Here is a 72089-nt window from a genome sequence, read left to right as displayed (position 1 = left end):
CCATGCTCCCTTTCTAAAACAAGTTTGATCATTTGTAAAAAAACAAAACAAACAAACAACAAAAAACAACAAAAAAACTTACCTCTGTGATAATCACGAGAATTGGGATGACTAAGAGCCCTGAACAATCATGAAATGCTACACAAATTATCTATGATCTGCATATCTATTAATATCTTTGCACATGGGTAAGGGAGCTATTTTGATGTGGGTGAGGGAGACTGGGATATATATTCATTTGGTCTAGTGAATGAATTTGAAAGTCATTATTTTTCTTACTTTGAAAAAAAAAAAAGACAAGAAAGAGCTACTGGAAAAATCTCTTCATTTTAGCCCTTGGGTACATAATGGTAGTAGTAGTAGCAGTAGTGGTAGTGGTAGTGGTGGTGATAGTGGTAGGAGTAGGAGTAGTAAGAAGAAGCACTGTGGCATAAGTGGATAGAGAGCCAGACACCAGTAAGAAAAACCTAGGTTTGCTCTTTCTCCTCTGAATATATTTGCTACAAGACCCTGGGGTAAGACATTTGACCCCTTAGCACCCCAGGCAACTTTCTAAGGCTTTAAGTTGCAGAAAAGATGTTAATCTGCTTTAATAGACGAGTTTTTCCTCATCTGGAGTTTCCTCTACCATTGAAATCCCAAGCCTTCCCTACCGTCTCACCCCCAAATCAACAGCTCTCATTTCCCTAATGCTTTAAAGTTTGTAAAACAGTTGACTTCACATATATTTTCTTATTTCAGCTTCAAAGTAACACTATGAAGTAGCTACTACAATGATTGCCATTATTATCATCATTATTAATGTTTTACATATGGATTTGTAACCTGAGACTCAGAGAGCCTGAGGGACTTTGCCCATGGTCACACAGTTAGTAAGTATGGCACAGGCAAGATTTTAATCAGGGTCTTCCTGACTCCAATTCCAGCATTCTACCTCCATGCGCAAACCTAGCAACTTCAGTTCAAACATTCTGAGGTAATGATTCACATAGATCCTTGAATAACCTCTACACCTGGTATGACATGTATACTCTAGCACAATAAGGTTTCTATCCTTTGCCTGTTGCAGTCACGTTCCTAAGTCTTTAGTTTGACTGGGTAGTAGGAGGCCCCTAAAAGAAGATCTAGGGCAGGTTTCTAAATTCAGGGTCCATGAACTGTTTTCTTTAATAAATATTTTGAAAACGCTATCTCAATATTTATTAGTAATTTTTTTAGTAATCCAAAGTATCTTGTTTTATGCATCTGAAACATTTTCCCAGGAAGGATTCAAGTTGTTGTTGTTTAGTTGTATCTGAATCTTTGTGATCCCATTTGGGGTTTTGTTGGCAGAAATACTGGAGTGGTTTGCCATTTCCTTCTGCTGCTCATTTTACAGATGAGGCAAACAAGGTTAAGTGACTTGCCCAGAGTCACACTACCAATATGTGTCTGAGGCCAGATTTGAACTCATCAGGAAGATGAGTTTTTCTGACTTCAGGCTGAGTACTCTATCTACTGTACCACCTAACTGCCCAAGAATAATCTATAGGCTTCACCAGACTTCTTCAGAGGTCTGAAACAAAAAAAGTTCAAGGACCTCCTGGTCTAGAGAGAACATAGAAATCAGAATAAAGCCAAGTTTAATGGCAACATTTAGTCTGAGCAGCTTAGGGAAGGGCATGCCTTCCTATACATAGCAATCACAAGTAATTCTAGTGAGACTGCCCTAATTTCCAGAGTTCCCATGCCTTAGACACGTGTATCTTACATAAGCACTGCTGCATTTACATTTCAAGAAGCAATTCCTCTCTATTTCCATTTTCTTACCCAATATTTCCCTCGGTTGTTGAGATGCTTCTCTGTTTGTATCTGTTATCTGTAAAAGTCAAGGAAGGAAAGGGTCCTTGGGACTGTCCTCTCTTGGTTGAGAAAGAATCCTAACCCCCTGTGAGGTATTTCCCCCCTTCATCTCCTAAGAGCCAGAATCTTCTCAAAGTGCCCACCCCTCAACTATTCCCAAGTCATCAAAAAAGAGGGATGGAAAAAAGCAAAAGCCAAAAGGAGCAAGCCTATTATTGAGAAGAGTTTGGCAGAGGCCACCTCAGTGCCCAGGAGTTATCCTAATGGTGCCCCAACCCTTAGTGAATTCGTATTTTAGAATTTCTCACCAGCTTGAGCTTTCAGGTTGTGAAGCTTCCCTTCTCTTTTTCTTCTGCAAGCCTGTTTTCCTTCTCTCCTTTCCTCAGCTCCTGCTCACTGACATCAGAAAAAGGGAAGCATTTCCCTGGTTGCTAAGAAACGACATGATAGAATTAAATGAAATGTTAAAAAAAAAAAGAAAGCACCTCCAAGTAGGAGGGAAACCAATCTAGAAGTCTGTGCCAGGATGTTGCTATCCTGACCTAGAGTTTACATTATTTTTTCACATACCCAGGCATTGGATTTCTCAGCTAAATGATTAACCTGAAACATTTATGAAGGCCGACAAGCGTAAGAAGTCCATCTCCCTGGCTCCTGAGAGTACTTGTATACTGACGGTTGACTAGATTTAGCAAATATAGCTGGGGAAAACACGCACAGCTTCTAATAGTTTCACACTGTAATAATATGCGATGCTCTTTTGCACATGATTGAAAATCATTCTAATCCCAAATCACTTTAAGCTGTTACATCTTTTAATAGACCAGACATGCAGGAGTAATAAGTAATAATAGAAGAACAATGATTTTTCAATAATATGACCTTAGGTCCTAGTACTTTTATTTAATCATAAAAAGCAGTTCTTTTATTCTCTTGTATAATAGAGCACAGCAAATGAAATAGAGAGAGAATTATAGCAGGATAGTAACTTTGTCCCAGGACCATTGTTATCTGGACTCCACTGAAAATGAATATGATGAATAATAACTTGGTGTACATGTATGACATCATGTCATATGGCTCCACTAAAAATGGATTAAATAGTTCCTTCATTTTGTGCAATCTTTCTCTAAGATACCAAAATATCATTTTGTACTCAAGCGTAAAATTCTTAATGTATAGTGAAAACAAATAAATACTGAAGGCTTTGACCTTGGATTTGGAGGTCAAATTGAACCAATGGATAAAGGTGTTATTTACAAATAGGTCTTTTCCAGACGAGACACATTGAGCCTAAAGCTAGTAAGGAGAAAGTTAGGACTTTTATGTCAAGAGACATACAGGTAACATAAAGTGAAGCAGGATGGGAATTCTGAAGATGTTTAAAGCAATCATGAAAGACCAGTCCAAATATACACTTTTGGAATCGTAAAGTGAACACATTTAGAAAGCATCTTAGCTCTATAATATTAATTAGCTTACAATATTAATGAAGTATTTATTATTCTAAGACAGCTATGAAAAAATGAACATTTTCCCATCAAAAAGAAAGATTTATAGATGTTCTATGAGCACACGATCAATGGGTTAAAAACTTACAGAAATACTTTTTGAACAGGTATGATGTCATAGAGCAACAATGAAGACTGGCCAAAATTTATACACCATTGGTTGTGTCAAATGTAACCACAAGTAGTTTACCTTTAGATGTATCCTGTGAAATGGCTAAGACCCAGTGTAATTAAAAACACGCTCTGTGGACATTATCTACACGAACTCAATGTTGACAGAACATTCCCACAAATAACTGGGTCATCATGAGGATTTGTTTACAGAAACAAAGGAGTTTATAGTAGCAATTCAGGATGAGAAGCCTGAACATCACCAGAAATCATAGAAAGTTTATCCTTAAAGAGCCAGAAATGACTGATCAATGCAGATTACAGAAGGTAACTATGCAACATATCACCGAAGGTGGCAAAAGTTGAGCACATAACAAATCCCTAGAAAGACACAATTATTTGGCCAGAATTATATGTTAGGAACTCACTATTTTCTCTAAACATAAAAATGCCTATACTACAAATGTACACTCCAAAACTCATCCTGAGAATTCAAAAACTATAATATTGCCACAGATAAAACAAAACTCTCACCTACTTAAGAACTTAAGAATGTATTTAATACGTGCTACCACAAAAGTATACCATCATCTCCAATCCTCTGTAAGTCTCCAAATTAAAAGCTTTCAAAATCTAGCTAAAAAATCAAAACCATGTAGAAGGAGGAGAAAAAGATACGTATCATTCCTATCATTTTGTCTGCTGCTGAAATTGTCCCAAAAGGGCTGTCAGTGAGCTTGCAGAAGATAAGCTTATGACCTAAACTTTTATTCAGTTACTTAAGGGAGTTATTTTATCTGATTATTGTAAGGAAAATAATTATTTCTATTATTAATATTTTATTAAATCATTTGAATCTAGCTATATGTGGCTAGAAAATTGTCAAACCCAAAACTTATCGTAGAGGTCAGGCTGACTTCAGAGATGCTCTGGGAGAAGCCAGATAACTGCAGGGAATGCTCAGATCCCACCAACATCTTGTTTTAAGTTCACCCAAAGCTTGTGTTTTGGGTCCCCCAAATATGAATGTTTACACATTTATCCTTTCCACATCTGGGGTGCCCCCTCAGCATGGGATATCTACATAACATTTTTTGGCCCTCTCTTTGTGCCAGAAAAGAAGTCTGAATTTTTTCCTTTTCTTTTATAGAGTATTTACAGTATCAACATATTTTATGCATTTCTGAGTTTCTAAACTTTTTCTGTGTCATCTGTGGCTTCTGCAATACCCCCAAAAAGTTCCTGTTTAATTTCTTATGCCAACCTGTGATATGTCAAAACTGGGATGGGGAAAGTTGAGATGAGAAAGACATAATTGTACATATATGTGTGTGTATGTATATACACACACACACTTACATACATACATACACATCTCAAACTGCCCTTCCCTGGAAACTACCTACTGCCTACATGAGACTAATCAGTCAAATGTCCTAGCATCCTTGTCTGAACTCTATATATATAATGTAACCTCACAAAGACTCAGAAGGGAGTCATACCTTTATCTGGCTCTTTGCCAAATAACGTAATAGAATCTTTCTAAAACTATTTCGGATTTTAGGGTTCCTTCTTGTGACTAACACTATGTAATAGCTTACAAAGCATTAAATATCAAAGAATAGCAGGATAAGAGCTTGTCCCAGAACCATTTCTAGCTGAACTTCATCGAAAGATATGAGAGGAATGAGAAAGCACTAATAACAATGGCAGAACCAAGGGAACAAATCTAATAAGGCAAATGAAAAGAATGTTCAGATAAAGCCTCCTATCACTGGGTAATTGTAATGGCCAATGTTGTCTCAACACCATCCCTGTTTTGGTAGAGAGGCTGGGGACTTTGAACTTGGAACACTGCATGTACTTTCACATGAAACCACTGTGTCAGCTGATTTAGCTTAATTGTACTTCTTTATCAGTCAGTCAATAAGCATTTATTAAGCACTTTCTATGTGCGAGGCATTGGGTGAAGGCGCTGGGCTTACAAAGAAAACCAAAAGACAGTCCCTGAGCTCATAGTCTAATGAAGGAGACAACATGTAAACGATTACAGACAAATAGACAATAGAAAGGCAACCTGGAGATGATCACTTAAATTAAAAGGAATCAAGTTCCTGTAGAAGGTGAGATTCAGCTGGGACTTGGAAGCCAGAGGAGCCAGGAGGTAGAGAAGATGAGGGAGAGCATTCCAGACATGGGGGACAGGGAAAATATCCAGGGTCTGGAGATGGAATGCCTAATTCAAGGAATGGAGCATGGAGATCAATGTCACTGGATTGAAGAGTATACATGGAGAGTTAGTGGGAGGTGTAAGAAGACTGGAAAGGTGATGGTAGAGCAGATGAGGAAAGGTTATGAAGGGCTTTGAACATCAAATATACATTTGACCCTGGAGATGATAGGGAGCCACTGGAGTTTATTGAGTAGGTGAGGAGGAGTGACACGGTCAAACCCGTATTTTAGAAAGATCATTTTGACAGCTGGGTGAAGACAGAGTAGAGTGGGAGAGAGTCTTGTGGCAGGTAGACAAGCCAGCAGGCTATTGTCATAGTTAGGTGTGAAGTGATGAGAACCTGTACCAGAATAAAGGCAGTCTCAGAGAAAGGTTAGGATGGTAAAATCAACAGGCATTGGCAACAGATTGGATATTGGAGGTGAGAGTGAGAAATTGAGGATGACATCTAGGTTTTGAGCGTAGGTGACTCGGAGCGTGGTAGTGCCTTAGACTGTAATAGTTAAGTTCAGCAGGAGGGAAGATTTTTTTGGGGAAAGTTAATGAGTTCAGTTTTAGACATGTTGAGTTTAAAATATCTACAGGACATACAATAGGTATTTAATAGGTAGTTGGAGATTCAAGTCTGGAGGTTAGGAAAAAAGTTAGGGCAAGATAAGTGGATCTGAGAATCATTCGCATAGAGATGATAATTAAATCCACAGATACTGATGAGATCACCAAGTGAAACAGGATAGAGGGAGAAAACAAGGAGGTTGGGGGCAGCTAGGTGGCACAGTGGATAGAGCACTGGCCCTGGATTCAGGAGGACCTGAGTTCAAATCCGGCCTCAGACACATGACACTTACTAGCTGTGTGACCCTGGGCAAGTCACTTATAACCCCATTGCCTAGCCAAGGAAAAAAAAGAAAGAAAAGAAGAGGGTCCAGGACAAATACTTGGGGAACACCTAGTTATGGCTGATGTGATTTAGATGACAATATGCAGTGCAGGAGACTGAAAAGGAGCAGCCAGACAGATAGGAGAAGAACTAGGATAGTGAAGTATCACAGAAACCTAGAGAAGAAGGTATCAAGGAAAACAGAGAAGGGTCTTAGAATGGAGGGTTCACTTAGTTGTGGGATGGTATATATGACTCAAATAAAAACAAAATGTATCGATAAAACTTTAAACAAAACCAAGCACATACTTATACAGAAATCTCTGTTATCAACATCCTAAATCCAGAAGGTTTGGTGATGAGAAATAGGTAGCTAAGTTAATTCTAAGTGAAAACCTGTTCCTTTCATTCTTGAGTTTGTCTTGTTTTGCCAAATTTGTCATAATTTCCAAGGACAGGAGTCATGTCTAACTTTGATGTTTGTGTAGCATTTATTAATAAGTTTAATAACCATCCATGGAGATTATTTATTTAGAGAACTTATTATTATGAGCTTATATTATTATTATATGATGTGATGACTTGCAGCATGACACAGTGGATAGGGAATAAGTCTTGGAACCAGGGAGATGTGGGTTCAAGCCCTGCCTCTGGCATATGTTGGCTATTTGATGCCAAGCAAGTCCATCAACCTCTCAATACTCTTAGTAATTTGTAAGACAATATGTTGCAGAGAAGGCGCTGATCTGCAATGGTAAAGGCAGTTTCCTGGATCAATCAAATCCTAGGTCCAGTTACTATCCCTATCATGTAGCCTCCGGGAAAGAATCTCTCGCAAGAAAGTTTTGCTTAGATGAAAAACTAACATATTCTTGCTACTCCACTTAGCTACTCATCTCTTATCCTCAACACTTCCTCAGGTCACTGGGTCAAAGTAAAATTTTTGTAGAATGGTTCATTTTTATGGTCTAGTAATTTGCTATCTCTGTAATACAATACCATCTTTGAAAAACCAGTCTGCTTTTCTACTAATATAAACTTGACAAACAACAAATATGAACATTTCCTTAAACAAAGAACAAAAAAGTAGGATTATATATGATACTGTGAATCTCTATTACACAAAGCTGCTTATTTTTAAAGTTGTATGTTCAATTTAACATGGCAGCTCCAACACCACTTCACTTGTCTTGTTTATGTCTCTCTCTGAAATTTCTTCTGTTCTTTTCTATTTTTTTTAAATGTTCATGACCAATCTTTTCTTTCTTCCCTTTTTTTTTGTGTATGAGGGATATTCCTGTCACTTCTTCTCTTTTCCCCTCAAAAAGCCCTCCAACTGTAATAAACAGGGAATTCAATACTATCTTGAAACCTTCATTCCACCTGCTTTCTCGTAAGTTTCCTGATCACCTGACCCCTCAAGTAACTTTTGAATGGCACCAGATACTGGATGCTTTGTTTCAAATAAAGCAATTGCCCACCCTCTATTTTACTTAATACCTCTTCCTCACAAGACTCAAAGCACTTTTTATACCCTGAATAAAGCCTTACAGCATCCTTTGAAGAGGATTGTAAAAAAAGACTATTCTTATTTTACAGATGAAGAAAATGAGGCACAGAAAGGAGAAATAATTTGTCCAGAGACAGATAGGGAGTCTGATTTCTCTAGCACACATGTGAAGTTAATATGATTGTGGCAGGAAGGGAATGTGGCCAAGGCCAGTTGTTCTTAATAATAAATTCACAGCCACAGCACAGTTTGTAGTTCCTAGCAGCTACCTAAAACAAGAGAATTACCAAGTTGTAACCCATAAGATTTTTAACTTTCATGATATTTGTATATTAGATATATGAAGTATCTAATTGGAGTATTATAATACCCCATAATATAATGGAACACGTATAATATGCTCCAATGGAAAGTACATGAAGTATCTAAATGGAGTACTATAATATTCTTCACAGAATTTTAATGTAAACTTATCTTCATCTAAATTTACATTTTAATTAAGATCAAAGTTTGTCTGTGCTAAATTTTATTTGGTGATATCTTCAAGCAATTTGGAATTTTACCAAGAAAATGACTAAAATATCCATATCCTTTCACCCAAACGGCCCATTAATAGCTATAAACTCCAAAAAAGGTTAATGATAAAAAGAAAAGCCCCATGTAGACTAAAATATTTATTGCAGCACTTTTTGTAGTAGCAAAAAGTTGGAAGCAAAGAAGATGCCCAGTGATTGGGGAATGGTAAATAAGTTGTTAAAAATATATATATAAGAAAATCTTTCTTCCCCTTCTTTGCAGGAGTGGGAAGAAACTATAATGTCAAGATTTTTTTCTTAAAGTATATGTTAGTGCTGGTTAGTTTTGGTGAACTATTTTTCCCTCTTTTTTTATTTTTTGTTAATAAGAATCATTCTCTAAGAAGGGGCAGCTACAGGGAAATACATTGGGAAATATAAATGATGGTATCAATAAGGTAAGATATCAATAAAATTATTTTAAAAATAAATCAAAATAGCCAAATGTAGAGAAGTAAAATTTACACACAAACAAGCAAAAATAACCTATCTTGTTTCCTGTACATGAGTCATATATCACCAGTTAGACAATAAGCTCCTAGAGGGTAGGGGTAGGGGTCTTGTTTTCTATTCCTTTTCTAACCCCGAGTAACATGGAGTAGGCAGCATAATATGGTGGAAGAATACTGAATCTGGAGGCAGATGACCTGGCATGAAGCTTTACTTTTGAGCTGGGTAATCCTGTACATGTTATGTCCAGACCTTAGTTTCCTCTTCTACAGAAATGAGGGGTTTGTACCAGTTGGTCGATAAAGTTTATTTGAGCTCTAAGATCCTTTGTTCCTAGTACGATGCTTTTCAAATAGCAGAAACTCAAATGGACTTTGACAGACCTTAAATGGTTAAGATCTTAAGACCAAGGCATATAGAGTCATCTCCCTTCATAAACAAAAAAAAAGGGCCAAAAGAATTTAACCTCTCAAGAGACTTAATCTACAGCTCTTAAGGGACTTTAGTTTCTCTCACATGGAGATTTTGCCCTTTACAGCCTGAATGATTTGTAATAAAAATGTTTCACTTGACAGAAACTAAATTTGGGACAAAAACTACAGAACTACACATAAAAGCAGAATAAGGTACTATTAAAAAATATACACATATATATTTATAACTATATCATTAACCTTGTTGGAGTTTATATAGTATAGTATATACTATAGTACTTAGTATAGTACCTGGTACATAGTAGGTGCTTGGTAAATTCATATGTGTGTATGTGTATGTATGTATGTGTGTGTGTGTGTGTGTGTGTTCATACATTTTTTTACAAAAGTAAAATGTGTTTTCAGGTAACTTTTCAGGATATGTTTTCAGGTAACTTTTCCCAGCATTAAGGACATCAATCAATCAATAAGCATTTATTAAGCACCTACTAGATAACAGGTATTACACTAGGCATATCTCCAACAAAGTTAATGATTTTATAAAAAGAAAGGCTCCATATAGACCAAAACATTTATAGAAGCAAAGAAGACGCCCATTGGAATACAAAGGGGGAAACCACGTACACATATAAGTATATAAAAACAACATACAAAATACAACAGATAGCAAGATAATTTTGTGAGGACAGGACTACCATTTGGGACTGGGAAGGGTGGAAATAATAATAATAGCTAGCATTTATATAGCATTTTAATGTTTACAAAGCACTTTTATGAATTTCCATTATACAGATGAGAAGACTGAGGCAGATAGAACTGTTCTTTCCATTAGCTTGACTCCTTTTACATGATGAGGAAGATAAGGAGACCTAGGCAAACCTATGTTCTACCATACTTCTTGAAACATGATTCGGAAGGGGGAAAAAGTAATAGTATTGAATGATTAATTAGTAGTGTAAGAAATAAATCCACTCCTCCCACCCCCTCCACCCTTCTCTGCAGGAGTGGGAAAAGACTGTAATGTCAAGTTGTTTTTTTTAAGTTTATGTTAGTGCTGGTTAGTTTTGGTGAATTACTTTTTCCTTGGTTTTTTTTTTAATTCTTTGTTAATAAGAATCATTCTTTGAGAGGGGGCAGCTAGAGGGAAATACACTGGGAAATATAAATGATAATATCAACAAGGTAAGATATCAATAAAATTATTTTAAATAGCCAAATGTAGGGAATTAAAGTAAAGTTTACACACAAGCAAATAAAAATAATCTATCTTGTTTCCTGTATATTAATCATATATCACCAGTTAGACTATAAGCTCCAGGTCCAAATTTTACAGAACAAATTCTTTTATTAAGGGGAATTGTTCTGTATAGTTTGTATTCAATCAAAAGACCACACTTGAGGACCTAGAGAGCCACATGTGACCTCAAGGCCACGGGTCCCCCACCCCTGGTTTAGACTATGGAGGATTACTTACCAGCCACTTTCTGAAAGCACAGAGCCAGCTGAGAGGCATCTGTTTGAGCTACAAGGTAATCTGGAAGGTAGGTTGTAAATATTCTGGGGTTGAGTGGGAGGTGAAGTGAATTTTCCCAGAGGCACCTGTGCAGCTATTGGAGCTAGTGCCCAGGCTGAGGTTAGGTTATTACCACCCTGAAGGGCCTATGCCAGGTAAAAAGGGGGAAGGTTGAAAATTTGCAGAGCTTTGGAGGGAACAGAATGGGGGGAAATTGGGCAGATAATAGGTGAAGAAGGTTGTGATTCAGTGTTGGCAGCAAGACTCAGGATGGTTCATCTTCCCATCCCTTAATTGATTGATTACCTATCCCTTGGGGTTATTCTACAGTTCACAGGAAACTGTCCCCCCTCCCCCTTACTTTGGAGACCACTGATCTAGGATAATAGGAATGCTGTTGAGTTGTTTTGAATGCCTCCAGTATACTATGAGTACTCTTTAGCTCTTAAACAGTAAAAACAATAGCACTAAGAAATAAGTCCTATTGTAAGTATAAGAAGAACCTTTTAAAAACTGGCTTTCCAAACTGCACTAGATTTAATGTATTATCTTACAGTAGATACCAAAGTGGGATTGCTATTTACTGTAGACAAAAGACCAACAGACAAAAGATATGACCTATAAACAATGAAAGAAAACATGAATGAAACAATAAAGGCTTCATTACCCAGAATGCTCTGAGATAGAGCTTCCACTATATAGAAGTGGAAAGTGATATCATTACTGATTACAGGCCATTGGCTAATATTAGAAGTCAGGCAGCAACCCAGGTAAGTGAATAAAATGTGGTTTTTTAAGGCTTATGTTGGATCCTGGGAAGAGAAATCCATTTTTTTTCCTTTGGTATTAATAAGTGATATTCAGCAAGAGAGCAATGGGAAGTGTTAACCTCTGAGGATTTTTATTCAATCTGAGTTGGCTTCATTGGTAAATGATTTTGTAGGCCTTTTTAAAAGGCAATCTTAAAGCCCAAGTGTTAGAATAGAATTAGATTTATAAACCTTTTTTTTTTTTACCCAGAAGGAAACTTAGGGATCATCTAACCCAGCCTCCCTTCCCCATTTTGCAGATAGGGAAACTGAGGCCCCTAGAAGTTAAGTGAAGTAACTTAAGGTTATGTAGCTAGTTAGTGGCAAGACCAGAACCAGATTCGAGCTCTTTAAGGCCTAGTCCACCTTTCTCTCCATTAGCTTGACTCCTTTTACATGATGAGGAAGAAAAGGAGACCTAGGCAAACCTATGTCCCACCATGCTTCTTGAAACATGATTTGGAAGGGGGAAAAAGTAACAGTATTGAATGATTAGTTAACATTGTAAGAAATAAATCCACTCCTCCCACCCCCTCCATCCTTCTTCAAAGCTTAGTCTTACCTGCTCTCCCCACCTGCTAGGACCTTTTCACAACAACAACAAAATATCTTGCTTTCATTTTGTATGTACTGATATGCATATATGTCGCTTCTGTTCATAGAATCTAGGCTCCTTGAGGGCAGGGACTATCTCATTTTTATTTTTGTGTCCTCAGCACTGAGCTAGACATGTAAGAGGTGCTTAATATATGCTTGTTGATCATATGAATTCCCTTAACTCTACAAAATGTTATAGAATTTTAGTTTAATAGAGTTCACATTACTTTAATATATTTAATAGAAGTTAATAGAATTTAGTTAATAGAGTTTAAATTACTTTATTTGGCACCATGTGGAGACACCCATATGTATATATGTATGTATACACATGTTACTTTGAGCATTAGAATGAGACTTTGGATTTGGGGGGAGAATTTGTTGTGGGTTTTTTGTTGTTGTCGTTATTGTTGCTAACATGATCAGCCTGTGGTTTTCTCCTGCCTCATCTGGTTTAGCCACAAGAGGGAACCAACAAACAAAAATTACCAGGTTTTGATGTGATGGGTTTTTTTTTTTTTAAGCATTAACAAAAAATTAATAGGCACCAATTCCCTAGATTCTTTTTCCACAAGTCTTTTGTTCCTTCCCTAAAGCTTCCAATTATTGTTTGCAGAGAAGTTGTAGACAACCCAGTTGTTCCCCACCATCACCAAAATGGAAGACACTTTGGCCCGGGCTGCTTTGCCCTAGGATGGATGATGTATTAGTTACCCTAAAGAGAAGCACATTCATTATTCATCCTTGGAGGTTGCCACACAACCTGGTGAAAACTGATCTTACCTTTTCTTCAAGAGTGCTCCAAGCAGACTTTCCTTAAAAGGGTTCTGTAGCAGATAAAAACCTGTCCTTCCTCCAAGTGCCACCCACAAGGAAAATATCCCAGCTGCTGGGAGTTTAGTTTGAGGGTACTTTTGTATTCCCTCCTCTAAGAGGTTTATGCAACAGAAACAAGCAGCTAGGTTTCTTACCCAATCTGGGTTTTAGAAGGAACAGGGTTTTTTGCTTTTGTTTTTCAGTCCAGGCCCAGAAGAACCAATAATGAAAAGTATCTAATCTTAGTACTGAAGATTGGTCATTAGTTGCTTCAGGTGCTCATGTAGATTTTGATTGGATAGATCCAGGACACTCATATTCATTACCCATGGCTGGATGATCGATTACAAGATGAGGTGGGAGAAAAAGGCAGAGCATTTTGGGAACTTAGGCATTTCTAGACACTGAAAACTGAAGTGGTTAAATACCTCTACAATCCTGCTAATAATCTTCCCCACTTCCTCCCTCCCTTCTCTCTAGGTTGGTTTCATCTAATCATTCTGCATATTTTAGAGTATTACACAACAACACTCCTTCACTTAACGCCGGCAGCTCTTAACAAATTTTTTCAAAGACCTTATCTTGCTGCTCCAGGACATTTTCTCTTGTTTTGAAAACTCCACCTTCTGTAGGAAACCTTTTCCTTCTCTCCTGCCCCTACAACTGTTAGTGCTATCTCATCACTGTTTATCTGCCCTCTTCTCTGAAGATATTTGTGTAGATTCCCAGTTATTTACATGTTATCTACCCCATTTGAGTTTGAGCTCCTTGAGGACTGGGGTTGTTTTTGCCTTTCCTTGTATTTCTCCATGCTTTCAACACTGTGCTTGGCACATCGTTAGTGTTTAATCAATGTTTGTTTATTTACTGTGGGAATGAAGAGCAGCTGGTCACTGACCCCTGTCTTCATAACCTTGAAAAAGCATTGCCATCCCGGGCCCTATACCATTGAGCCTACTCCTTGCTATTCCTCCTCACCCACCTCCTTTAAGAACTGACAGCTTGGCAGTTTATCCAAAGCTGGAATTTACCTAGAGAGGTATTGAAATGCTCCTTAATGTTTTCATTCCCATTGCTTCCCTAACCCTGCTTTTATGCTCACAACCTGGAATGCTTGGCAGAGAGGGGCTTTACTAGACATGAAAAGGGGAGTATCTGTTGAGCAGATGTGCAGTATCCAGCTGTTGAATGAAGCACAGTCCCATCCCCCAGCCACTAGTCACTTCTCCATTAAGATTACTTCCTATCTACTCTGTAAGTTTCTAGTATATAGTAGCTACTTATGGTCATATTGTTTCCCCAATTAAAATGTATGTTTCTTGAAATCGAAGACTAGTTTTCATTTTCCTTTGCAACCACAGTACATAGTACTGTCCAAGGCACATAGTAAGACCTTAATAAATGCTTTTGGAGGGATTCACTAGTCATGGAAAAATGAGAGAGAAAAATAGGGGAGATTTTGATAAACTTTAAGGTTTGCAAAGTACTTTTAGATAGAATCTCATTAGATCCTTTCAACAGCCCTACAACATGGGTACTCCGGGTCTTGTAGAAGAAGAAAGCAAGGCTCAGAGAGATGAACAGAAACAAGCAGCTAGGTTTCTTACCTGATTTGGGTATGACTTCAAGGCTGAGTCTATCAGCCTTGAAAGGTCACACCTTTCAATATTAGAGGCAAGATTCAAATCTGAGTCCTAGATTCCAAGTCCAGTGTTCTGGCTATTTTAACATGTAGTGGTGAAGGAGAGAAAGACAAGTATTACAGAAATGGAGAAAGGAAATAAGAAAAAAAGTAAAAAAGAAATCAGATGAAAAAGGCTAGCAATGCCACTCTCCCAAAGTCGATATCTAATGGGAGGTGCTGTGGGACAGGCTTTCAATCTCTACTTTCCTGTTGCAAAACATTCTTTAGGGAATAGACAATGAAGAGTGGGCTTAGCTACAAGCTCACTTGGGCTTCAGACTCAACCCTAGACCTTAGAGTAGAATCTACCTTTAATAGTTTAAAGACAAATATTATTTTAATGTTAAGAAAAATTGTCCTGGAATGTTTAAAACTCACACTAATCAATTCAATTCATCACATGAATGTTTAAGACATACTAATTACTTCAGTTCATCATTTTATAATCATGGAAACAGGATTTGAAACTGGAAGAGACCTTCAAGGTCAAGTCCTTCATTTTATAGACAAGAAAATTGAGGTTGAGAGAGGGGAAATGACTTGGAGTTGCTGAGTGGTATGACATTGCTGAATTGCCCCCACTATGACATTTGTTTTGAATGATTTTTGAAGGAGGGATGGTGAATTTTTACTGACTTCTCTCTCTTCTCTTCTTATTCATCTTATATCACTGTTGTTTGTGTCTCATTTCTCCCTTTCCTGTCCCCACCCCCAATTAGATTTCTCCTTTCAAAATCTTTTCAAAGCCTCCATCAAAGAAGCTGGATCAAAGCTGATTTTTGTAATGCTTAGCAAATAGATGATTAATCTGGATGCTTTCTCTCACCTGTTCTCCCTTGTAATCAAAGGTATATGTTCAAAAGGAAGGAATAGTTGATTAAGCTTATGGATTCTGTCTCATGCCCATGAAACAGAGCAAAGCAAACTGGCTCATTTAAATAGAAAACTAAGACCTTGGCCTTGAATAGTGTTCTAACCAGTTAGGTCAGATGTTTTGGTGTTGAACAGTTCATTAAATGCTGTTCCACCAAACTCATCTAAAAGAGTTGAGAACTTATGGGCACAATGCATGTATGCAGTCATACGTGAACTTTTAGCCTGATTAATTGCCTTCGCATATCACCTCAGACTACTAGGAAAATGTGATCCTACTATTGGCATTATTGACTTTGTACCAATGAAAAGCAATGGCTCCATATACCCTGTAAACCCCTCTGACTGGATTTCACTTGTTGAAGGAACTCCCAGGTAAGAAAATTCCCTCTATCAATATAGGCCAGTCAGTACTTTCTCTGAAACTTCTAATCTTAGAGAATCACCTACACCTAATCTCAGAGAATCCAACTTTAGAGAATCTTAGGGAATTATGGCACTGAGAAGTTAAGTGAGTTGCCTGAGGTCACAAAACCAATATATGTCAGAGGTAAGACCTGACTTACTTTTATGAAGTTTTTTGTGTCATACTACCACCTGTGTTTGTTCTTTTAAAAAAAATTGTTTGGCATCTCACATACGTCCCCGAAAACATCTGTGATTCCCTCCAACCTATTGACCAAAAATCAGATCAGGGAAAAAGTGTCTGAAAAAAATACATTTGTTATCCTTTCCACATTGCAACTTTCCCTCATCGAGGTTTCGATATATCAAGGTCACTCAAAAAATTAAGTGGGAATTTTGGGAGTTTTGTAGAAGCTAAGGATGACACAGAAAAAGTTTAGAAACTCAAAAATGAATAAAATATATGTATAGTATTGTATACTATCAACATATTTTATCTTTTAATGCCATAATAATTCAGACTTCTTCTCTGGCATAAAGGGAGAGCCAAAACATTTACTTGGATTTTCTAGATCAAGGGGCACTGAGTCTTAACCCCTGTGATGTGGAAGGGATAAACATATTGTCAAGGGAAAGGCCAATTTGATTTTAGTCAGTTCGTTTCAGTGCCTGGAAGGTAGAAGGTATGTGGGAATAAATTGAGGGCAGGGACTTTTATATTGCTATCTCCAGCGGCAATAGGAACTTAAAGGTTTGTTGATTGATATGTCCTTCTGGAAACTCAGGAAGGGCTGTTAAAACATTTATTGTGTGGGAACTGTGAACTATAAGGAAAGATTTTTGTTTGCTTTTTTTTGTGGATTGTAGGTTTGGAAGTGGAGGAAAAGGCAAAGAAGTTTTGAAAGTAGTTACGAATTAGAGGAGCTGACTCTGAGAGCTGATGCTTAGAAAAGAGGGAAGAAACTCCCTCCTGACTATAACCCTGTCTAATATAGCTAGGATTAGAAATCAGCAATGTGGGCAGCTTCCCAGGCTACATTGTGCAATGGGGTGCAACAAGGGACCTTTCTTAATGCAGGGTGTCCCCAAAGCCTTTTTTAAAGCTTAAAACTACACTAAGACTTTTGGGATACTCTGATTTACTTTTTTAAAGCTGGACATATTTTTAACACTAGAAAAATCCACAATTTCATCCTGTAATGGTAAGTAGACATTTTGTAGTGTCCATTTGTCTGTATTGTAGTTGGAAGCCCAAGGTCTCTGGTAGAGTAGGAAATACAGTTTTCAAAACTGGGGTAGTGGTAGAATTTTCCAAAGGCCTAGGACTTATAGATGCCTTGTTCAGGCTCTGGAGCATGGTTGCCAATCCGATTACCCATAATTCAGTTTTCTGCTCTACTCCTCCTTCAGTGCTTCAGCAAAAATTCCCAAAAAGAATATGGCTCTGGACCTGGTATACCTGAAATTTCCAATGACCCTCCAAGTATCCTTGAAAATTCTCTCATGTTCTGCCTTTGGCACACATGTAAAATGTTGCTAAGGAAACCCTTGTTTGAAGGAAAACAATAAAAATTGTTTCCTAAGATTAGAGTTGCCATATATGATTTTGGAGAATGTGGGACATAACCTGGTGTGGCTAAATGAGTGGATGGGATTGTGTGCTACAAGTAGTTATTTGGCAATGTCTAAGTTTATTATGTGACTTGACATAATTGAAAATCAGTCAACAACAATGTAAATGGAAAGAACAATAACCCCAAAATAATTAAAAGTGAATGTTGCAAAAGTACGGAGAATAAGCATGGTCCCAAAGAAGAGATATGAGAAGAGAATGCCTCCTTTGAGAAGAGAATAAGTCCTTTGCAGAAATGAGAGGTCCATGGTTATGAAACATTATGTAAATGGGCCTGGAGTCAGGAATACTAGAGTTTAAATACAGCCTTACATACTTACTAGTTGTGTGATACTGGACAAGTCACTTAAATTCTATCTGCCTCAGTTTTCCCAGTTGTAAATATAATCATCATCATCATCATCATAAGCACCTACCTCCCAGGGTTGTTGTGAGAATCAAATGAAATAATATCTGTAAAACATTTAGCACAATGCCTGCCACATAGTAGGAATATAATAAATACTTATTTCCTTCCTTGTAATATGAGATGGGTCTCTGGGATGGGACAGAAGAAGGGATACAGGTAAAAATTTAGGTGATGTAAAAACAAAGGCCAATAAAATTTATTTTTTTTAAAAAAGGAAAGCAATTGGTCAAACATCTATTCATGCATATGTATATGAGATATCTAGCGATCTTAGATAATAATTGATTCTTGTCTCTGACCTTCTACGAATTATCACCAAACAGCTTTACTCAATACGTTACAAGCCTTCCTTTCAGTCTTTTAATGTTTTATGGATGCCAGTGATCTGTTCTCTCTCACTGGTGCTCTGTGAGTAGCCCACTTCCTTTTATAGTATGATGTGTCCTCAATCATGCCTTTTATGCCACTTCTTGCCCTCAAGTCATCAACTTCTTCTAACATACTTAGATTCACCATATAATTCTTCATGACTCTCACCTATGATTTTGATTATTTGGAGAATGGGGTGTTCATGATTTATAGTCATAGAGAACTGCTGAGAGGCTACTGGTGGTGAAAAGAATTGTCTTTGGCAACAGGAGTGTAGCTTGTGATCATTGAAAGTGCTGAGCAGTTTCCCAAATATAATCTCTCTTTTTTTTTTCAATTGGCATCATTACCTTGAAAATGTTAATGGTACCTAGAGATACCAGACCATTTGTATACCACACCAAGGAAGGTCCCTTCATTTGCTGCTGCTGAGTGTGTGTGTGTGTGTGTGTGTGTGTGTGTGTAAGTGTGTAATATACACATACATATGCAGAAGTGATGATGGAATGACAATTGTGACAATTGACCACCTAGTCAGTCATGAGCTTTAGTGTGCAGATTTGTCAAAATTACTGATAAAAGTTCTTTTCTTTCCTTTAATCCTACATCCTTTCCCTAGGGCTACTTGACAACTAATTCCTGCTTACATGTTAGCTGGTTAGGGTAGATCTTAAGGGAATCCAGGTCTCAAAGATATTTTAATTGGAGACTTCTCCTTTTCAGCCTCAAACAATCCCTAATGGTAGAATTTCAAGCTCTAGGAATAACTGTGGAGATTTCCTAATTCACCAGAAGGATTGAGGCCTGTCAGTTACCCTCAGTTGGTTTAGCCCGCCTGCCAAGATGATTTTACTGAGGTGTGACTACTACAGTTTCTTGGAGCCATGGTTTAGAATTGGGTGGTAGATGGATACCAAAGGCAGATTAGCAGCCCTGAAAAAGGTTCAGTGAGCCCCACCCCACCAAAGCTGCTAGTCTTCCCTGAACACCCCATACACTACCCCAGCTCAAGATATTTCTGGAGTTCCCCTGAAAGATAGCTCCAAGAAATAACTCCAAATAAACTCCAAATAACTCCAAGAAAGTACCTCTGGGCACCACATTTTAGGAAGGGACATGGTTAAACTAGGGAAAGGGGGAAGAAGGGAACCCTGTATAACTAAAGGTTATGACATATCAGGATCATTGGAAGGAGCTGGGGACATTCAACCTACAGAAGTTTCGGGAAGAAATGATAGATGTCTTCAAGTACTTGAGGAGCTGGTATCTAGAAGGTGGATTAAATCTGTTCTTATTGCCCTGAGAAAATTAGGATAAATGGGTAGAAAATGAAGAGAGGTGGGGCAGCTGGGTTGCTCAGTGGGTAGAATACCAGCCCTGAAATTAGGAGGACTGGAGTTCAGATCTGACCTCAGACACTTGACCCTTACTAGTTGTGTGACCCTAGGCAAGTCACTTAACCCCAATGAAACCATTAAAGCTATCCAAAAGTGGAAGAGTGTGTACCTTCAGACATTCTTTGTATTAGAGATTTTCAAGCAATAGCTAGATGACTTCTTGTTGGATGTAGAAGGGTATACGAGGTACTGTCCAATTCAGATATTCTGTTATTTGTGTGATTCTGACTTCCTGTGGTCCAGACAATGCTATTTCCTATTGTAGAGGTATGTATTTGGGTCACCACATTCCTTTCGAGGCAGGTGATTTGAGAACTTGAGCGGTGGAGAAAGGGACAGTGGCAGTACAGAAGGCATGTGGTTCTCTGGCTGATAATTGAATAGCACCCTACCTGTGTTGTAATGATGAGACTTGGAATTCTAGTTTGGAAAGTTGTTTTTAAATGACTTTAAATGTGAGCCTTGGCTCAGTGCGTGTCACTTTCTGCCATGACCTAGCTCGCCCACTGAAAAGTTAACAGCTTTATTTTCTAGGATATAGCTCGTGTTGACTTTACATCTAATGAACAACAAATATCCTTTAGTTGATTTGGTTGTTTTTATTTGGACTAGAGTAAGAAGAACTGACATTGAAATTGAATGATTCGTTAGTTGCCTGATAACCTATACATAAAAGTTAAAAGTGTTTGTGTTCTATTTTGTTTGCTAGAATAAGGACCATGGATGTCCAAGTAGCTACTGACACCTCCAAGCTATGTAATGTCAGAGAGAAAATGAAGGAGAAAAGACGTGGATCTTTGAAAACTGCAAAACAGAATGCTTCTCTTGCATCCAAAATAAAAAATAAAATAATAAGTAAGTTTTATATCATTTAGATAGTGCTATTATTCTTTGTTTTAAGGGATAGATCTGTGGGTGTGGGAGAGGGAGAGGATATATTGGGAAACGAAAGTGACATAAAAAGTCAGCCAAAAACTTCAAATAGTATGGTTGATAAACCTTGACAAGTACCAGTGTTCTTCCATCATTTAAGATAGAAGGAATTCTAATATGTGAGATACCTATAAGGAAAATAATACATCGTATTTATATAACAATTTTATGGTTTTCAAAATTTATTTGACTCTCTCCAAATAAAGTGACTTTTTTTTTTAAGTTCAGCTGCATTAGGACCGATTCATTCACTTGAAGGAATGGACTTTTTGGTCTCGAAAGTCTGTTCCAACATTAAATCTGTGATTTTAGGATTGGGTCTCCATTCCACAGAGTCAACTTTGAATGCTGCCATTGCTCAAATGTGTTTTTTTTTTCTTTAAAATTCATCTTTTAGAATTGCCTTCAGAACCTATCAAATATTCTTACTAATAGCCTGTATAGCAGCAGATCTTCATGTTTCATGGATTCAATTACAAAAAGAAAAGTTATTTGGGACCAAGTCTGATCAATGAGGTTGGTGATTAAGCTGAGTAATATTGCTTTCGATTAAAAATGAGACATGCTGAATAAAATAACAAAGTTGATGGCTTTTTCCTTATATGGCCTGAAGCTATCTTTCAGGGGAACTCCAGAAATATCTTGAGCTGGGGCAGTGTATGGGGTGTTCAGGGAAGACTAGCAGCTTTGGTGTGGGGGGCTTGCTGAACCTTTTTCAGGGCTGCTCATCTGCTTTTGGTATCCGTCTCTCACCCAATTCTAAACTGTGGCTTCAAGAAGCTGTAGCAGTCACACCTCAGTGAAACCGTCTTGGCAGGCGGGCTAAACTAGCTGAGGGTAACTGAGAGGCCTCAATCCTATTCATGAATTAGGAAGATATCTACCCAAGCAGGTGAAGACTTTCCCCTGGTGGAATGGGTGGATGAGAACAATTTGTTGCAATGGCCATGAAGGCAGCTGAAGCAAGCGCTGTGGAGCACTTAGAGCTTGGTCAGACATTGAAGACGCCAAGGTAATCCATTGCATCCCGGGTCATTGCCAGTCATCCTGACTTTTGTCTGGCCACTGAACCTTGATGACTCTGAAAGAGAGAGTGAAGCTAATGACTTTATACAACTCTCTTACATCCAATTCACACAGGAGTCAAGACGTTATGTCACTGGTCCTCTTAGAAGACAAAAGCCAAACAACAACAGATAGAATGGAGATAGAGCTTTCTGAAGTGTTTACTTTAAAAAATACAAGCTCAAAATTCCAGTAGGGATGTTTATAAAGTAGTGCAGTTGACTTAAAACAAAACTCCTGCTTCAGACTTCTTTGAGTGAATTACCATATTCTTTGTTGTGAATGTAGCCACCTTTTTGGCAAAGCTAGGCTGAAGGCTTCCAAGCAGGCATAAATCCCTAAAAACCCTAGGGGTTGAATTTCTTCCAATACAAGAAGAGAGGACAGATTAGCATCTCATGATCCTCTGCTGGTTAACATGTACTTGGATCATTGGGAGAAAGGAAGTTTTAGTGCTAGGAGGTTAAACAGAACTTTGAAATGGAAGTTAGGAAGTGTACTGCCACCCCCCACTGTGTGTGATTCTATTTCACTGCGTCTAGCTAGGCAACTAATAGGCAGCTATATGATGCAATGGATAGAGTACTAGAGCTGGGTTCAGGAAGACATGGGTTCAAACCCAACCTTAGACATTTAGCTTTGTGACCCTGGAAAAATCACTTCACCTCTGTGTGCCTCAGTTTCTTTATTTGTAGAATGGGGATAATAATAACACCTATCTCTCAAGGTTGCTGTGAGGATCAATTGAGATAATATTTGTTAAGTGCTTTGCAAACCTTAAAACACCATATAAATTGTGGCTATCATCATCATCCTAAGGAGATCAGGAAGTACATTGTTGGTTGCATTAAGCACGCGTATACTTATTTGTGTAATCTCTGAGTCGAATATCAGTATGTCCTTAAAGAGACGGAATTACTGTCTAGATAGCTTGCTTTGCAAGGCAAACTCTAATCATTTGGGATAATAATTATCCTTTCAAATCAATATTTCTGAAACTGATTATGGAAAGCAAGGATTTCATTAAAGTGATTTGTTTTTTAAAATAGTCCCCAGTTGATTAATCAATAAGAGTAGACTTAATTTGTTTAATCTTTGAGGCTAATAGTCTCTTTAGACTATAATTATTTCTTTGGATATTCAGAGAAACTATTTCTGATGATACTGAATAAAAAACAACTTACTTTAAATTGGTTGTGGTTTTAGTTCCTTCTTGAAATTTTATGCCTTGATTAAGCACTATCACCAGTGAATTTAACCTTCTCTGGTACTTTGTTCTCTCCTCTATAATTTCTCCTAGTCTTTATACCTAAAATAGCATTCCACAAATTATATAGGGCTCTGTTCCTAAAAGTTGGTGGTAGAAAAAAGTTATTCAGAAAGAACAGACAAATGCTCTACTGAGTCCCATGGTATTTTGTAAGGACTAAGAATTTAGAATGAATGAACTCACTATTTTATTCAGAGTGTGGGGTGTGTGTGTGTGTGTGTGTGTGTGTGTGTGTGTGTGTGGTAGGGGAAGGGATTCTGGACTGTTAGAATCATCTATGTGGGGAACACCCAGCATGGAAACGTTCTCCATATGTAGATCAGCAACTTGTTTATAACTTAGTCTTAAAGAATTACCTGAGACCCTGAGAGGTTTAATGACTTTCTTCCCATGGTCACAGGTACTGTGTGTCAGAGGCAAGAGTCGCACCCAGACCTTCCTGCCTCTCCATCTTGCCATGCTGCTTCTCCAATATAACACAGCGATAAGTAAAACAGTCTTCAGAGAAATTCAAGAAATTTAGCTAAGAGTTGTTTTCCTCTATCCCTTCTTTTTTTTTCATGATTCTACAATATTAGTCAACACACATTTATTAAGCACTTACTGTGTTCTAGGCACTATACTAAGTAAGCCCTGGGTATACAAAAAAAGGCAAAATAGGGTCTATAACCCCCTATTTTGCCTTTTTTTGTACACTCAAGAAGCTAACATTCTAATGAGAGAGACAACATGCAAATGGTAATTTCGGAGGGAAGGTACTAGTAATCAGGGAGACTGAGAAAGGACTTTTGGTGAAGGTGGGATTTGAGCTGATTCTTGAAGGAGTTTAGAAAGAAGGTAGAGGCAAGGGGTGTTTTGTACTATTTTTATTGGGTCTAAATGAAATATAAAGCTAATTCTGCTAACACTTCACAGAGCTCAGTGTCAATCAGACCATCCATTCTGAATCTTGAGTTAGACTGATGGTAAAGGTTCCCTAGATATAATGCTACATTTTGAAAACAGTATTTTTAAAAGGTAGATGCAGGCAGCTTTCACGAACTTTAAGCCTGGACTAGAAAAGTACTTATAATTTAAGGACTATGGAATCTTTAATCAAAAAATGATTCTGGTCTTGAGCAAGAAAGAGCATTTTTCTGCTTTTGTGCCTGGGAGATAGATGTACTATTAAAAAAAAGAGTGGGCAGGCAAGAAGTTGACATGGAAGTTAAGTGGAAAAGAGGCAGGGAGCTAGCAAAGAGAAGTAACAGTAGTGAATATGTGAGCACAAGACTGCCATTGGGAGTTGGTCTCCTTTATCCCTTGGGAGCATTCTTTAACCTCCATGAAAACCATGCATTTTAGCTAGTGCTGGCAATTCTGACCTAAGCCGTATCTAATGTTTTTCCATAGGAGCATAGTAGGAAAGCTGTCAAAGAAGAAGCAGCAGAAATCCCCTTGCTAAGATATTTTGTCTTTGTGTGTGTTTGTCCCCTGGTCTGCAGACAACTCTTCTGTCATTAAGGTATCTTTGCAAAGAAACAACAAAGCCTTGGCCCTTGCTCTTAATTCTGAGAAGGTGCTCAGTCAAAGGCTTATAGAAGACAGGAAGCTTCTGATGAAAGAAATTGAGGTGGGGATGTTTAAGAATGCCAGGCTCCGAAGAACCATCTCTTACACGGTAGGAAATCAAGAAATTTTTCCCCTTATGTTTTGTTTGATTCCTGGAACTTAAGCAATTCATAATACTGGGCATTTAAATTTTCCATTTAGAAAATAGTAAGTAGGGAGTAGAGTAGGACTAAAGAGGGTCAGCTTCAGCATCCAGAAGACCTCGGTTCAAGTCTTTATCTATGGATAAATCAATGCCTTGGTGCCCTAGTCATCTCTTCAAGAATACACACACACACACACACACACACACACACACACATACACACATAAACACATGCATTTTGCATATACACATATATGTGTGTATACACATATTCATAAGCAATGCATATGGATACATATAAATACATGAGTATATATGTACATGTACAACCCACAACATAAAATGTGTATAAACTTATATGAATATGTGAATATGTATGTTAATACATGTATACAAAACACATAGAACCTATCTACATGTGCATACACAATACAATACATATGTGTGAGTGATTTTGAGACCTGGTCTCCCTATCTGGTGTAGGCTGCAAATATGGCGGCCACTCAAAATGCTGATCCCAGTGCTGATGGCCCAGAAGCTTTGACCTGCTCCTTTTTCAACTTGGGCCATTTCACTCTTCCTTAGGAAGCCTAGTAGCCCCTGAACTCCCCATATTGGTGCCAGACTACCTGTGGACACCTGATGTGTGTTAGCTCACTGCAGCTCAGAACTCCTCAACTCAAAAAATCCACCAGCCTCCTCCACCTCCCAGGTAGCCGAGATTGCAAAAGTGGCCAATCTCCTTGCTCCTCTCTCCCCTCCCCCCAGGCTTTATAAGACTAAAAATTATAAAGGGGTTACCAGTTTGTCCTAAAGAGAAGAGTTCCCTATGCTCCCAGGTCTACACCAAACTTCTGCTCTTATTCAAGCCCCTGCCTTCAATGCTTTCATATCCATATGGCAACCTAAGATTTAAAACTTTGATCTTGATTATGTGGTTGGGAGCATTCATGCCGTGGGTTTATTTCTTCTCCTAGTTAAATTCACCAGAAGAATTCATATGGCAAATAAATAGAACTATTTAGAAAGATTTTTCTGGGTACAACATGTTGAGAACTATACAAAGCATGGCTATTTCCTAGCTAGTTCACTTACTCCCCACTGTGTACTATGTGTTGCGGGGATAGACGCATGAGTATTGGCTTTGGAGTCAGAAAGCCCTGAGAAAGCACAGAGCTTGTTGTAAATTTAGTTAACTTATTGCAATCCTGGATCAGTTTCAGAATCTCATAGAAGGATATGGTCAGCTATAAGGACATCATCTCTTTTGGCTCTGCAGCCTATCAGGGAAACTCCTTGTTATCTGCCATTTTAAGCCCCTCAGAGATGAGTCATATATGGCTGAAAACTGAACCCTCCAGGCTTATATGTGGTCTTCAGGAGTGGCCCTGAGCATGTTCCATAGGGGTTTAAGGGAGAGAAAATCCCTGCTACGGAAAGATTAAGGTTGCTGGTCTGGAAGATATGAACTTATGGCAGTTGCTATCTTGACCTGGTCCTTTGTTGACTCAGTTTTCCTGATAAGCCATGTAGCATCTACTGTATACTTGTAGTTTACATAAAAATTTTTTTCATTGGTTGTTTTTCATTAGGATTAATCCCTTTTTTTTTCTTTTATGCAGAATAAGGTCCTCAGAGAACTGGAAGCTTATATAAGTGCTAAACTCCTGTGTGCAATTAGAGAGAGTGATCCCTTTACAGTAAGTGCCTGTTATCTGAGCATCACCCAGGGGAACTGTGCTTGGAAGTTCATTACTTGTATGTAATACAATCTAGTGTATTGTGCTCTGCTGTATGGGATATTAGATTGTACTGTGGGCCAGATCAAGTCCCTTCCTTCCTTTTTTCCATCCTTCCTTTCATCTTTTTCTGTCTTTCTTCCTTTCTATCTTTTCTTTCTTTCTGTCTGTCTGTCTGTCTTTCTTTCTGTCTTTCTTTCTTTCTGTCTTTATGTTCCTGGTGCATAGTAGGCATTTCATAAATGTCCAATTGTCAAAGTGCCAGAGGTAGGATTTGAACCCAGGTCTTCCTGACTGAAAGCCCAACACTCTATCTTTTATATTCACTTCTTCTGCATTCCTCTGATTCCCCAGGGAAAATATTTCTACTAAAATAGAAAAAGAAAATGAAGTTGTAGCAAAAACATTCATTTATCTATGAAAGTTCCTATGAAAATTCTTGAGACCTGTCTAGGAACTTTTAAGTTATGAGGCAGTCTCTAATTTATAATTGATACATGTGTACAAAGTGTTGATATTTCTATACTCTACCTTCCTTTCCCCCCACTAGAGCTCTTGATGCTGTCCTCATTTTTCCATGAGAGACACTGTTTTAAGTATCTGAACTCTATGGGTTCAGATGGGGAATGCAGTGGAGGAGGGGGAGTTAAAATTGATATATACTATCTTTTCTAAATTTTACATGGGTTAGAAAGATCAATATGGTTTATTTCAGAAACCACAAGTTTAAAAATAAATATACCATTTAGAGACCAAAACTTTAAAACAAAACATCTCTTTGTTAATATATCTATAATAAACATAGAAAGCATTGCCAAAGACTATGGAATCTTGGATAAGAAGCTAAAGACTTAAGGGGCACAGGTGATATTTTCATGACCATTGCTCACTGAAGAAAAGGAATATAGAAGAGAAAAGCAATATGGGAGGATAACATTTGGCTATGAGGATAAGTCAGCATATTGTGTGCTATTTGGGGAAGAGGAGAGAAGGGGGGAAGGAGAAAAAATTTTGGAACTCAAAATCTTACAAAAGTGAATGTTGAAAACTAAAAATAAGTACATATTGAAAAAGAAAAAAGATGTCAGAGAATGGGATTTGGATTTCTGGACTGCAGTCTAAATTATAGATTTGGAGAATGTAGATTTCAAATGGTTCAGAGAAAGGATGAGTAGGTATTGATTAAAAGTTTATAGGGAAGTGATCCCAGGAAGAATGGAAAAATCTCAAGAATGAGATTCTGAAGACACAAAAAGAAACAATTCTGATGATGCTTGTTGCATTGAATCATTAAAGAAAGCTAATAGAATCTCAGACTGCATGAAGAGATGAATGCCCTCCAGCAATAAGAAAGTGATACCTTCACTGTACTCTGCTCTCCTCAGTCCACATTTGGAATATGGTGTTTGTTTCTAGGGATCACGCTTTAGGAAGAATTTTGCTAAGCTTGAGAGTACCTTGAGAAGAGCAACCTGGATGATCAAAAATCTTGAGCTCCTCCATAGAATCCATTGAAGGAGCTAGGAATGTTTAAGCTGGAGAAGAAAAGACTTGGAGGTGCTGTGAGATAGCTGTTTTCAAGTATCCGAAGGGCTTTCATGTGGACTTGTTCTGTTTGGTCCCAGAAAGTAGAATAAGAAGTAATAGGTAGAAGTTACAATGAAGAAAATTAATATTCAATATAAGGAAAAACTTCCTATACTTAGAACTATCCAAAAGTAGAATTGATTGCTTTAGGAGGTAGTGGGGTCCCTTTTAGATGAGTTCTTCAAATAAAGCCTAGATGAACATTCGTCAATGATTCCTATTTTGCTATGGATTGGACTAGATGTGTATTTCTTTTTAATGACTCGATGCTTCTGTGAAGACAGGCCCATTAAATACGATAAACACTTTATTTCATTAGCTTTGACATGTATTTCTTAAAATTTAATCATGATAGTAAACAGATATAGATTCTAGCATGCCCTTATGGCTACTTCCTTCCTAGTCTTCTCCAGACCTTTGCTATACTGTGTGAACAACCCATTGTGATCAGTAGCTGGATCAGTTTGTAACTTAAATGAAAATCTTAACTCTTAGGAGAGTGTTCTGCTGATCCCCAACACCCTTTTCTTATCGTTGCATCAGCTGGGTTTTTATTATCTTTGTTTAAGTTGACTCTTATTCCTTTTTACAGGTTTTAGAGGATATCAGTATGGAAAATTCATTCACTGATGATAATGCAGACAAGCACAGGACCAGCTCACCACATGGGTAGGTGTGAAATATTAGATCTGTTATATCTCTTGGGATCTAATCTTTATAATCTTAGGTTAGCATCACTATTCATATTCAGTAGCCTTTTCTCTATTTTCATCTACTTTGATCTCTTTGTAGCATTTTTATTCTTCTTATACTTGAAAGTCTCTCCACCCTTGGGTTTTGTAACATTGCCCTGTCCTAATTCTCTTCCTACCTCATAGACCATTCCTCTTCTGTCTCCTTCTCTGGCTCTGCTTTTCTCTCCTTTACACCCAAATGTGTGCATATCCAGAGACCCAGTCTCTAGTTCTCTATTCTATTCTATTCGTTTTAAGCTCTCTGTACCTTTGGGGTGTCTTTATAAATCTACACAGATTACTCCCAGATCTGCCCATCCAGATCTGATCTCTCCCCACGGATTCCATTTCACCTGTTTAGTTGTTTGCTGGGCATTTTCACCTGTATGATCTGCTGCTACCACAAATTCAACCTGCCTAAACCACATCCCTCATCTTTTCCCTAAACCTGGCTTCCTCTCTAGACTTCCATATTTTTGTTAATGGTACCATCATTATCCCACTTATCCACATTCAAATTTTGGAGCAATCATCAGTTTCTCTTTTCCCCTTTGCTTCTGTGCCCCCTCAGTCACAGCAAGTTATTGATCCCTCCTTAATAGCTTGCTTTGTCTTTTGTCTAGTCCCACTATCATCACTCTGCCATTATCCCTTATCACTGTGGGTATCATCTACTGCAATAGCATAACTGGTCTTCCTATTCCCACTCTCTGCCCTCTCAACCTTTTCTATGTACTGCCGTCCAATTAATTTTCCTGAAACATTTCTTTGTGCACGGAAACCTTCAATGGCTTCCTATAATACTCAGTCTGTCATTCAAGGCTTCTACAATCTAGTCCCTAACTTCTCAACCTTATTTTTTACTACTCTCCCAAATAAATCTTGCATTCCAGTCAAATGAGTCTATTTATTTTTTGTGTACTTTCCCCATCCCTTCCCCCGCTAGAGTCTTTGTTGATACCGTACTTTGCCTACAATGCACTCCCCTCCTTGATGCTCTTTTTTATACTCCGAAGCCTACCTAAAATTCTATGTCCTTGCTCATTTCTCTGGCCCCTGATGATCTCCCTCTCTTCTTAAGTTTCATATAGCTTGTTTATATCATGAATTTAGACCTTAACATACGCTACTTTGAAGTACATAGCTCACCTTTCTATTGGAACTATGAACCCTTTAAGTGTAGAAACCATGTATCATGCTGCTTTGTGACCCCATCTTACAGAAGGAAGAACCAAAGTGAAGTCCAAGAATTCAAAGCTGAGATTTGAATGGATTAGAGTTGCCAGGCACCATGCTTAGTACTGGGGATACAAAAAAAAAAAAAGGCAAAAGACAGATCCTGTTCTCAATTACCTTACAATCTAATGTGACCACTACACTAGCCTCCTTATTAGTCTTTCTCCTCTGTAGTCTATCCTCCATCCTTTGACTCACTTCTTAAAGAGGCTTAGTCACTGAATGGGCGTTGCCTCACTCAAAGTGAGAACTTGAAAAGACCTGAGCTTAAAAGGGCCAAGGTCTCCCACTGCAACCTGGGCTATCTTCAGTCATCCTGATGGATATCTGGCCACCGGACCCAGATGGCTCTGGAGGAGAAAGTGAGGCTGGTGACTTTACACAACCCTCCCTCCCTCAAATCAAATTCAAGGACAAACCACACACAAGATGCTCAGTAAGAGTTAGGTGTGATAGTTTTGTAACCTTCTGCAGCAGAATTTAGTTTCTTAGCTACTGATCAGGATCATTTAACTATGGATCCCTTTCTTCGACCTTATCCAAGTGGGTTTGTTACTGGAAGAACCAGAAGGCTCTTAACTGCATACTCATTCATTAGGAAGGCTACTGTATACTTTTCCATTTGGTGATTAGGGATACAAATAGAAAATGATATACATCAAGTTGTCCAACTTACTCTTGTCTGCTTTTCATGGGTATGCTAGAACCAGCTCAAACCAGCTAGTGAGAGCCAGTTGAATTTTTGGCATGAGCATTTACACCTCAGAAATCGGCAAACATTACAAAGCAGGGCTTGATTTATTGTTTTGTTGATTGCCTGAATTAAGAAAGTAATATTTTCTCTATTACTTTCTTGCAATACAATACTTTCTTACAACACTTAAAAGTGTATTGTGGCTATATATGCATATAAAATGTGTATTATGTATATATAATGTGTATTATATATATAAATATAATATTTTTTTCAGAGAACCAGTTGTTAAACATTTGCCAGCACACTCATATATATAATGCAATTTGGGTCATGATTTACTAGGTGTTTTTTTAAGTAAATAATCTCTGTTTTCTTAAGATTCAAAGCAATATAGGATAGTTTACCCTACTTAGCTTTAAAATAGTAACTTAAAAAAGTCAAATGCTGAGAAGTGAAAAGCTTTTGCTTGTGAACTCTGGATTTTGTGTTCTCTCAGTATATCTAGGATAATCTTGTTCCTTTGCTGACTGAATTCCAGTCAGTGACCTATTCCAAAAAGTTAGGTATTTATTTCTTTGCCCAATTCCAGAACCATTGTAGAATGGTGTTAGTCACATTTAAAATTATGATTCTGACTATCTGGAAAAAAATCTCTTTTTCTTATTTCAGGTCAACCAAGTTATCAACGAAGGATCCAACTACTGATGTGGAAAATGGGAAACAGCCGAGTGTTGTCCCCAGAGATCTCTTCCTTCAACAGACAAGTCCCCAAACATATCACTTGGGGTTGGAGGAACCTTCAAATTCTGATGGAGGTTGAGTGAATTGAAAAAAACAAAGCATCTTTGTTGAACCCCAAAGCATTATCTATTTCCCTTGTTCTTTTACTTCTCCTTCCTTAACATGCTTACAATAACCTAGGGTATAATATACATATACCCAAAATATATAAGAAAAGGCAATCATTATTAACAAGATTGTATAAATATCTCTTATAGCTCTAAACTTATGATCCTATTTCCAAAAATTTTAAATATACCATATGTATTTGACACATGGAACAGAGTCTAGAAGAAGGTGGCCTATCTGCGCAATGGGTTCTTGGGAGACCTTTGTTTGAGCTGGATAAGGAAAGGACAGCTAACGCCAATCAATGGGTTGAAGAGAACCCAATCTCCACAGTCCCAATGGCCAGTTCCACTCTGGACTAGCCCCAGCACAAAAAGGGTATAATTCAGTCTGTTTGCAGTAAAGCTGAATCATTCCTATTGTTAAAATAATGGTTACAAAACAGACAGTGGGATCAGTATTGGAGTCAGGAAGTTGTATGTTTGTCTTGACCCTGGGACATAAGAGCATATTTTAAGCTAGAAGTAACCTCAGAGGACATCACGTCCAACTCCTTCGTTATACAAACGAGGAAACCTAAATCTAGAATGGGAAGGAAACTCGGGCAATGTCTAGGCCAATCCTCTCATTTTACAAATTAGGATACTGGGGCCTAAAGAGGTTAAGTGATTTGCTCAAGGTTATGAAGGTAATAAGGGCAGCTAAATGGTACAGGGGATAGAACGCTGGCGCTGGAGTCAGGAAGACCCGAGTTCAAATACAACCTCAGATACTTACGAGCTGTGTGACTCCGGGCAAGTCGCTTAATTCTGCCTCGGTTTCCTCATCTGTAAAATGAGCTGGAGAAGGAAATGGCAAACCACTTTGCCAAGAAAACCTCAAATGGAGTCAGACACTACTGAAAAATGACCAAACAAAAAAAAATGCAGGTGATAAGAGACAGAGGCAGGATTTGGATCCAGGCCTCTGACTCTCGAGCTAGAACTATGAGGTACAGGCAAGTTACTGCTCTAGTCACAGAAGGTACATCAACAATGGGAGTTCCCTATACTTATGACATCAAAGATTCAGCACCCTCTTCCCCCAAAGTAAAATACATTTATGTTCAACGTATTAAAGGTTTTTCCTCTGTGAGAAAGGAGAAAATGCATTACTCTTCTGTCAGTTAAGTTTACTTTGTTAAATGAAATGTGTTTTGTTTTTCTTTTTATAGAAAGTAAGCAGGTGAATGCCATAAGTATCTTGGAATCTGAAGTGGCTGATGCTTTATCTGTAAGGAAGGATGGCAAGACTGGGAGGTCATGCTATGAAAACAAATCACCATTTGGAGCAAACGTCACTCAGAGGAAGAAATGGGCCTCTTCCCCTTACCTAAACTGTCAGGCTATAGCTGTGGACTTTGAGACAGATGTGTGCTCAAATCGTTTCTCCCGGTGGACCACTGGCCCTAGAAGTCCCGTGAGACAAATGAATGGACGAGAAGCTTCCACCTTCTCCTGGCTCTCTGATCCCCACTGTGATTCCAATAATAATACCTCTCTACTGCAGGACGTAATGCTTTCTGGGCAGCTACCAGGGGAAACAGTGGGTGATAAGAATAGGTCTTTGAGTACTAACGAGCAGGACAGATCAGTCACAACCTCGACAGAGGACCAAAACAAAATCACCAGTGGTGCTGACAAAGATGTTGCCTCAACTTTGAGATCCAAGAAGTGTGTTTTTACAGAACAGGAGGTCCAAGACACAGCTGGAGTATATCCTACTGAGAATTTAGACAACAATAGCAAAAAACAGTCCCAGAGTCTTAGAACACTGAGCCTAGTGGCCCAGACATCAAGTAAATTAGCACTGATACCATCTGTGTTCCCAATGGAGATGGACTCTTTGGGAGAAAACCCCACCCCCACAAGCAGCAGGCCTCCTGAGGATCAGCTTTACCAAGTAAGTGACAGAATTAGAAAATGTAGGCAAACCTATACGAGGAGTGAAGTGTGTTCAGATAGCCAAGAAAAGATAGCAATACCTCCCTCTGAAAAGAGAAGGAAAACGTTTTTAGAAAAACAGATCGAGGTAGAGAACCAAAGCCCAAATTGTGATCCAACTTGTGGGAGGTCTGGGGTGAAACGATTATCTCAAAAGAATAAGGTCACTGATAAGCATACGTTCTCAAATGAGATAAATAAGGAAATAAAACAGATAAGAAACAGGATGTCTGCTGATTTATTCAACACTCCTAGCAAAGTAAATGACTACAGAGAAAAAAACAGAAAAGAGTCAGAAAAGATAGTGATAAATATGGACCAGCAGATCCCAAATACAAATAGTCAGGCTCCCCAGTGTTTACCTTGTGTGAAAACACTCGGTGTGGAAATTCTGCAGAAAATGACTGACAGGCCTTTGAAACAGGAAGTAAGCAGAAGGACTCATAGCACTAAAGCCAGTGACTGCAGAAAGGAAAACATGATTCCACTGGAATGCAACTTGAAGCCTGATTCTCAAGAACGTATACTTATGCACAAAACTAAAGGAAGACAGGTAAAACAGAGTAAAAATCAACCGAGGGAGGCACGCTCACTGAAGAGTAAAATGGAAACTTTTAACTCAGACAGTAAACAAAGCGGTATAGAGGATTCACCGAGCAGGAAGAAGCAAGGCCTGAAAAGTCACGTAGGTGACTCTAGAATTCCTATACTGGCTTCATGTTCAATGGAACCAGGCTTAAATAATATACGCCATGCTTCTGTTAAAAGTGTGGAGGACATCCAAAATAATGTGAATAAAAAACAGACACCATCAACTACACAGGTCAATGCAAGCAGGAATGTGTCACGATCGATGACTAAAGCAAAGCAAAAGGTTGAAAATGTGCTTTCAGCCAAAGACCAATCTGATTTTGGAAAGAAAGTTGTTTCTGGGACTGTTTCAAGAGAACATGAATCCATGGAAGCTGGCCAAGTGATGCAGGATGAAGTACATGATAGCCTTTCTAAAGCAGAGAGAAACTTCTCCCAGAGAGCCACCGAAAAATTGGTCCTGAATAGTTCTAGGTCTTTGGAACCCTCCTATGTGATCTCGTCCCCAGAGCAGCCTGTCGGGACTTCTGCTCTAGCAGCCTTCCAAGTTCTGGAACCCCATGTGGTAAATGGCAGAGTTTTAACAACCCCTTCTGCTGAGCCAGAGAGTTGCCAAATCGCCAAAGGAAGGAACTCCCCTACTGGCCCAAAAGACAGCTGGAGTGTGGCAGTTCTTCCTAGAGGCTCTTCTCTGAGTAAAAATACTCCAGAGAAAGGTAAGAAATGAGGCTGGGTGGCCTTGGACAAATCTTTTTGCCACCCTGTAGCCTCACTGACAATCTTTTTCTCACAAAATAACCCAACAGCTCAAAGCATCACATTTGAACACTTCCCAGTTGGGTTGCAGCCAGAGTTTTGCCCTGATACACCATCCATTCACTTAGCAAACCCCCTTGTCCTCTGGCATCTGGACTTGCTACTCTGAACTTGGCTTTGCCAAGGATCTACACTCAGTCCTTAAAATCTTTGACCTTGTAGCAGCTTTCAGCATTGTTGACCACCCTCTCTCTGTGGATATTTTCTTCCCTCGATATTCATGACAATTCTACCTCTTGGTTCTTCTCTTACCTATCTGATTGTTCTTTTCTGTCATTGGTTTTTCATCTTCCTACCTTTTAAGCATAGATTTCATCTTAAGCTTTCTCTACTTTTCTCTATGAGGAAGAGATTAAAAATGAAGGAGTATGAAGGGTTAAACTCCTCAAAGAGATGAGACTGGGTTCAAGGACATGAGTAGAAGAATTAGCTGTGGCAGAGAGATGACCCCCTTTCCTTCTGATATGGGTACAAAGAGGGAGAGAATGAAATTTTGGAGTGTGGAGTAGGGAAACTGAAAAATAGCACAAGGCATTGATGGATGGACAGGGTTTGGAGCTCCAAGTAGCCTTTGCTCATGGGTAAGTGCCCTCCTGTACCTCAGCCTACTCAGTGCCCTCTATCCTTTTCATCCCCCTTCTATCCATTGGGTTTTTATTATCTTTACTCAAGTTGGTTCTAGTTTTTATTTCTGGATTATACTTAGTATAGTCTCTCGTCCTCCATGAATATCTGTTGAAATGAATGACCCAATCCATGTGGATCTTTGCCTCCCTAGAACTCCTCTGTCCTGTTTTATCCATACCACACAATTTAGTAATTTACTGAATACTATTTTTTAAAAGTCATGTGTATACATTTCATCTTATATTCATATGTGAATGTCTAATTTCCCCTACAAGGTTTCAAGCTCCATCAGTACAGGGACCATGTCTTAAATTTTTGGTTATCTGCTAAGGTAACTAGCACGATGCCTCAACAAATGTGCACACAATGGGTGATCAACAAACTGCTTGGTTTCACTGAGTTACAATTCTTTTCCTTAGTAGATTCCATAATTAACAAATTGGTTTTCATTTGTTTTTGAAATGTTAGTGCCTCATAGATTATATGTGTTCTTTGTGTGCACCCAGAAAGCCAAGAGTCATACAACCTGGAAAACACCAGATTTTCTTCCCCTTTTCCCACATCAAAATTCCTGAGAAATTCTAGAACCACAGTGAGACGTTCAACGAGAACGAAAGAAAATCTTGTTAGCTATCGAGAGCCACGACTCAATTGGTAAGTATTATTTTTGCATTATTTGCTCCCCATTTTGCTGTTTATCTGTTTTATGATGCCTGAACTTTTGTTAGACATCCTTATTTTGGAAACGTCCAGCATGGTCACCTGCCTTTGAATATAACAACTTTTTCTACTGAAGACCTTTTTTAATCTGTCCAGATTTCCCAAATCCTGTTGAGATGTTGCTTTCTCAGAAATAACTGCATCTTTTTTTCTGCTATTCTATTGCATGGTTATTCACTCTGGGATCGGCTTCTTCCCGCCACACTGTTGCCTAACGTCAGATTTTTCACTGCAGATCAAGACTCTGTACATAAATCAAGTCCCCATGATGAGGATTCTCTTGCCTTCTAATAAGTAAATGCAAGGGCAGCTAGGTGGCACAGTGGATAGACCACCAGCCCTGGAGTGAAGAGGACCTGACTTCAAATCTGGCCTCAGACACTTACTGGCTGTGTGACTCTGGGCAAGTCACTTAACCCTCACTGCCTCCAAAAAAAAAAAAAAAGTAAATGAAGCTAGTTATTTTCTTAGCAAGGCAGTATATTACAGATGAGAATGGCGGACTACTTTTCAACGTGTCTGAATAATTTCCCATCATAGCATTTCATGGGGAGCAACATGGAATGTGGGTAGAGAACTGGCTTTTGAATTGGGACCATATGATGTCAAGTCATGCCATGGCCACAGACTAGCTGTGTTTGTGCTGGAGCCAGCTCAACCTTGAGAATCTACTGTTAAATTTTTAGTGGGAACATTTTCATCTGGGAAATGGGTCAACACTACAAATCAGAGCCTGATGCATATTGTTTGGTGATTGTTTACATTTAAGAAAGTGATGGAGAATATGTTAATAATTCAGATTAAATTTTTTTTTGAGGAAAGTTGGTTATGAAAACACTTAATAGCATTTCCCTGTGTGTAATTCTAATCATGTCTTTTAACCTCTTAATACTCTAGGCAACTCTCTTAAAACTTTAAATTGAGGAACAGTTGTGATCTGTATTGAGAGAGGGATTTTTCTCACTGGGTACTACCTATACATCATTGAAATCATAGATCCAGTCCAAGATATTTCATAGTATCTTGGGATTGACATACGGAAGGAGCCTTAGAAATCATCTAATCTAGCCCTAATACTTCTCAAACAAGAAAACTGAGGCCCAGAAAGGGTTCACATAGCTAGTAAGTAGCAGATGCAGGATTTGAACCCAGATCTGGTATTCTTTTTAACGCACCATGCTACCAAAAAAGGTTGCCACATCTGCAAAATGCCTGAACCCCAGCAAATAATTTCCAGGTGAGTTTTTAGGGTTAGGTTGAAATCTGAGGCAGGTCTCTTTAAATAAATGATTAAATAAATGCCAATAGCAACAGAGAATGTGCTATAACCATTCAGAAATGAACCCTTTGTCCACACAAAATCCTACTAGATTAGGACTTTCTAAAAGGCATTTACAACTTTCTGCACTAAAATAACTTTCTGCTGGGCAAAGGAGAAGAAAAATGATGCTCTTTTTCCTGTTCTACAGCAAATTGAGACGTGGAGACCCATTCACAGATGCACTGTTTCTTCATTCTCCAATAAACAGAAGAAAGGGAATAATGAAAAATAGTAAAAGTCACCAAATAGAGGAAGAGCTATGAGTATCACAAAATTTAGAGTTTAAAAGGTTTTAATTTATTTAAAAACTTATTTTCACACATAACAGATTTTGAGCCAGTGGTATTTTAAGGGTTTGATAGAACCCCATGGCTTATTTCTTCATTTTGCACTTTTTAAAAATATATTAAAACTAAAGTTTAAAATAAAGACAAATCTTTTAATTCTCCACTTTATATGAAAGGGTTTAATTTTTTTTGTTTGTTTTAGATATGGATGAATAAGGGCATCACTCATATGTAAAAATGTAAATACATTTAGAGAATAGATTCTAAAAATAGCTCTATTAGGGAAAACTTACACTTTATTGCCATCCATAGATTTAACCAAACTAAACTTGCTCACTAAATTTTAAAAATCATCCATAACATTTTTTAAAAGTTTATATGAAATTTCCCAACAATCCCCAAGTCGTGGAAGTCAAATTTATTCTAAAGGTAGAACAACCTCCAACACCATGAGCATCCCAATGGAATGTGAATCCTTTGAAGATAAGGACTCTCATTTATTTATATTTATATCCCTAGCACCTAGGATTGTGCCTAGAGCATAGTAGGTGCTTAATAAATGCTTGTTGATTGATTGGGATCTTTCACAGACATATTTTTACCGTCCCTGCCACCAGTAGGAATATATCATTCTCCAATCAACCGAAACATACTTTTGAAGATGGCACCCAGAAAGTCTGATTTTCCATTTCCTGTGTTTCGGGCCAGGTCAACAATTTTGATGTCTTTATTAGGGGATATTTGCACAGCAGTTTTTTTTGTTTTTTAAGACTGAAAGAATAATAAAAAAGGATATAATCTATGAATTTATAAGTTGTGGAATAAATGAGTGGATGCAAAAACATTTATTAAGCTCTTATGGGCGAAGCATTGTACTAAACTCTAGGGCTACAAATACAAAAGCAGAATTTCTGCCCTCCAGGAATTTACATTTTAAGAGGGGGAGACAAAGAAGGAATGATGCTGTTGCTGAAAGTTACTGAGATGGCTTGTAGGGGCCACTGGGAACTACATTGACATACCCCATCCAGGTACGTTGGTACAGTGGATTTGATCATGGTTCATGATTCCAGGACGCGGGGGCAACGGGTATGATTTGTGAAGGGCCAAGATGGCAAAATGGTCAGTGATGCTACAGAGGATATAGTCAGAGAATAGGAGGATGAAGTGAAGCATGACTGGGGCTTTTAATAGATAGGATACATAGTTAAATAAAGATAATTTATTAGTATTTACTATACGCCAGGCACTCTGCTAACTGCTGAGGATATAAACGCAAGCTGTCCCCGAGAAGCATATAGTATAACGAAGACAACATATAAAGGGAAGCTAGAAAGGGAGGTAGAGGAGTGGAATTATGCATATGGTGGCATAGTTTGGGCCCAGTGGCTGGGAAATCAGGTGAAAGCCTGGTTTCCAGCAAAAGAAGGTGAAAGCTCAATCTGTCGGAGCCTAAGGCGGTTCCAGAGAGTGATCCGGGAGAGGCAGTCACTAATCTAGACAGCAATACTAAATAGATAATAACTGATTTAAGGACAGCTGTTGTTGAGCAGACCTTGGGAAAAACTTCCATATCAACAAATTTTTTGAATATTGCTTTATCTGTTTCTGTCCAAAGACAGGCAGCAGGTATGGTGTAGTGGAAAGAACACTAGCACAACAGGAGACTCGGGATCTCAGCTCAGCTACCAACTAGTCATGTCTTCAGAGACATCAGCTTTTTATTTCTGTTTTCTTTAGGTATAAAATTAGGGATAATAGTTGCCCTATCTACTACCAAAGGCTCTTGTGGGGATGAAATATGAATGTAAATATGAAAGTCACTTTGAAAAGTATAAAGCATAGGGGCAGCTAGGTGGCACAGTGGATAGAGCTCTGGCCTTGGAGTCAGGAAGACGAGTTCAAATCCAGCCTCAGACACTTGACACTAGCTGTGTGACCCTGGGCAAGTCACTTAACCCCAATTGCCTCACCAAAAAAAACCAAAAAAAAAAAAAAGTATTATTCCATTTGGGGTGGTGGTGTTAATAGTGGTAGAAGGGATACCATAACAAAATTTGGGCAGCCAGGTGACTTAGTGAATAGAGGGCCTGGTCTGGAATCAGGAAGACTCATCTTCCCGAGTTCAAATCCAGCCTCAGATCCTTACTTGCTGTGTGACCCTGGGCAATTCACTTAACCCCGTTTGCCTCAGTTTCCTCATTTGTAAAATGAGCTGGAAAAGGAAATGTCAAACTACTCCAGTATCTTGGTCAAGAAAACCCCAAATGGGTTCATGAAGAGCTGGATGTGACTGAACAATAACAACAAAGTATAGTTTTATGACAGGAGTAAGTTCGAGTGAGATAAAAGTATGGGAAAAATACATTAAAAATCATCTTGGAATTAACAAGACAATTTAATACTAATGAAAACTTTGTCAAAATTTTTTTTGTCCAAACTGTTGAGGAAGTGATTTTTCCAGATAACTGAAGTTTATCCAGTGCTTAGCATAGTGCCTGACACATAATAGGTGCTAGATAAATGTTGATCGATCCCTTTTAAGAACTTTAAGTTCCTTTCTTACGGCAATTGTCCTAAATATAAATTATACATCTTCCTGATTTCTTGAAAAATGCATGACTTTTTAAAGGAAAGCTGGATGGGACTCATAGGGATCATCTATTTTGAGATAAGGAACTTGGGGCCCAGAGAAGAGAGACTTGGCCCATAGTCTAATAGGTAATAAGATGCAGAGCCAGATTCAGGCCCAGGTCCTCTGACTCTAGACATCTTTCCACTGCACTTTACTATGTCTAACATAATATTACCTTTTTGGGTGACCGGGATCATCTCTATGAATATCTGTTATACTGTACTTTATATAACACACTGAGGACATTAGAGATTATTAGTATATATAGGTTTACTTGCTTCAGTTAATGATTTTGCTGCTACATGTCAGCATACATGTTCATGATGTCTCCTATGCTGAATTTCATATAGGGTTTTAAATCCCCCTTTAATCTCATTACTTTTACTACAAGTAAAATGCATGGGCTTTGTGATAGCTGTTTTCCTCAATGGTTTTTTCTCTTAGTTTCAAAGCTATGTTCTAGATGGTCTTTAGTTGCAGATGTTTGATTTCTAAATAAATGAATTATCACTATTAAAAGATTTGCCTTAGACTTCTAAGGCAAAATAATCAGTTAGATGCATGTTGATGTTCACTGTACACAGTAATCATTTATTTGAGGTTAGATCTTCTTAGTTTATGAGATTCATCACTGCCCACATAATAATAACAACATAATATGCTTGAGCTTCCAAGTCCATACAAATTTTATATATATTTTTCGGAACAAAGAGGCAGATTTAGTCTTGATGTAGGGCCAAACATCTTGACGAGGAGAGCCAACCCAAAACAGAATGGGTTGCTTTTGGAGGTTCAGGGTTCCCATTTATAGGAGACCTACAAAGAGTGTCAGGAATATTAACTGTTCGGAAGGAAGTGAGAGTGAATCCTGCATAGGCAGTGGTTGGATTAGATTGCCTTTAAGAGTCCTTCCTACTCAGGCTCCACAAAATCAGGTGGTGGAGCTAAATGATGGCTAAGACTCCTCCTAGCTCCAACAGTCTGGGACCTATGACCCCAAATCACCAAAAAATAGTAATCATGGCATGGCTCCTATGTTGACAAAAGAAGTCTCTTTTGGATGAGACATCAATGAGACCCCAATGTGTAAATTTCCTGACAGTTTCCTATTTATTAGAGAGTCCCAATCACAGTTTAAGTGTGCCTATTTGTATAAATAATTCAGGATGCATTTGGAGATAATATACACATATCTCTGAACCTAATCTAATACTAGATTTAGTCATTTTGGTCTCATCCCACCCCTCTCTTCTCTTGGCTGTGAAATGAGCTAAGACTATGAGGATCCAGGACTCATATGCTTCCTCCCTCTCAATTCAGTATAGAACTGGCTGTGGGGCAAAAGATTAGGGAAAACAACTTTACTGGGGTATTCTTAACAGGATGACTTCTATGATGTCAAACATAGTTTTCAGCAGTTGCATTCCTGGAACCCTTAAGACTCAGAACAACAATGACCACAGTTACTAGGACTTAAATTTTAATTCAAAATTACATTACAGTTCAGACAAAGACCAGGGTGAAATTAGTGTTTAACAATAATTCTAAAACATCCATAGTTATACAAAAGAAATAAACAGGCCTGCAGGGGTCCAAAAAAGCAGCTTGTTTTATTGCACCTGGGTGAAATATGCCATTTTTTGGTAGCATAATACTTATTGCACCACATAAGGAAAGGAGGGCAATCTGCAAGTCACCATTGTTCTAAAATACTAACTCATGTGGGCCCTGTTTAAAAAAAAATTACATCTCTAAACATTCAACAAAAGCTCTTTAAAGAAGCTTCTTAACATGTCTACCTTACAGTCATGCTTTCATTCCTGATTCATATAGAAATTCACTTTGTCAAGTCTACTTTTCACATGATGCAATATATGCTAACACCAGAACCATTCAGTGACCTGGTCCACAAACAGGCCAGGAAGGGAGGAACTTTGGGTCTTATTTATAACTGATTTTACAACATAGTACCATGGCTGCCACATTTCTCCTTTCGTATGAAATACTCCTGATTTTGGTCATCTACTTCTGGGGACAAGGAAAAATGACAGTGAGGATAATAACAACAAAAAAATCGGTAAGAAAGTAATTTCTTGGCTGCTATATAAAAAAGGTCTCCTGTCACATTAAATGTGGTGGGTAAACTGGAAGGAGCCATATAAAAAAGTTTGTAAACTCATAGAAAAGATAACTTGTCATCTAGAGAAATGATGAAATTGATTTCATTTAAAACTTAAGTGTCATACAGAAAAACTGTAAACCAAAGAAACTAGTTACCCCATGGGGGGCAGCCTCTTTGTTGAGCAGAGATGCGGTATTAAAGTTTAGCCTGAGATAGTTTGGCCTTCAAGTTTTCTCCAAGTTTGTCCATAAACTCAAATGTATTCAGGTAGTCAGATCGCTTCACACTAGAGGAAAAAAAAACAAAAACATTCAATGAGACTGACTTATAAAGTGGTAATATCCTACAAGTGTAGGAGTAGGAAAATTATCCCTAGGAACAAAGCCACTGGAAAATATCTCCAATTTATCCTTCACATATTTTGTTTATACATCCTTGTATTCATGTTGCTGTGAATTCCCCAAGGGCAGGGAATATCTTTTGCCTTTCTTTGTATCCCTAGCACTTGGCAGATCAAATGCCTACTCACTACACTATTCATGGTTCTACAGAGTCAGGTCCCCAGCAACACCACTTGAGATTGGTTTATTTCCACCTGAACGCTAGACTTCTTTGCCCTTTAGGTCAAAGCACTTTATTGTCCAGCTACAGTTGAGCAAGGTAATAGTCATAACCTTGGAGTCGGAGGGACACCTCTATTTTGGCTGTCATACTCTAGCCCACCCACTACTACCCTTTCATTCACATGCCAAGAAGTTCTCACTTGCCCTTGAAATCATTGCAGGGCTTACATTTCTATCACAAGTATTGGCTCCAACACTGCAGTGGACCTGCGCCTACCCTCAAAGGCCAAGTAGGTAGTTCCTGCAATAAGTTGTTCTGTACTTCAATACAGAAGTGATAAGATGATTTTGAAAATTCATTATTGCCACTGGAAGGTAAGATTTCTTTTTTTTAAATAAAAGAGACTCAGTGGTTGGCTATTCCAATATCATTGTTGTCATCCAAACAACTTCAAGTCTGCTCTTTACAGAATGGAGTCCTGGCTATATTCCTGAGGAGGAGTCCCTAGGAGATGAGGGATGGAGACGTTTTCTCAGGAGATGAACGTGGGGCATCAGCAGAGTGCTAAGTACTATGCACTACTGTACGCATACTCTACTACTATTTATTGGCATTAATGTCAGACCCAATTAGTGAGAAGGCTGTATTCAATGAGTTATCCTGTACTTCTATTGCTTAGAAAATCTAGCAGTTTCCTCACCTGCATTTAAATGAGAGACTCAATGAGATTTTGCTAATATCCATCTCCCTATGATGCTAGATGTAATTAAATAGAATTTGGCTGCCAGATGTTTTTCAAATAAATAAAATATATGAAAATACTGCCATTGGTATTTTCCCCTTCTGGTCCTTTTCTTGACTTTACGGACAGTACACTCGCCAGTGGGAAGGCGGACTATCCCTTCGCAAGGCCTGCCTTCCCACTGGCGAGTTCATCCTGGACTCTCCATTTAGTGGGGGGACCCAGGATAATCTGCCTTTACTTCTCTCTGAGACCTGCTCATGACTCTCTGGATTTAAATCATGGATGGCCCCATCAGACACCTTCCACCTCCCCATTCTTTGTACCTGGCTCCCACATTTTTCAGCTGTTTTTTTGTGTACTGTCTTGTCCCACTAGAATGTAAGCTCCCTGAGGGCGGGAACTATCTTTCTGCTCATATTTGTACTCTCAGCATTTAGCCTGATGCACACAGTAGGCACTTAATAAATGTTTGCTTCCTTACTACCTTCCATAGTGCATTTTTTTAGTATCAACACCTCATACTCCAGGGCATCTGTCAGTTTATTAAGGTGGGTATACCCTCCAACAATACCAATTGCACCTCATTCCATGCCTGCCCATCCTGTGTAACTCTTGTCTATGCATTTCCGTAATTCCACCTCAAGGAGTCCATACAATGTGCTGGGGTTCTTCCACCCCTGTCCAGCACCTTACAGTTTAGAGAAAACTTTCACATTCATTATCTCACTGAATCTATACAAAACCATTTGAAGTAAGTAGGGCAGGCATTACCTTAGCCCCCTCCCTCCACAATTTACTGATTAAGAAACTAAGCCTCTGATTAAATGACTTATCTACAGTCACAAAGGTACGAGTGAGAGAGTCAGGATTTGGAACCATTCTGCCCTTCTATCATATAACAATTAATAAAATTCTAGTAAGCAATGTTCTGGGTCAGGTTTTGTTTCAGGAAAGGCAGCACTTCCAACAGAGAAAAGAAGAGCTCGTACTTACTTGGGTAAACCTTTAATACAGGCGGCTAAGTCCTTGGTCATGAAGCCAGACTCAATGGTCTCAACACAAACTTCTTCCAAAATTGTTGCAAATGTACTGAGCTCTGCATTGTCATCCAGTTTAGCTCGGTGAGCTAATCCTCTGGTCCAGGCAAAGATGGAGGCTGGGGAAGGAAAGAGTAAGACTTGGTAATAGAAGGGTTTAGATGTGGTATAGTTCATGGAAGCCTGAAATACTGCCTAAGAAAGATCAGATGCCAACCTTTAACATGGCTCATATGAGAGATAAACCCACACAGAACTAAACTTAAATTTCCAAATACATTATTATATGTGAGATTTCTTTTTAAGAGAGGTTTAAGATTCAACTGGAACAAGGTATCAATATTTTCCTCACTGGTAGTTGATACCGGACATCTGAGGAATATAATGAGCTGGCAGCAGTTAGTTTCTCTCCCTTACACTGTCTATACCTGTCCCTTCTCTTCAGACCACAATCTCTTTTCAGAGAGCTGACCTTGAAACTTGAATGAAAGAATACATCCACATGGCATTTAGATGCTTAGCTTCATGTTCCCTTACATACTGAATAGGAGAAGCATAATCATTAATAGTTCTTTGTGTACATATGGGTATATACATACATGCACTTATTCATTCACTCATTTATATGCTGCACCACAGAAACTGTGCCATAGAGACATGGATAATGAGTTAATGCCAAGAGCACAGCTAAAAGAGCTCTTATGATCCGGGATAAAGTCCAAAGGTTAGTATAAAGTAACACTTAAGTCAGTGATATTCTGACAACTTGGTACAAAGAATCGAGCAACAAAAAAGAACCATTTTAAGATCAGAGTTCACTCGGGTCAAAAATAGAGCAGAGGGCACCTTACCAATTGGATTGGTGGATGTCTCTTGACCTTTCTGGTGCATGCGGTAGTGACGTGTTACCGTACCATGCGCAGCTTCTGATTCCACCGTCTTGCCGTCCGGGCAGATCAGCACACTAGTCATCATTCCCAGAGACCCATAGCCTGTAAGTGATAAAGCACAAGGTGTCAAGTTCATCTGAAAATAGTATCATTGAGCCCCTGGTGGAAGAGAGGGAGGAAGGCGGGGAGAACTGGGGTAAGGATATAAAAAGACCAAAGCCAATAGTTTCTCTTGCCATGTCGATGATTGTCCTGCTAATGATATTTATAGATATGCCAAGGCTTATAGGACCATAACGGGGGCAAGCCATTTAGGCACAGCAAAAGTTAGAAGGCTCAAGAATTGTACTTTTGTGAAATGATCCAGCCTTTCTAGAGAGCAACTTGGAACTATGCCCAAAGGACTCTAAAACTGTGCATACCCTTTGAGCCAGTAATGCCACTTCTAGGTCTGTATCCCAGAGATTAAAACAGGGAGGGAGAGAAGAACCTATCTGTACAAAAAATATTTAGAGCAGCTCTTTTTGTGTTTGCTAAGAATTGGAAATTAAGGGAATGTCCATCAACTAGGGAATGGCTAACGAAGCTGTGGCATATGACTGCAATGGATGATTTCAGAAAAACTTGGAAAGACTTAAATGAATTGACACAGAGTGAAATGAGCAGAACCAGGAGAACACTGTAAACAGTAACAGCATTACTGTATGATAAACAACTGTGCATAACTTAGCTATTCTCAGCAATACAATGATGCAAGACAATCCCAAAAGACTCATGATGAAAAATGCTATCTACCTCCAGAGAACAAATTGATGGCATTAGAAAATGCATTGAATACAGACTGAAGCGTACTATTTTTCTTTCTTTCTCTTTTTTTTTGAGTTTTCTTCCACAAAATGACTAATACAGAAATGTTTTTTACGTGATTGCACATGTATAACCTAAATCAGATTGCTTACTATCAAAAGGAAGGGGGAGGGGAAAGAGACCGGGATAGAATTTGGAACTCAAAACTTAAAACTGTTCTTATGTGTAATTGGGGGAGAAATAAAATATTATAAAAAAAGAAAACATACAAGGATATTAATGGACTTTAAGCTTAATGAGTCAACGCTGTCATATGACAGCCAAAAAATTCACTGTTAGACCTCATTAAAATAAATAACACTGTTCAAAAAAAAAAATTGTACTCCTTTATTGGCATACTAATAACTGAACTAGGAACCCAGTTAACAAGAATAACTAATTAAAATAGAAAACGATGACATCTGAAAACATTGCTATTAACATCTATCTTTGAGCTAATACAACTAATTCCCCCTGATGGTCAAGAGATTTTCTGGCATAATAATATATGTATAATAATAATAATAAGATAAAAAATAAAATCTATATTATATACAAACCTTAACCCTAACCCTAACTGCGCTTTCCAGAATGGTTTTGCTCATTCACGGGTCCATCAAGAATACATCCATGTCCCTGTTTTTCCACAGTCCCTCCAGCATATGTCATTTTCCTTTTTTGTTACATTTGCTACCCTGATAAGCATGGGATAGAATCTAAGAATTATTTTAATTTGCATTTCTCTAATTATTAGTGTTTTGGAGCATTTCTTCATATGGCTATAGATAGCCCGTGTTTCTTTCCTTGAAAACTGTCTGTTAATATCTTTAGACCATTTATTAATTGGGGAATGACTCCTTTTCTTATAAAGTTGAATCAGTTTCTTTAATAATTTGGAAAAAAGACTTTTATCAGAGAAGCCTGCTGCTAAGATTTCCCTCCTTCCCAGTTGTTTCCTTTTAATTTTAGCTTTAGACTTTACTGTATTCAATAAAACATGATCGAAGAATAAATAAGATTATTGGACTAGATGGTCTTTATGGTCCCTTTCAACTCTAAATTAATGATCCTATGAATACCAGCATCTTTTAATTTCAAGTAGTGGTTATTGTTGGCACAAAATTTTGTTGTCCATCGTGGATGAGGTGTAGGATACCTTTACCCACAAATAGCCAACCCTTCTCCTTTCTGTACTACAGGACACCATTGCTTCCAGTCTAAAGCTGTCACAACATTTGGAGATGGATTCTAAAGTTAAGTCCTTATTATTGCTGGGAGAGCTTCTTAATGGCACCATAGACATCTACCTTCTACATGCTTCTCACCCATACTTTACTTAAATACTCTCCAATTTGCCATAATTATACAATTATTGCCTTGGGTAAATGGACTAATTATATTCTAAGACTTCATTTTTGAGGATCTCACTTGGCTGAGAGCGTTAAGTGGGGCTGGTGGATGGAAGCTGTTCGGAAAGTCAAATGAAAAGTTGATGACAGGTCCAAAGATTTACCTCTAAAGAGAAAGGCTACAACTTAGTTTATTCATCAGCTTGAGACTACTCTTTTACATAATCAACTTAAAGGATGCATTTTGTTTTCACATCATAGTTACTTCCAGACAGACTGTCCAGATGCTCCAACCATCTCTTGTAACAAAGGCAAAAAACTCCCAACACACTGACCCTATTTGAGAGCGTGTGCAACTTTCTGCACCCTCCATTCTTCCACCTCTCTAATTTTGGGTTTGCACATCTGTTTTTGGGACCACATTCAGCATTTAGCTTCACTTACTGGCCTATTACTGTGCACATATTTTATCCTTTCCTACTCACTTTTATCAGTTCACTTAACTCTTTCCAATTTCTAGCAATTCTTTACATTTCTCATTTCTTTTTTTCTTTTTTGGGGGGCAATTGGGGTTAAGTGACTTGCCCAGGGTCACACAGCTAGTAAGTGTCAAGTGTTTGGTCTGAGGTCGGATTTGAACTCAGGTCCTCCTGACTTCAGGGCCAGTGCTCTATCCACTTCGCCACCTATCTGCCCCTACATTTCTCATTTCTTATGGCACAATAATATTCCATTGCATTCATAAACCACAATTTATTTATTTACATCAAACTGACATTCATTTTGTTTTCTTTTTCTTTTTTTGCTACCACAAAAAGTGCTGCTATGTGTATTTTGGTATGTAGGGAGCCTGTCTCTGACCTCCTTAGGATAAACACCCAGCAGAGGTATCTCTTGGACAAACAGTATCAATGGTTTAGTGTTTTTTGTCAAATAATTCCATTATTGTTTTCCAGGATGGTCAATAGTTGGTCAGTTTATCAGTTTCTGTAACTTGGTACAGGTAAGAAACAATAGGTGGTTTCATTTACATTTCTCCTATTAATGGTGATCTGTTGATAATTCACAATTCTTCTTTTGAGAATAACTCCAGCCCTTTGACCCTTGAGAAAATAGGCCAGGAGAGGTGGTGACTTATTGAAGGTAATAAAGATGCCAGAGATTAGACCCGGCCCAAGTGTCTGATTCCAAATCTAGTTATCTTTCTACTTTTTATTCTGACTCAGTGGCTCTTGGTCTTATGTATTCAGTCCTTCATCAGAGATATCTGAATCAAAGATATTTTTCTTATTTGACAGTCTCCCTCTTTATTTTAGCTGCATTTTGTCCAGGTGAAAGCTTTAAAAATTTTAAATGTTAAATTGATGTAAATCTGTTCTCTTTTATGATCACCATTTTCTCTTGTTTAAGAATTCTGCCCCATACATAATTTAAAAAGGCATCATCTTCCATTCTCCTCTATTTTTCTTTTTTTTATTTTTTATTTTTAGGCAATTGGGGTTAAGTGACTGGCCCAGGGTCACACAGTTAAGTGTCAAGTGTCTTGTCTGAGACTGGATTTGAACTCAGGTCTTCCTGACACCAGGGCCGGTGCTCTATCCACTGTGCCACCTAGCTGCCCCATTCTCCTCTATTTTTTTTAAAATGATGTGATTAAAAGAATATTTAGTCATGTACTCGGACCTTATCATGGTGCATGATGTAAGATATTTGTCTAAATTTATTTTCCATCAAATTGCTTTCTAGTTTTCTCTGTAATTTTTGTCAATAAGGAGTTTTCCCCCTAATTGTTTATGTTCTTAGGTTTATGTATGCTGGGCTCTTGGGTTCCATTATTTCTGAGTCTAGCTTACCTAGTCTGTTTCAAAGCTAACTCCGGTAGGTTGAAGCCACTTCTACCTGCAAGCCTTCCCGAGAACATGATTCAGAATGGACTGGTGTAACTGGTGCAACATAACTAAGAGTTACTGCAGCTACAGCAAATTCAGTGGAGGAGGCAGGGTTACAAAAACATGGCCTGTGGTCACATGTGTCCCACAATACTCCCGAATGCAGCCTGAACCAGATTAAAGTGTAACTGGGAAATGTTTAACAAAATAAATAAAAATATAACAAAACAGATAATGTTATATTTTAAAACTAAGTCCATATGGAGTTTGCAGGGTTACTTTGCAATGGATTAGTGGCCCCATTTCTACTTGAGTTTGACACCAATAACTTAGACAAGATTCTTGCTACAGGTATATATGTATGTTGGGAAGGGCTGGGGAATCATATGGCAGTAGTCTAGGTCACAGGTTGACAGTGGTGTAACCCCAAGAGACTTTGGGGTAAGGTGGGCCCTGGGAGTGGGTTGCCGTGGTAAAGGAAGACTAGCTGTGTAGCTAGGGCCAAGGCACTTCAATAGCTCATTCACCTGTGCTAATTATCACTCTAATGAGGACTCAGGGATCAGCCTAAGGGGAAAAGACCTAGCTGGAATACATTTTAGTATCCTATCTTTTTTTAAAGGACCATTAGTGAATTTTGCTTTCTAGCTGTGTCACTGATATATATTTAATTCTTAGAAAATGAAAGAAAAACACTATTATCTCCTGGCTAAAAGCAAAGCACACTGAAAGCACTGGATATGTATGTATGTATGTATGCATGTGTGTATGTATGTGTGTGTAAGAGATTCCATTCTTTCTAGGTGCTTGGGGCATCGGAACTCAAACAAACAAACACCTTAGTACCACAGAAAAAAAAAAAAAGGCAGAATTGAGTTTTCATTGATTTGGTTCCCATTATTGCAATTAAATTTGTGTCCTAACTGTTAAAGTATTTTATTCCTGGCCTTTCTCTAATTAGGAATGCTCTTTTCCCATTTAAACCCTAGGTCTTAAAGGTAAAACTGAAATGCATTTTTTTTTGGGGTCTCAATGCAGAGGACCCATCAGACAGCAGTGGGGATGGTAGTGTTTTGTTGAAATGCTTCCAGACCTATACCATCACTATCTGGTGGTGGTGCTAACTCAGCAGCAAGCTAGCCAACCAAAACAATATAACTACCAGTTAAAACAATCACTGGCCTGGAATAATGCTGTTTGAAGGCTCTTTCTATCACAATGGTGGAAAGAGGATAAAGGAATGGCCTCCTCCTTCTTTTGGCCTATGACTATTTTGGGGGCCTGTCAGTATAAAATTCTTATCTATTGCCGCAGAGTCATTTAGTCTATGCACTCTGAGACCTGCCTGTCCTGTTCAGAGGCTCCTTACCTTGAGCAACAGAGTCAGACTGCACATCACCATCGTAATTCTTACAGGCCCAGACAAAGCCTCCCTCTGATTTCAGAGCTTGGGCTACCATGTCATCAATGAGTCTATGTTCATACCATATCTTCTTGGCTTCAAACTGGGGTTTGTATTGCCTAGGGAATGAGAAGGACAACAATAAATGGAAGGTTGAGTTACAGGTCCGAAGGGGAAAGTCTGTGTCTTGCTCTGAGGGAAAACTGAAAGATGCTCGAGTTAAAAAAGTCTAAATCATTGCTGTCCAATATTTCAGTTATAAAACTGAGAATGGCATTTCTGAGTTGGACCATACTATGATCAGTCCTATTCCTTTATTACATCCAACAATCTAAATTTTCCCAGGGTGTTATTTTGGCAACATGTCAATACTGAAAGGGAGAAAGTAGTCAAAATACCACTTTACTTCCTCCTAAAACCTGTTCTCAGTGACAAAGGAAAAAGACGTCAAGTCACTATAAAACGATAACACAGACACATACACAGTTTCTCTAAGTATCGTATATAAATACCCATGATTTCACAGTTAAGGAAGGCCTGTGATTCCAGCTCAAGCACTTTTCCTCCTTAGTAAAGTGGGGATAATAAAAGCCATTCTGCTAATACCATAGGGCCGTTGAGAGAATCAAATGACGTATTCACTCATTCAACAAGCATTTACTAAAGCCTGCTATGTGTAAAGTATCCTGCAAGGTGCTGGAGATAAGACAAAAATGAGACAGTTCTTGCTTTTGAGGAAAAGCTTACCTTCCATTAAGGGAAACAATATGTATACATATAAAGCAAATATAACACACAAAATAATTTTGGGGTATGCCAACAACCCAAAATTACTCTGGGGTATGGAGGATCTGGAAAGCCCTTGCAGAAGAGGTGACAGTTGGGAATTCTAAGAGGCAAAGGTGTGGAGGGAGTGAAACCCAGTACGGAAGACAAGGCAACCTGTATAAAGGCATGGCGATACAAATGTTATATTCCAGGAACAGTGAGCAGATCAGACTGGCTGAAGAGGGTAGAAAGGAGAGCAATATACAGTAAGCTTTCGAAAGGTAGGCTGGAGCCATATTGTGATGGGTTTTAAATGCCAAACAGGGAAATCTGACATTTTATCTCTGAGGCAATAGGGAGTCACTGGATTTTCTTGAGAAAGATGGTTACATAGTCAGATCTGTACTTTAGAAACACCAGTTTTGGAGCTGTGTGGAGGATAGACTACAGAAAGACTAATTAGGAGGCCAGTGCAGTGGTCCCATTAGATTGTAAGGTAATTGACAGCAGGATCTGTCTTTTGCTTTTTTTTTTTTTTTTTTTTGGTATCCCCAGTACTAAGCATGGTGCCTGGCAACTCTAATCCATTCAAATCTCAGCTCTGAACTCTTGGACTTCACTTTGGTTCTTCCTTCTCCCTCAGTTCTCATACGCAATCAGTTACTAAAGCCCACTGAGTTTTACCTCTGAAAAATGTCTTCTCCCTAACCTTTCTTCTTTCTTCCTAATACAGGTGCTCAGTAACCTATTGGAATACTGTGATAATCTCCTAGAAGGCCTTCCCATTCTAATTCCTCTTGCTTTCTGCTGCCACAATAATTCCCCCCCCCCCCCCTGCATGGATCTAGTTATGTTATGCTACTATTCAAAAATCTTCAATGATTCCTTATCACCTGAAGCAACCTCCTTTTCCAGGAATTTAAGGACCTCCATAATCTGGTACCACCCTACCTTTCAGTCTTCTTTCCTATTACCTCATTCTATATACTCTAAGCTCTATCCAAAGTGGTCTATTCTCTGCCCCCAAACACACTACGTCCTCTATTTTCCTATGCCTGGAATGCCCTTCCTCCACTGACTGTTAGTTTATTGAAATTCTACCCAATCTTTAAAGTTCAACTCAAAAGCCCACTAGAGTTCTGGATGTTCAGTCAGGAAGACCTGAATTAGAAGCCTGCTAGGATACTAGTTGGGTGACATTAGCAAGTCACTTAATCTCTCAGCCTTAGTTTCCTCATCTGTAAAATAGGGTTAACAATAGAACCTACTTCACAGGGTATTGTGAGGATCAAATGAGTTAATATATGTGAAGTGTTTCACAAACCTTAAAGCACAATATAAATGTTAGTTATTTTTATATTAAAGCCTTATTGAAACCCCATCTTTTTTTTTTAAACCTCATATATAGCTCTTTGTTTTGCAATTCTCTAATGCATTTATCTGTGTTTGTTTCTTATCTCAGCACTAGACAGAGCTCAAAAAGGGCAGGGATTGGGTTTTATCAAAATTTGGTAACACCCTGACTATGAGGAAGTAGTTACTTCATAAACATCTGATGAATGTTGTTACTGTTGAGTCCTTAAGTGACAGTGGAGGATGTCACTGTCTTTACCCCAAGGCAACAGAATATAAAGATATATTCTCTGCAAAAGGTGCTGACTTATAAAAACAGAAATAAAATTGCTCTAATTACTTGTCATATATTTCCTGAAAGATGTCTTTAAAACGCCCATCATATTTCTTCAGAATAGTGTTTTTGGTACTCATGTACAGAGGCCAGCCTTTAGACAGAGCCACTTGGAAGGAACTGTGTGCAAAATCCTTGATTGACTGGTCAAGATTGTACATTCCCATAGCAACACCACCACAATCTGTGGAGAGAAAGAACATAAGAGAATATGAAAGAATATGACAGACAGAGAGAGCAGTATAAATGAGCTGTAGCCCTGTAAAAAATGCTCCATTACTCCTAAGAACTTCCTAGTTCCTGATCATCTTCCTATTTCCTGGTCATCTGGTCAATGGCTTTCTCCAGCCAGGCTTGTGAGCGGAAGCATTCTGGATATACCACAAGCTTATAAAGCATCCAGCAGGAAGAAAGCCAATTTTCCCTAAACATAATTCTCATTTCAGTTCTCAAAGACCACCATTAGTCTCCTAGTGACAATGGGGTAGACAAAGTTGTCAAACAGAAATGCAAATGGACTCCACAGTCAAAGGCTAACTTTAATTTTTAGCCTGTCATTAGCATACCAATGTCCCTTCATATTTTTTGATGCTGGCATCATAAATCTTACCCAGTCTTTGACAAATAACAATGTTACTAGAATTGAATTAATATTCTCCATTTCCCGTGGGGTTTGGAAACCTAGTAGTTAGTGGAAATTATAGTTAGTGGCAATAACTGGACCTTGTTTCATGAAAGGTACAAATAACATTTTATACCATTTATTTCTTTAAACTTTCAAATTCAGACTCAAAATTTACTAAGTTCTTGCTGCATACTAGGCACAGAGGGGAAAGTGCCAAATTTAGATACACATGATCCCTGATGTCATAGAGCTTACATTCTAGTTGAATGATCATAAAATACGTAACTATAATATACAACTTTGTATGACAAGAAAAGGACAAAATAAAGTCTGGAAAGGTAAGACAATATGGAATTGGAGAGAGTTTGGAATGCCAGATAAAAGAATCTGAAATGTAGGCAATGGGGAATCACTGAATATTTTTGAAGAGAAATAACAATAAGAGATTATTGTTAGGCAGTTTAAAAGACTGACTAAAGTGGGGAGGGTGTTGAAGCAGTAAGACTTATTGAAAGGCTAATGTAACTGTCTGGCCTGGTGGTAATAAGGCTCTTGTCCTACAAAAGTAGTAACAGGAATAGTGGTGCTGTCTACTTACTCAACACCTGTTGGATAAGAAATGAAGGAAAGGGAAGAGTCAAAGATAATAACAGCTAGGATTCATATGCCACTTTCAGGTTTGCAAATATTACCTCGTTTTATCCCCCAAATACACTTTACAAACATTATTTCATCGTATCCTCACAATAATCCTGTGAGGTAGTCAGTCATGAAATATTTATTAAGCACTGGGCCTAGAATTAGGAACATCTGAGTTCAAATGTGACCTCAGACACTTACTAGCTGTGTGACCCTGGGCAAGCCATTTAACCTTTTGCCTTAATCCACTGGGAAAGGAAATGGCAAACCACTCTAACAGCTTTGCCAAGAAAACCTCATGGACAGTATTGGTATGCTATGGTCTACGGGGTCACAAAGAGTTGGACAGGACTGAGTGACTAAACAACAGCGTGCTAGGCATTGTACTACGCCTGGGGATATAAAGAAAGTTAAAAGACAGTCCTTGCCCCAAAGAGCTCACAATCTAATGGGGGAGACAAATAATTATATACAAACAAGGGACATACAGGATAAGTTGGATCAGCTCCATTTTATTAACGAGGAAACTAAAGCAAAGGTTAGGAGGATTACTCAGGGTTATTCAGCAGAGGCTAGATTTGAGTTGGGATCTTCCTGTCTCCAAGTCTAAAACTCTATTTACTAAACCAACAAGGTTCTGAACATGGGAGATCAGATAAACAGTAGAGGTAGACGAGGGAGTCGGGGAAGACCTTGGTTCATATCCTTCCTCAGTTATTGCCCAGTGGGCAGGCACTCAGCCAAACAAGCATTAATTAAGCATTTATTAAGTGCTGGGAACTGAACACACATTTGAATGGGGTGGACAAAGTGGAAATAGCTAGGCAAAGGGGCAGCTGGATGGCATAGTGGATAAAGCACTGGCCCTGCAGTCAGGAAGACCTGAGTTCAAATCTAGCTTCAGACTTACTAGCTGTGTGACATTGGGCCGTCACTCAACCCCGATTGCCTCAAAAAAAGAGAAAAGAATAGAGATAACTAGGCACATATGGAAGCATAGATGGAAGGGGTGATCTCAGGAGGAAGGGACCCAAAACAGAGGGATGGGATTTGAACTGAGTCGTGAAGGAAGGCAGGGAAGCCAGGTTACAAAGGTGAAGATGGCAAGCCTGTGACTCCATGAGCCTCACTTTCCTCAGGGGGCAATATACAAAGTGGATTTAATAATACCTGGAATTTCTCTATTACAAAGTTATTGTGAGATTCAAATGAGATAATGTGTGCACGGTGCTTTGCAAACCTGAAAACACCATATAAATATCAGCTATTAGTAAGAGGACCATGGACAGAAGATAGAAGAGATTTAGGGAGAATAGATAGTAAATCCAGTTTTAGGACATATTTACTTTGAGATGCTCGTGGCATCCTACTGCTTCTGTTTAGCTTCTCAAGGCCTATGCAACTTGGTCCCAACCTGTCTTTTCAGCCTTAATGATCATTATTCCTCCTCCTGGACTCTGCCATTTTGCCAAATGGGCCTTCATTTTTTTCTTCATCCATGACACTCATCTCTGTATCTTCACTGGCCACACTCCATGGCTGGAATGTACTCTCTTTTCCTGTGCCTCAGAATCCCTCTCTTCCTTTAGGATTAAACTCAAGCACCATCTTCTATCTGAAGCCTTTCGTGATCACCCCTCCACACTTCTAATGTCCCTTCTCTCCCTTCCAAACTACCTTTTGCTTAACTAACTTACACAGGGTGTCCCAAAAGTCTTGGTGCAGCTTGATAGCATTTTTGGGATACCTTATCATTTTTATTTATTGACATTATGTTTATGCTATACGTTTTAAATAAGTATTTCTTGTCTCCCCCATTCGAACATAAACTAATTCTCTTTCTTTTGTGGCAAAGAATTGAAAATTGAGGGGTACTCATCAATTGGGAAATAGATGAACAAATGATGATCTATGAATGTAATGGAGTATTATTGTGCCATAAGAAATTATGAGAGGGGGCAGCCAGGTGGTACAGCGGATACACCAGCAGCTCTGGAGTCAGGATCTGCCTCAGACACTTACTAGCTGTGTGATCATGGGCAAGTCACTTAACCCCAACTGTACCGCCCCCCCCCCCAAAAAAAAACCACAAAGAAAAAAAGAAATAATGAGAGGGCTAGGTTCAGAGAAACCTGGGAAGACTTGTATGAATTGAGACAGAGTGAAGTGATCAGAACTTGGAGAACAACAATAACAACACTGTAAAAATGAACAATTCTGAAAAACTTAAGAACTCTGATCAACACAATGACCAACCATGACTCCAGAGGAGTGACGGATGATAAAGCCTGCTACCCACACCTCCTGATAGAGGTGATAGACTCAGGGTGCAGGATGAGATATATTGTTTTGGACATGAACAGCATAGAAATTTGCTTTTCTTGATTATGCATAATTGTAACATGGATTTTGCTTTTCTTTTCCTTTTTTTCAATGGTGGAGGCAAGGAAAGAAAATAAATGCTTGTTAATTGAAAAGATGAATTTAATTTAAAAAAGAATGTAAGTTCGTTATAAGTAGTAACTGTTTATTCTTTGTACTTGTATCTCTCGTGCCTAGAACAGTTCCTGGGACATAGTAGACACCTAGTAAATCCTTACTGATTGATTCATAAGAGAAATAAGGTCCTAGATGAACAAATCTGGTCAACACATATTTGTATTTTGTCTGATCCTTGCCACTTGTGAACTTTGGAGTAAGAGGAATAGACTGTACTTTGGACTTACATGGATTAATGTGTCTCTTACCTGTTTGAACAATTCATAAAACTGAGGCAAAACCCAGCTTTTGTCACTCTGTCTCAGACCCTCATCTCTCTAAGACACAGACACAGACAGACAGACACACCAGAGACACAGACATACACAGCCCCCCCCCCCCCCCCCCCCCCGCCCCAAGTAAAATCATCTACCTGCCCACAGACACCTCAGTCAATCAACTTATACTAGTTAAGGATTTAATGTGTGCTGATCTAGATGCTGGTGATACAAAGACAAAAACAAAAGGGTCTCTGCCCTCAAGAAGCTTATATTCTATCATGAGAGGGAACATATACATATATAAATACATGAAAATAATATACAAACACAAAAGTTTGTACTTCATATAGATGTGATGCACAGGATGGATTTTCTGTCCTACAAATATTAATACAAACATTAACTTGTTGATATAATTGACCCTACAAGGTTTACAAGTTGTATCACATAATGAATTTTTACATAACCAACGACACAATCAGAACTAACCTTAATTTTTTTAAAAAAAGTATTATCATTTCCTATTGAGGTGTTGTACCTACCTTCAAAATTATGGACCAAGTATGCCACTGTTTTGCCCCCATCACTTGGTGTATAGGTTATCTCCACTTTTCCAGGCCCAGGAACTACAAAGTCAGTTGCTCTGTACTATTTAAGAGAGATTACAGGGTCTGAGAGAATTTAATTCAACAAGCCCCAAATGAAAATACTATAATTTGAATTCCTGAGAATTATCATAGAATATTGAGTGGGTAGGATGTTCATGTTCCTTAAATGTGATCATTTTATAACAGATAAACTGAGGGCCAGAAAGGTGACATGCTTGAAAGCTAGTTGGTGGCACCATTACATCGCCACTAGTAAACATTTTCTGAGCACTTATTATGTACAAAGCACTATCCAGTCCCTGCCCTCAAGAAGCTTACACTTCATTAGGGGAGAAGATATGTACTCATGAAAGAATGACCAACAATATAAGGCAGTATACGAGCGCCAAATGAATGGTATTGAAAAGAGGCACTCACAGACATTCAGAGGAGGGAGGAGTAGTCCACGTTTGTAAAAGGTGAAGTGGTACATAAATGTCCTGATAATACTGGGAGGCAAAGAGGACTGTCTTCACTTTTTACACATGGGGAAACCAAGGCTCAAAAAGCTTAAGCGATCTGTTTATACAGTTAATCAGTGGTAGAACTGACTTGAACTTTGACCTTCTGACTCTAAATGATAATGATAGCTAACATTTAGACTGTGCTTTAAGGCTGGCAAAGTGCTTTAGGTATATTAACCCACTTGATCTTCAGAACAACCCTGGGAGGTAATTTTGTCCCCTCATTTTAGAGATGAGGAAACTGAGGCACTGGGAGGTTAAGTGATTTGTCCAGGGTCACACATCTAGTAAGAATTTGAGGCAGGATTTGAACTCAGTTCTTCCTGGCTCTGAGTCCTGAATTCTGTCCACTGAGCCTAACAGTTATCCAAATCTAGGGATCTTTCCATCATATCAGCTTGCCTCTTACACCACGGACCAGAGTGGATAGGCAAGGTTTCTTGGAAAAAGATGGTGTCTGAGCACATTTGTATCAGACAGTTCAATATCAACACGAGGAATCTGTTGCCTGAGCCAATAGTGGTAGAATAATCTGGTGCTACTTCTAGGGTCTTACCACAGGTTTCCCAAGGACACCAAGGGGCCTGTGGGACATAATAGAGAGGACACTAGTCTGGGAATAGGGAGGCCTATATCTGAGTTCTGGCTCAGCCATTCAATATCTATGAAACTGCAGGCAAGTAACCTCCTTAGGCATCAGTTTCCTCACTTGCAAAATGGGGATAATATTTATATTTATACAGTGTGCTTCACAAGGTAGTTATAAAGAAAACCACTTCCTATATGGTACCGTACAAACTTGAGCTGCTGTTTCAAGGAGAACTGCCCCCAAGCAGTCCTCCTTAGTGGTTCTGGGCAGCTAGAGAGACAGTCCTGGAGTGACAGATGACAGGTTTCAAAAGGAACCGGCCATAACTGTTTATTTAGGGGTGAAACAACCTTTCACAGGGTCTCTTTCCTAGAAATTCTAGAGAAAACAAGGAAGAATCAAGTGTTGTAGAATTGTCACCCCACTAATGACAATTACTGAATACCACCCTCTAGAGCTATCATGAGGTTTAATGCATTTCACAAATATTTATCCTTTCTGACATTCTCCAATGGAAAAACTGAGGCAGAAGAACTTGGCTCACATCTGCACGTTTTAAGTGATTCTTGATTTAATCTGTGATTCCCCTGGATAAAGTGCTGAACCTGAAGGAAGAATCATTTTCCTGAGTTCAAATCCAACCTCAGACACTTACTAGCTGTGTGACCCTGGGCAATTCACTTAACCCTGTTTACCTCAATTTCCTCATCTGTAAAAGAAGCTGGAGAAGGAATGGTAAACCACTCCAGTATCTTTGCCAAGAAAACCCCAAATGGGCTCATAAAGAGTCAGACTGAATAACAAAGTAAAATGATCTCCCACATAATTATGTTGTAAGAATGTCCTTCTTCATATACGAAGACATGGCCTAATTTGTTTTGATCTGTTTCTCTGTGGGGAGGGATGCTCTGCACTGATCCATCCACATCTCTCTTGCCTGGTGCCTCTTGTGAGTTACATAGCTCACAAGCTACACCATGACTGGCCAGGGTTAAAGAGGGAAGCTGTGGTCATGGAACAGAAGGATGTTAATCCATCCCATGCAGGGACTAAATCAGTACAGCAGGCCCTTTCAGTACAGATCTCGACCTTGACAACTGTTAACTACGAAGTATTTTACTGGCTGGTCTTTAAACCTAACTAAGCCAACAACCTACCTTATTTCAAAGTCTAAAACTCCAGTTTTGTCACAGGACTTGGCTTTTGCTTAGTTTGTGCTCTCTGTTTAATTTGGCAGTGGGCCCATTCTTGCAGAAAGAACAACAATGAAATTGTTTCTAAGCAAGAGTGTGCTTTCAAACTGTTGGGTAATCTATGCAGGAGGGGAACAATTTAAAAATTACCTTGATAAAAGAAACCTCTTAACCTCTTAACCTTTCAGGCTGAAAGGTTAAGATTATAAGAGTGTACATGTACATCTAGCTCTGAGACCCCATTCTCTCTTCTATTCCTGTTTAAGAAACTGAGGTGGTCATAAGGAAAAACTGAAAAAGAGAAACACAGGAGGCACTGAGGTGGCACAGTGGATAGAGCACTAGCCCTGGAGTGAGGAGGACCTGAGTTCAAAGCTGACCTCAGACAGTATAGGGCAAGTCACTTAACCTTGATTGCCTCCAAAAGAGAGAGGGGCAGGCAGATAAGCTATGCTTAGAATTTTTTTCTGTGCTTCTAAAGACAAAGAGACTACGCAAAAATGAAATTATCCCAAAGCTACTTACTTGATCCCCGTAAGCATGACGGCCTATGACGATTGGTTTGACCCAGCCATTCACAAGCCGGGGGATGTTTTTGCAGATGATTGCTTCCCTGAAAACTGTACCACCCAGGATATTTCGGATAGTCCCATTTGGCGATTTCCACATTTTCTTCAATTTGAATTCCTCAACTCTCTTCTCATCAGGGGTAATGGTAGCACACTTGATGCCCACATTATATTTCTTAATAGCTTCTGCAGCGTCAACGGTGACCTGGTCATCTGTTGCATCCCGATTCTCTATCCCTAAGTCATAGCTTGGGACAGAAGTGGGGGCAAGGATGAAATGCAGGACAGAAATTTCAGATGAACCCTTGAATTACTGATGCCAATTCAATTCAATTAAGCATTTATTACAAGCACTTACATAACATTATTTAGGAGCTGGACAAAAGAAAAAAATAAATAGTACCTGTCCCTTAAGGACCTTACATACTAGAAGGCAGTTTCTACTTAGTAAAGTGAAAGAGATGTGTATTTTACTCCATCATTTTGCATTTAGGAGCAATTAATTATGAGACCTATTAGGCTGCAACGTCAGTATAACCTAAAAGTGACCAACCACGAAGCATTGAACTTTGAGTAGGCTTTGCATAATGGGAAGCAATTAACAGAATTAAAAAAAAAAAGATTTTCTTTTTACCCTCTCTCTATACAGATACCAAAAAAAATTCCCAAAACCAAAGAGAGCCGTAATTATGATTATTAAATGCTTTTAATAGTATTTTAATTTTTAAAATGAGTGGGGAAAAGGTAAGCCATGCTGGCATATTATTTTTAAAGTAGTGAACATTTTCCATGAGGAAGTTATTGCACAAATGTAGATATCTGTTAGTCAACTGAAGTCCATGACCTTTTCCCCAGTTCTTGAGTAATTTCCTTTCGTTCTGGAGACTGCTATGAGGCTCTTCTATTGGATTTGTAACTGCCAAGGCCTCTCTGCAAAGATTTGGAGTGGCACAGTCTATATACTATACCCACCCACTGAGTTAGGGGTTCTGTCATCATTTAAAAGACATTGAGTGGGTCTTCTGCTGAAAATACCAAAAGATGACTAGGCCAGGCAATGCTTAAAAGATAAAGCTAACTGGTTACAGAGGAGCTGTCTAAAGTGAATGAAATCAATAATAAAAACAGATCGCCATTCACTTTTCTCTTTAAGGAAACAGTTTTGGAATTCCTTCTTTGGCCTCTAGCATACCACTCTAGCTTTCACACATTCCTGTTCTTGAATGCTTCAATTGGCCACCCATGTACACAAGAGACACTTTTTGAGCAACTTTTCAAAAGAAAATATTTTCAAGACTTTTCAAAGCATCTCCCAGCTCTAAATCTATGATTCAATTAATACTGGGCAAGAGGGACAACACATCCTCTTATCGTTTTGAGTTAAAAGCAGCCTATTTACAATTTCATCTCATGAATTAATGAAATACATTCTATTTTACTTAGTTATGAACTAAAATCATTTAGTTTAAAATTCTGTATCCTAAGTATGGCTCTCACCTGAGTGCTCTAACCTCAAGTAAGCCAGTAGAATTTAGTTTATTCTCTTATGTGGGATTTAGGTAAGAAATCAGAAGTCAGTTGAATAAAATGTGACAAATCACCATGAGGCAGTAGCTTTTTAATTAAACAAAAAAAAGATATTTTGATAACAAATATCTTTAGGTCTGCAAAAATTTGAAGTTCATACACATTGACCTACCTTTCCCGGCCCTTCTCATTATACTTGTTGCCCCAGACTACTTTCCATGTCACTACTCAGGTAGATGACTTGGCATAAAACATGTTATTGAAAACATTTAGGACCAGAAAAGGAGGTATTCCGGTGGTCGTGTAGTGAGAATAATCATCTGAGAGACAGAGTCCAAGTGGTGCTTTGTTACCACTGGATTAGTAAAGGAATACCTTTCAGGATGTTGGCAGTATCTTCTTTGGAAAATTTATGAAGTCAAGGTGGTGAAGCACAACTTTAATCCCTGCTATAGGGAAGGCTGAGGTTGGTGGATTGCTTGAGCTGAGGGCTTCTGGGATGAAACAAGGCTAAAGCCCATCTGGTATCCACACTAAGCCTATCAACAATGTGGTGAGCCTTAAAACCAGAAAGCTACCAGGATACTTAAGGAAGGGCAAACAGGCCAGATAGGAAACAGGTCAAAGGTCCTCTGTTAATCAGGGTGAGATGAGGTCCTTGAGTGGCTGCCTGATACACTTTCAGCCCACATTAAGATGGGATTGTTGTTTAGTCATGTCCAATTTTTTGTGACCCTGTGGACATGCCAATGATGTCCATGGAGTTTTCTTGGCAGAGATAATGGAGTGGTTTGCCATTTCCTTCTCCAGTGGATTAAAACAAACAGACAGATTAAGTGACTTGCCTGGGATCACACAAGCTAGTAAGTGTCTAAGGTAGGATTTGAGCTCAGGTCTTCGGACTCCAGACCTACTCTCTCCACTGAGCCACTTAGCTGCCTAAGATGGAAAGACAGCCTCAAAAGATAATGAAAAACACCCCAAAAAAATTTATTTGAAAAAAGAAAGTCAATAGGCAAAGAAAAATGTTTCTGTGTAGCTCCCTCAGAAATTTCACATGAAAGAGAGTTTACTAATTCTCTTTTAAAGCTATTAGAAGGGTTTTTTTTTAAAACAGCCTGAGGCCTATATAATTAGCCTGGATATGTAGGCATTTGCTCATTTTCACGTTACAACATAAAACTGTCAGTATCTTGCAAAACAGTAGACATTATAATAGTGCCTACTTGCAGAATGAATAAAACACACATACACATACACGCACACACACAAATCAAATGGGTACCCAAGAGCCTTCCTGATTAGTGACTAGACTAAAATAAAAATTATAACTAATAATCACTTGACTGAAATAACATTGTTCAATTGTGGTAATGTTTACTATGCTCTCAAGAGGGAAAAGGATGATTGCTGCTCAACAAATATTTATTAAATGTCTACTCCATACTGTGCTGGGGAGATACAAAGTTCAGATAAACCATGGCATCTGCCTTCATGGTGCTTATACTCCAGTAAGAAGATCAAATAACCATAATACAAGAGTAGACAAGTACAAAGTACTATGTAAAATCCAAGGAGATCATTATATGAGGGGTGGGGAAGGGAAGGGCATAACTGACGAGATGATCTTTTTTAAAGAATGTTTAGGGATTTAAAGTGGGTGAGGGGAGTGTGGGCAGCGAGGGAGAGTGAGGCATTCCAGGAACAAGGAACAACAGGCTAGGAGGTGGGAAAATATAAGACTTTATCAGTTCATGGTCACTCTCAGTTACAAGATGGCATAAGGCGGGAAGGGAAAAGAAAGGAAGGTTAAAATAAATTCTACTGGGAATTTAATAGTAGAGTGACCAAAAATGCAACTAGTGGTGACAAAATGTCTTATAAAAATACATTTGATTTCACTGTTTCATTTGCCATGTCATTTTCCTCTAAGGGGAGTAAAAGAAGCAAACATTCTAAAACATAAGCCATTGTTCCTTAAAAAAAAAAAAAGATAAATCATTCTAGCTAGAGCTACTTACATATAAAAACATCTCACATCAACAGCGTCCTAGAAAGAGCTAATTTTCCCCTTCATAGTTAGTCACCTATCACCCTCATTTTTATAACACAAACAGGAACTCTAGAGAGGAGTTGTCCATTCTTATGTCAAGGTGACCCTTCCAATAAAGTTTGAGATCTGTCCATATCTACCCCACCAGAAAAAAACAAAACAGAACAACTTGCCATCAGAATTTTAGACAGCAATGCTAGAACAGAAACCCTGGCCTAATACTGGAAACATTTAGTTGTGCATCCTCTGATTCAGTCACCCACCAGGCAAGATAATGAATTACCTGTGTAGATCCAAATTCACATATGGCAAAATGAGTTTTTCCTTAATCAGTTCCCAAATGACTCGAGTCATCTCATCTCCTTGCATTTCCACCACAGAACCGCCATTGATTTTTTTGGACATGTTGCTTTCAATATATCTTTAAAAAGAAAAGAATAAGCAATTTCCAAGGATAAATTTCATTACAAAATGTAAAAATGACAAAAACATATTATGTCTTTTATTTAGAGACCAACTCAAAATGACATCTTTTTAAAAATAGAAATATTATTGTAAACATAGCATTAGGTTGGCACAGTATGGTACAATGAATTGAGTACTAGGCTTGAAAGATCTGCGTTCAAATACTGTCTCTAACAGTTACTAGATTATATATATTTTATATATGCATATATATGTGTATGTGTATATATACACATATATTCATATTGCCTCTTAAGTTTCACGTGTATGTGTGTAAAGTTCCCCACGCAGATGAATTCATAAAATAAAATCAAGTTGAAATGGTACACAACTGTTTCTTAAAACATATGGGCCTGAAAAAAAGTCTTTAAGCCCGGGTTTTCATGGTTCATAGGATCACAGATGGGCCTTTACAGGTGATGTGTTTTATCCTTTCCCATATGAAGAAGAAACTACAGCCCAAAGATAAATTCTGACTTGCCTATGCTCACACCACCGGGAATAGGTGGCGAACCCAGGAGGTGGGCCTAGGTCTTCTGATTCCAAAACCTGTACTTGGTCCACTGCTACCTTTTAAAAAATAAAGTACAACTCAGCTCCCAAAGATAAAGGATGTATTTCTCTACTCATCTATACTCAGTGGAAGTATTCAGATGGCAGGGAAGAGATCTTAACAATTCTTAAAAGGCTCCAAATCAGGAACCAGGATAAAAAGAATGAATTGAATAAAAAAAAATACAATTAAATAAACCACTAGGGGCAGCTAGGTGACACAGTAGATAGAGTACTGGCCCCGGAATCAGGAGGACCTGAGTTCAAATCCAGCCTCAGACACTCACTAGCTGTGTGAACTTGTTTAAGCAAGTCACTTAAACCTGATTGCCTCTCCTCCCCCACCCAAAAAAAATTTAACCACCAAACAAAGAAGAAATGGCCACATTTTCAGTATGAGGTATGAGGTAGAGGGGTGGGAGACAAGGAGGGAGAAGAGTAGAAGATAGTTGTTTTTTTTCCTATGAATTGGTCATAATGAGCAATTATCAACTCTGAATTTTCTACCTCTAAAAATTACTTCTAATAACATAATAAGTACTAGCAGTATTTTTAAAAATAATTTTAATTTCCACTTAGCATCCCACTTTTATGTTTGTCCTGACTTGAAAATTAAAAAAATTAACAATACTCTTCCTTAGCCCATTTAAAGGACTATGGTCTTTGACCCAATACCTATTTCACAACAGTAATGACTAGGCAATTTTTCTTAAACAACTGGCACAGTTAATAGTGAGGTAGAGTTTCTAGCTATTTGGGGTATTTTTAAGTTCATTGTTTCCTTCTCAATAAAAATAGTTCTCTCTCTCTCTCTCTGCAATAATCTTTTTCCACTCCCCTAATGCCGGATTGAAACATTTTAAGTTTCTTTTACTTAGTTCAGTATAGGGGACCAGCCTCAGTTAGGAAGACCTGACCTCAAATTAAATTTCTGAAACATACTGACTGTGAGACAGTGGACTTTAACAAACTTCTTGATGCTCAGTCAAGAATTTCTCTGACAGTAAATTACAGAGAAGGCGCCCCACCCACTTGCAGTGATACAGAAGAGCTTCCTACCTGGGAATTGCTTATGGAAAATATCCTAGATCCTATCTGTATATTTTACATGACCTTCTCTCAAACTTTTGCTGCCTTTATTTTTATTTTAACTATGAAGGAATATATAGTTCTGAAACAAACCATTACACACTATGTTTCATTTAGATTACAGTACCAGGAATGTCATGCTATCATTCATTGACATTTCAAGTGCTTCTCAAATAAATAATACTTTTCTGGTAACAACCCCAGCAATCTCATTCAACATTTGGATAAAATGTCCCCAGTTCTCCTTATAGGCCTAACACTATGTAAATACAACATTTAATTTAATCATCCTAAAACTACTTGCTGTCTTCAATATAGTTTACATCTGGTCAGAGGAATAAGGAATTCCATCTGGGCAGTCCCTGCAGGGCCTCTCCTCTTGGTTTCCTGTCTCCTCCCCAGCCCAGGGTAAAGAAAGACTCCTTTCCAAGTCCTACAAATGCTAAACAGCTGATATTCTAACTAGGATAAATTCCAATCTCAGGACACACTAGCGCAGTTTCAGAAAAATCAACCTGGAATTACCAAGCAGTTTTGAGAGAAGAGTCACTATGTATTGCTATCCCCTTTCATGCTATTTTCAGAAGGGGAAATTTGGTTCAAGGCCTTCCCTTTCCGTAACTGTCAGTGTTTCAGAATGAAAACTGTCCATTTTATGAAGCAATTTCAGGCAAAAGAGAGATAGGAAGCGGACCTGTGATTTCACTGTCTTAAGGACTATTCCCTCAGCCAGTGTCTTCTCTGCAACTTAGTCTTACTGCCTAGAGCAGGCCAAGGGGCAGGGAGGGAACTGCCCAGGGTCAAACAGCCAAGATGGGTCACAAGACGGCTTTGAGGCTACTTTTCTATTCACTATCTACCTTCACTGCCTCTCTCAGGCGAAATACTTGTAAGACAGGAACACACGCAAAAATCTCCGAAATGTTGAAGTGCTCATTTACTTCCATCTCACCACTGGCCCTGCCCTTCAGCAATTCATTTCAAAGGCAAACAAATAAATTACACAATTATCTAAAGAACTCTTAGTCACAGGATTAACCATCGAGCCCTTTTTTTTCTGTCCCAGAACCTCAAGAAGGTTCTCCACTAGGCGATGGAAAGCGCTCCCTTCACATCATTTGGGATGACAGCCACCTCACCAATGGCATCACCGGCGTGGTGTTGGAGCAGTGAGAACTGAGGACCAGCAGTCCGGGAGAGATATCTGATTGCAAACCTCTGTCTGTCACTTATTATATGTGACCTCCCGGCCTCAGTTTCCTCATCTGTAAGATGGGAAGAGCGCTGATCCTCTCAGAGTTGAAAGGATCAAATGGGATAAAGCCCTTTACAAGACCTTAAAGTTTACTGAGTGAACTGTTACCCCAACATCTTAGTTCCCACAGATTTATCCAAAAGGATTCCTCCCCTCCACGCCATCCCCACCAACGAAAGATTTAAAAACAAAGACAAAAACCACTCACTCCAGAGAGGGAAAAAAATAGCCCCAAAACCCCACCGAAGATAAAATGGTAATGAAAATGGTAACGACCAGCTCACAAGACCCTCGTCAAGATCAGGTTAAGTTTCTAAGTGTGGACCTGCTAGCTTTAGCTGGATTCGAGTCAAACTTCATCTGGGGTGGGCAAAGGGCACCTGGGAGCCCCCGAAGCACTTTTCGGTTAAAGGTGAAGAGGAACACGAATGTCTCTTGGTGCGTACTTGTGGCCCCGGGCGTGTGCCCGTGCTAACGATAAGGAACGTTCTCTCACCTAGGGAAGTGCGGGGAGTGCGGGGGGGGGGGGGGTTGGCTCGTGTGGTTTAGTGAGTCCCGAAAGTGTCCCCAATGTGCCCAGGTCTCCCGGCCGGCCGTCACATGCTTCTGTGTCCCCAGCCATTAGCACAGTGCCTCGCACTTAGTAGGCGCCTGACACAGTGCCTTGCATATAATAGGCGCTTAATGTGTTTACTGCCTGCTTGACAAGTTGCAAAAAAGAGGTGCTAGGCAAGCGCTGGCTCAGTTCCTCATTCCTGGACGAGCGGGGGTGGGGTGGAGTGGGGGGTGGCCTCCCTCCACCCCCGGCTCCAACCGCTCTAAGGCTCTAAGGGTGCCCTAGGACCTTTAAACAGGAGAGGCCTGGAGGGGGAGGGGCGGGGTGGCAGGGTATCTGCTCCCCAGCTCCGCCCAGAGTAAAGCGAAACCCTCTCAGTCACCGCATCCACCGCCCCCCCCCAAGCCGCAGGAAGCAGGGGCCCCAGCTGACGCCCCGTTACCTGCAGCCGGGCGAGGGCCAAGGAGAGGAAGCGCCGGATGGCTCACGCTCACGCTCAGCGCCGGGGCTGCAGGTTACTGCTCGGGCCGCCGCCTGCCCGAACGCCGAGGAAGACACTGGCAGCCCCGCTCGACCCCTTCTCCTCCCCGGCTTTGTCCCCTCCCTCCCCCCGGCCCGCCCAGCTCAGCCCACCTCCCGCGTCCCCGCCCCTCCGCCCAATCCGGCTCCCCCAGCTCCGGGGGTGCGGCGCGGCCGGAGCCCAGCCTGCGCTCTGGAAGAGCGGGGGGCGGGGACGTGGGAGGAGAAGGGGGAGGGGAGGTGCGCTGAGCGACCTCCGGGGGCTGGCTCCGTGCGATCGGACCACCTGCGCTATCGCCGGCGAGCCAATGGATGAGGACTGCAAAATCAGCAGGGAACCGAGCCTCCGGCTCCTCGGCTTGCGGGGAGCCAGGGACCTCAGAGAGCCTCGTTTTACAAAAGGGGACCAAGACGGAGTGGAACCCTAGGCAAGTCAGGTCAAACCAATCGACGTTTACCGTGTGCTCGGTAGGCACGGTGCGAACAGCTGGGGATACATCAAAAGGCAAAAAGACAGCCCCTTCCCTGACGGAGCTCACAATTTGAATTTTCTTTCAACGCTGGTCTCTAATGCCACGTCTCCTACATAAAGCCGTTTCTGATCTTCCACCGTCAACTCCTACTGCTCCCTGCCCCCCATTACCTGTATTCATTATACACTTCTAGGTGTACAGTAGAATGTAAGGTACTGGGGGGCAAGAACTTTGATTTTTTTCTATCTGTGGTGTACAGTGCCTGGTACATAACCGATAATAAATGTTTGGTGACTGAGTAATATATAAAGGAAAATAAGCCCCCAAACCCTCAAAATACGTAAACTCAAAGGAACACGGGGCTACACTATTGTCACTGGAGCCTACAATTGTAGACTTGATCCTAAAATAATGCTCCTCCCTCTTGGGGCATTCTCCCCCCACGGGGACGGGAAACTGGCCGAATTTCTTTTCAGTACTGTGTATATACTGAATATTGTTATTGAGGTCTGATCCAAAGGGCACGCTGGGGGGCCTGGAAAGACTGGATTGTCCTCTGTAGGTTGGGAGAGACCCCATCACCAGGAAGAAGCAATACAAAAAGGAATGCTGCAGTTATTTTTCTCCCCTGCCTTCTTCACCTTTACCCAACCTTCTTTACTCAAGCTTTACAGTGGTCATAATGAACCTTTAGGCCCCAACAAAAGACTTATCGAGTGTTTATCTCTTGCTGGAGAAAAATATGAAGAGGAAGTTCAGGAGAGGAAGTTTCCTATGTAGCAGGGAAAAAAGGAAGACAACAGCATTCTTCTCTGGGAGGGTCACTGGACTTTTTTTTTTAAATTTTTAAAAATTTTGGTCTTGTAAGAGCAGGGGTTCTTAATCTGGGGTCCACATTCCTCCTAGATTTCAGGGGGTCTGCGAATATGGTTTTTAATTATCTTGAGAACTATTTCAATATAATTGATTTCCTTTGTAATCCCATGCATCTTATTTTGTGTATTTAAAAAACATTATTCTGAGAAGGGTATTCACTAGGCTTCACCAGATTGCCAGAGCTGCAGAATACAAAAGTTCTCCCCACCCAATATAGATCAACAACTAGACCAGGGGTGGGGAACCTGTATCCAAAATTTGGATTTAGTCAAAGGGCTAAATCTGAGGACCTAGAGGGCCACACGTGGCCTGGAGGCCAAGGTTCCCCACCCCTGAACTAGACTAACCAGGTTTGTGCTGAAACCAGTTCCTTTGAGCTAGTGAGAGCTGTTGCTAAATTTTCAGCATGAGCATTTACATCTCTGGAATCAGCAACTGCTAATGGGCTCAATTTATTGTTTTGTTGATTGTCTAGACTTAAGAATGCATAAAGAAAATGTTAATGCAGAAAATGTCTTTTTTTTTTTTTTTTTGAGAAAGAGAGCTACCAGTACACCACTGACTCTAACTTACAGTCTTAGGAAGTTGCCAGGAAGATTGAGAAATTAAGTGACTTGCCCAGGGTCCTGCAGCTTGTATACTTAAGGGTTTGGAGCTGAACCCAGATCTTAGTGAGTTGAAGGCTTAATGCACCACACTGCCTTTCAAATACATAGGGTAGACTATACTAACTGTATTCTCTCTCTATCTCTCTCTCTCTCTGTGTCTTTCCCTTTCCCTCTCTCTCTCTGTCTCTCTCACTCACACATTACACCTTTCTCTTTGTGTATGTATCAGGGGAGAAGCAGCTGCTTGCTTTGATTGATATATATTTAGTGTCTGAAAAGTCTAGAGCAGTTTTAAGCTATTAAAGCTTTTGAGATACCCTGTGTATTTGTGTGTGTGTATATATACATTATGTGAAAATGTAGTATGTGTATGTGTGTGTGTATATATATATACATATATACAAATATATGTGTGTATATATATGTACATATATACATATATACACACACATATATACATATATATATTCATCTAGGTGGCACAGTGGATAGATAG

At 39.1% G+C, this 72089-nt stretch overlaps 2 protein-coding genes across 2 annotated transcripts in view; both read right to left on the bottom strand.

The window, feature by feature from the left end:
• CUNH2orf80 (chromosome unknown C2orf80 homolog) overlaps positions 1 to 2494 on the bottom strand; it is a 28892-nt gene extending 26398 nt beyond the window's left edge. Inside the window, exons 1-3 of the mRNA XM_027873784.1 lie at positions 2413 to 2494; positions 2151 to 2273; positions 1810 to 1858 (exon numbers count right to left, since the gene is read on the bottom strand). The gene's annotated coding sequence lies outside the window, so the exon portion shown is untranslated. The remainder of the gene's footprint in view (positions 1 to 1809; positions 1859 to 2150; positions 2274 to 2412) is intronic.
• A 39805-nt stretch (positions 2495 to 42299) lies between these two features.
• On the bottom strand, positions 42300 to 69675 carry IDH1 (isocitrate dehydrogenase (NADP(+)) 1, cytosolic). Its single transcript, XM_027873668.1, has 9 exons — positions 69560 to 69675; positions 65484 to 65621; positions 61577 to 61868; positions 58701 to 58806; positions 54142 to 54319; positions 51648 to 51799; positions 46156 to 46296; positions 45261 to 45423; positions 42300 to 43244 (listed from the first exon to the last, which is right to left on the bottom strand). The coding sequence occupies exons 2-9, from the start codon at positions 65603 to 65605 to the stop codon at positions 43154 to 43156; spliced, it is 1245 nt and encodes a 414-aa protein (XP_027729469.1). The 5' UTR covers positions 65606 to 65621; positions 69560 to 69675; the 3' UTR covers positions 42300 to 43153.
• Positions 69676 to 72089: the final 2414 nt, after the last annotated feature.

The sequence above is a fragment of the Vombatus ursinus genome, unplaced genomic scaffold, assembly GCF_900497805.2.
Source record: "Vombatus ursinus unplaced genomic scaffold, bare-nosed wombat genome assembly UNPS02014802.1, whole genome shotgun sequence".
Lineage (NCBI taxonomy): Eukaryota > Metazoa > Chordata > Mammalia > Diprotodontia > Vombatidae > Vombatus > Vombatus ursinus.
This window is presented reverse-complemented; position numbering and strand designations above follow the sequence as displayed.

Bases quoted from the DNA above. Each gene is read 5' to 3' on its own strand.
- IDH1 (XM_027873668.1), bottom strand. From the start codon at position 65,605: ATGTCCAAAAAAATCAATGGCGGTTCTGTGGTGGAAATGCAAGGAGAT. The intron at 51,800-54,141 runs GTAATTAGAGCA...CTCATTCCCTAG, and splicing joins TTTCAGGAAATATATGACAA to GCAATACAAACCCCAGTTTG. The intron at 43,245-45,260 runs GTAAGTACGAGC...TTTTTCCTCTAG, and splicing joins TGTATTAAAGGTTTACCCAA to TGTGAAGCGATCTGACTACC.